This window comes from Labrus bergylta, chromosome 15, assembly GCF_963930695.1.
Source record: "Labrus bergylta chromosome 15, fLabBer1.1, whole genome shotgun sequence".
Taxonomy (NCBI): Eukaryota; Metazoa; Chordata; class Actinopteri; order Labriformes; family Labridae; genus Labrus; species Labrus bergylta.
The window spans coordinates 22,591,600-22,656,120 of NC_089209.1; the positions used below are offsets into that span (position 1 = coordinate 22,591,600).

Sequence of the window (64,521 nt, forward strand, 5' to 3'; positions counted from 1 at the left end):
ATCTACGACGTCGGTTGCCATTTTAATTGGCTGTTTATTCGGCTTTAGGTAGTCTTAAAATATTGTACAAACTTCCCCACAGTGTGCTCCGCTGACATCCAGCTACCCGAATGCTGGGTTTTCGCGCCACGACGTGCCGGGTACAAGTAGAACGTGAAAAGCGATTGGCCAACTCTGCACGTAATTCTTTGCGTCAATGCGCGTGCCCGTATAACTGTCCAATAAAATCCATCGTGACGACACTTTGTCCCGCCTTCTTGAAGAACTCGCGGGAAAACGGAGAAAGAATGGGCGGAGCTGTAAGAAAGCTGTGCCTAATGTATCTTACTACTTCTTAATATGTCCACGAGATGGCGAAATAAAAAAGAAGAGTGTTTTCTCACTTCGTCAAGATGCTGTCACCTGAGAAAGAATTGATATTAAATTAATAAAAATGTGTTAACCGTGTTTACTATCTAATTGTTAGAGAAGAAGAATGAATACAAGAAACGTATAAACAAAATAAAACAAAAATAAATAAATCTACTAAGACGCTTAGCTATGTAGGTAAACAATTATTTAAGTGGAGGTCTAAGAGAAGTAGGTTACCTGGTCAAAATAATTCCTAAAATTATGAAATTGTTGTTTTTAATTAAAAAGTACGTCATTTATTTCTTAAAGAAAATTTGAAAATGTAGGAAGCGATCTGGAGAATTTATGTTTGTAAATTAATTTTTTTAGCATAGGCCTGTAGTATAATGAAGTTGACAATATTCAAGAGCACTATCTTCTCTGTTGTCATAGTAACAAACAATGTTTGATGTGAGGGACAGGGTTGTACACATTTTTGCTTATGGTTTTTTAAATTATTTTACTAATGGCTTAATAGCAGACCATTGTTTTGATAAAGTAAAAAAAATAACTTTAACATTGGAGGGGACTATAATCAAATAACAATTGGACCTATTAAAACGGCTTTCTTTAGGCCTAACTCAATAATAAAAACTGGACAAAAGAAAGTAGCCGACCATGAACTTAATAAAGACGTCTTGGATTTTCTTTTTAGCAACCTGGAGGCTAAATAAACTTTGTTCTGCTTTGTGTGCAAAATATGGCATCTCTGCAAAAGTAGCCTATACATTCAGTATGTCCGAATAGTCCTAAAGATAAATGGATTCATAGGCTACTTGAATGTGACTGCAGTGTACAATCACAGACAGTAGATGGAGACAAATTTATCTGCTTAAACATTGATTTTTTATGGTTTTAACGGGTTTACCATCTGGCTAAATTACAGGTCTTCATAAATAACGATGTTTTTCACTTATAGGCCTATCTACAAGTTATAGGCTGGGTAATTGAAAAGTGTTACATGCCTCTCAGCCTATAGGCTACATAAAGTCAATAGGTCTATTGAATGTGATTGTAATAAAAAAAAAACACTTTGTCGATGTTGATCAGTGTCTGCCTGTAAATGGACTTTTGGGCGTTTCCGGTCATATAAACCCCGCCCACATAGCGCCACAGGCTGCTGAGGTCAGCTCTGTTTTTTTCTTCACTTCAGCCTCCAGAATCTTCCTCTCACCTCATGATACAGGAAACCTGCTGTGTGCACTTTGAAGAAAGTTTTGTTGCATATCAAGATCGATCTTTTCTGTTTTCCTGAGTAGTCCGACCTCAGAGGAGCAACAGGTGAGATGTTGTTTCTTCTTAGATGATAACCAACAGTCTTCAGGCCACTTCAAGCCTGTTTGTTTTGATTGAGAATGCACATACCTTTACATTATTTATTGTCAATATTATTTGTAATTGTCTTAAAATGCAAAAGCACCAACATAGGACTGAGATGCTTCAGCCAGAGTTAGCCTAAGTTACTTAGATCAAGTGAGTTAAAAACTTCTTGAAAGTATGAAAGATTAAATATGTGCAGATTTTCATGGATAAGGAAGTATTTTTTGTAATGAAAAAAAGGGGGGTCAACAAGGGGTACCCATGAAAGGAGTTGATACAGCAGCTGTTGTGAGTATGTGTGTGCCCAGTGATGGTTTGTTTTGTTGACTCCAAGGTGCTCCTTTTCCTTGGTGACAAGCAGTGGATTGTTGTGTGTATATGTGTGACAGAGAGAGAACAGTAGGGCGATGACTTCAGGTTTGACTGCATGCCTGCTTCTTTAAGTGGATGTGACCTGCAGTTTAAAAAATGTCTCACACTAAAGCATGCTTTCACGCTGTGTGTATCTGCTTTATTACTGTGTCAACTGTTTTTAATTTTCTGTCTGCCAACTGTCTGCGGGCAAAAACGAGTTCAAATAGTTAAACTTGGACCAATTTGCCAAATGAATACACACGTGCTGCTCTATCGAGCTAAAAAAGTTCTGACCTGATTTGTTTGTTTCTATCTAAACTAAAATCCCCACAATTTAAGCTCTGATTCACTTTATAGATTGATGAATCAAAGAAAAAACGCACACAAGGGAACCCAAGGAAAGCACACTGTTGTTCATTTTGGTTTATGTTCTATTTTTAAGTCGTTCTTAATAAACATAATTAAGTTTTCAGATATTCTGTAAACACTATTTCACCTACTATCAAATTAACTGAGCTTCTTGTTTCTTTTTGTCTCCTACATGTGTTTTGTCCAGCAGTTCTCCTCTATCTACCGTCCACCTCGTCTCCCTCTCCTCACTGAGAGATGATTGGTGTTATTCTGCAGCAGCTCAACGCCTTGACCCTGAGCATCAAGCACGGGTGCAGACTGCCCCGCCTCTCTGATGAAATCCCTTCCTCCTTTCCATCCCCTCGCCCAACAGTCGTAGCCTCCCAGGTCCCTAGCCTCTTCCGAGAGCCCTACATCTTGTCAGGATACCGTCCCGTCAACCAGGACTGGCGCTGCTACCTCCTGAGCCTCTTCCAGAGACACAATGAATCCCTGAATGTTTGGACTCACTTGTTGGCGGGTTCTGTGCTGCTGTTCCGCTGGTGGGCCAACGTAGGCACCCTGGGGTACACCTTAGATTCAGCTTCTCTACCTCTCAGTGTCTTCCTGCTATCTTCCCTTACCTATCTGTGTTTCAGTGTAGCGGCTCATCTTTTTCAGTCTCACTCTGAACATGCACACTATTTCTTCTTCTTCCTGGACTATGTGGGTGTTGCTGTCTATCAGTACGGCTCCTCACTTGGTCATTATTTCTACACATCAGAGTCCGCATGGAGGGAAAGCTGCATTGGACTGTTGTTTTTACCTGGAGCGTTGTTCTTTGGGTGGTGTTCCTGTGCATGCTGCTGTTTCGCTAAGTCCAGGTATCGCCGGCCATATCCGTTGGAACGCAGAATCTGTCAGCTGATTCCGATGTCCCTAGCATACCTGTTGGACATCAGCCCTGTGGTCCATCGCCTGTGTACTGTCTCCTGGGCACAGGAGCCCTCGCTGCCCTTCCATGCCCTCCAGATTGCCTTTTTCCTGCTGTCAGCTGTCTTTTTCTCCTGTCCCATCCCTGAGCGATTCTTCCCGGGCCGCTGTGACTTTGTGGGTCAGGGTCACCAGATCTTCCATCTGTTTCTGTCGCTGTGCACCCTTTTCCAGCTGGAGGCTCTGTTCCAGGACTACGCCAGACGGAGAGATGAAGTGGTGGAAGTATTTGGAGAGAGGCAGCTGTGGTGGGCTTGTGTGTCCATCCTACTACTGTTTCTGTGTTGCATCCTGACTGCCCTCATCACCATAAAGCACATGAGCAAAACACTGCATAGCCAAAAAGAGAGAGAGAAATGAAAACATTTGTATGTGGTTGTATGCAGTGTGCGTGTGTGAGAGTGTGTGTGTGTAAAAGAGAAAGTGAGGGAGAAAGGGAGTGGTGGTGATAAAATGTACCAAATAATATTAAATCTGTAATTATGATGAAATAATACTTATTTTTGTAACAAGTTGTCTCTGAAAAACAGTCATTCCTCATTATATTGAAGTGATAAAATAAGAGCTCATTGAAGTGTTCTTGTTCAATTTCTGAGGTGATTTGACGACTAAACAGAAGACTTATTACAAAGTAAGCGTACTATAAGGGGCTGAAAGTTGGGGATTTTTGGGAGCTAGTGTTTATTGAGGATTTGTTTACTTCTTGGTTCTGACGAAAACTCCAAACCTGCTTCTTAAGCTTTGACACTATTTGACATTCCTGTTTACCACAAACTTTCCCCCAGACAAGGAGCAGTGCAGAACAATGACACTGAATAAAGGGGTGAATGTGTTGACTAACACTGATCAGCCACATTGGAGGATTTTGACAAACAGATATGCTAGCTTATCGAACGAGACTGGTCTGATGCATAATTTTTTTCAAATCAGTAAGACATCTGCGGGTATTTTTGGCAAACTGCGGGTCTCATGTTTGTTTGCATACTCCATTTTAGCCAAATCAGTACGTACTACTAGTATAGTAGGCGGTTTCGAAAAAAAGCCTTAGCAACTCATTTTAATGTTGTTGGCTCTGTAACTTTTACAGATGGACTTGTTTTATCAATTGTACAATTGGAATCTGCGCACTTTTCCCCATGTGCCATGCATTTGCACTTTGTATGTATTGTGTATTATTAAATTTATGAGCCATCCACCTCTGTAAAAATGACAAAAGGGGAACCCTCAAAGTCATTTTCTCTGCCACAAAACAGACAATTTCCTCCAAGTCAGTGTGGTTCTTTCTTTGGAGAAGCTCCAGGTTCTTATTGTATCTTTTGGGGGTCCTGATACTTATGACAATGTGATGCTGATGTGCCAAAAGATGAAGTATTTCCTTATTTGTGAAACCTTTACTAAAGTAAAACTTCAAGATGCTCCACGTTCCTCATTTTCTTACAGGTGGCTGCTGCTCTGCTGGTATATCTACAGCCTAAAATAAATATTTTGATCTCAAGACTTAATTATCTTAAATGTATCACTTTAATCTGGAAATCTTCAAAAATGTTCCTCTTAATGTGGCCCTTATACTCCTTCATAGAAACAAGGCTGAGGAGGGGGCATGTGTACCAACTGGTTAACTAAGAACTAGATCTGGAAGCTTTGAAGAACATGTTTTTTTTAATTATCAATTTTCAACCTATGAAAAGTAGTTTTTTCAAAGAAATGTCAGACTAATACCGGCTTTAAAGTGTTAAGTCAGACTAGTCAGGTCATTTGATGTACTGCTCAAAAACATGTCTAGGTGTGCAGTGACTCTTTAATATGTTAGTTGATGAGTATTACTCTGAGGACTGTCAAGTGTTAGAATCAGAGATCAGGCTGCATTTAAATAGTAAATGAGCTTGTATTTTACAGCAGGTCACACCTACCCATTCACCCAGCATTCACACACTGATGGTAGAGGCTGATATGTAAAGTGACCATTAGTATTAACTCATCCATTTATACACACCAACAAAGCAGCAGGTGCAACTTAATATTAAGTGTCTTGCCCAAGAACACATCGGACATGTGGCTGCAGGAGCTGGGGATTGAACCCTCAACCCTCTGTTGGAGGGAGGACCAACTCTACTACTGAGCCACAGACACCACTTTAAAGGAATAATTTTGTTTGCAAAATGTTCTCTAATATATGTCTTATTTAGCATAATTAAAGGGACATGAAGCAGAAGAAAATCCTATCTCTTCAAATGATATGAAATGTACCCATAAGCTGTTTGGCCCTCATTTTTAATTTTGTTTAATTTTTATTTGTATTTTACAGGGACATTGCATATCAATAAACATTTCAGTAAATATGCCAGAGTTAGCCAAAAGGCTAATTTTCATCTGTTGTCCCTGGCCAGATTTTATAAAAGGCTCCCTAAAAAACAAAACAAATTCAAACATTGTTAAAAGCTACAAAAATAAATAAACACATACAAATTACAAATTACACAAGGCCACATATAAAACATTGAGTGAGCTATACCTGAAGCTCACCTCAGCAGACAACTAACACGCAGGCCACATTCATTTAAAAAACAGGACACATTCATGTGAAATATTCAGAAAATCTTTTTTGGATTATTTTTTATTTTAACATGGATGACATTGAGGGGACCTGCAGTTGTCAACAGTGACTAAACATACACAAGACTATATATGACTGCCTTGCTTCAAGTTATTGTTCATCTTCACTGAGAAGCGATGGCGTCAACATTCATCATAAGCCACAGCAGCAGAGTTTGTGATAATACATATGTTTCTATCATGGATCACATTACCCAAGTTGGTTGTTTTCAGGTTAGCTGATGAAGAGTAGTGCAAATGGCAAGCCAGTTTCACCAACCCCATGGTCTAAGATGAATTAGCTGAAGTAATCCATGGAGTCCAGTATTTGCTACATTAGGAGTTAAGATCAAACTTTATTGATCCCCCATTGGGGGAAATGTTGTTGTTACAACAGCTAAAAAAAACATGAATATAATCAGAAAAAATAGCAAAAAGTTAAAAACAAACACATTTACATTAATTAAATATAGGAAGAAAATACAATAGAAATAAAATAATAGGAATATATACTATATACACTTTCACTTGTGGAACGACAGAGAACAGTGATTATTAAAACACACACAGTGTGTAGCCGTATTGATTGTGATGAACATTATTATACAGAGTCATGTGATGCTGTTAAACAATCTGACCGCAGATGTGATGAACGACCTGCAGTAGCGTTCTTTCTTGCAGGGTAGATGTCTGATTCTGTTGCTGAAGGAGCTGCTTGGAGCCCCCACAGTGTCATGCAGGGGGTGACACTCCTTCTCTCACCAAGCTCCTCAACAGAGTCCAGAGGAAAGTCCAAAACAGAACTGTTTTTTCCTGACCAGTTAGCTATGAGAGTTAGCAATTCATCTATTGAAGAGCAAACCTGCAATAGTTAACAAATGAAACAAAGGTCCCCGATGAATTAAATACCATGCTGATGATGACGCTAGTTATTTCCGGATGGCAAATTAGGGCTTGTGTTTCTCATGGACATACTCCACCTGTCTCAGGCTCAATCGGTAACACCCTTACATCTCAAGAAGTCCTCCATTTTTCCAATTCCCAAGTTTACGAGACCAGCCTGTGTGACTTTTATCAAGTGGCTCTTATGTCTGTTGTTATGAAATGTTTTAACAGGTGGTTAAGGATTGCGTCTATTTCAAGCAATTTGGACTAACTTTCCTTCTGTCCTTCAACAGAAATAACAGACATCCTCGATACCAGACTATCATTCCTGGACATGGAAATAAGCTATGGGGTCGATGTTCATTCACTACAGCTGGGTCTGAGATGTCGAGGAACTCAGGTGCTGATGTCATTTAGTTGTGATAAAAAAAGAAAACAGGCTTTTTATGGCCTCTTGTTATAGCACCTCCTTCATTAAAGGCAGGCTGCCCAATGAACAAGGAGTTCCCTCCCTCAGGTGCATGCCTTCTGCAAGCCACACTGAGCGAAGGCAGTTGAATGACAGACAGCAGTTGGTGACAGAGTAACAGCCGAGTGAAGCAGCATACAATGTAAGTTAAGAACAGCCCTTTTCTTTTGTTTTATGTTTGCTGGATTGTCTAACATGATGGTTCATTTTGAAGATAACTGGACATCGCTTTGTAAAACATTTGATAAAAATGTGTTTATGTCCTTCATGGGGTTTTTCTTTAAATATGTGGGCCAACTTTGAGAACTCTGCTTTCTTTACAGATCCCTTGGACAATGGCTCCAGTAGGGATGGTAGACATGTTAGGTTGGTTTTCATCCCCTGAAGTGGGTGTCATCTCCCTCATCGTCTTCCTCGTCCTCAGCATCACTCTTGTCGCCCTTTGTATCAGGTGTAACAGGTAAGGTAGCAAGTGACAAGTATACCTGTGTGTCTAGTCATAACTGTTCTCCTAATACAAGATATGAACTGCCTCTGCTGAAAATGCTGTTACTCATAGGGAGTTAAAGTCATAAAGAATGGTGTCACCTCAAGTATGAGTAATCGTGACCAAAACTGCCACCCAGTTTCAAACAAGCCCTGTCCTGTTTGGAGTGGCTGCTCATAATACGTTAAACAATTTACTCTCCCCAGACAATAATTGCTATTAATACATTTACAGCTGCACAAGAGCAGCGACTTGCTTGACTCGATGGGCGGTTTTTGATGAGGGGTGTTGCCTGTTTGAAGAGAAGGAAGCAGGGAAGTGGTGATGAATATCATTTTTTAGGGCTGAGGCATTCGGGCCGAACAGGCTTGGATCATTTCACTTTACACCTCACATGGTTCCAATGAGATCTTTGTGATTGTGTATGTGCATACATATGAGAATGTATTCCCACACACATATGCACATGTGTGTTTGTCCGCCCATTGCTAATGTTGTCACACCAAACATACCAGTGACAATAACATACAGGTACTGTGGGTTTTTTTAACAATAGTCTTATCTCCTGCAGTCTGTTTCTGTACATACCAGGGGCTGGTTTGTCACCCAAAGGAATTCATAAGGAATGGCACTGTGGTGAAAGATAGGGAGCATAACTCAGCACAGAACATAGTATGTGTAATCAAAGGACAGGAGCTGGTGCCAGGGCGTGTGTTTATCCAATCAAGGCAACAAAAAACCCCAATGCTGTGCTATGTGGCATCAAGGTATTCTTTAAGGAATTACACAAGGAAGTTTTTGATGACTTATGATCTGGCAGATTTAATGCGCTACAAAATCACAAGTACTAAAAACTGTAAACATCTGAATCAAGTCTTGAGTCTTGGCAAGGAATGTCAAGTTAAGTCTATCAAAGCCGGTCCAACTCTAGTCACTATTCTTCTCCAAAAAAAGACTCCAGACTTGTGTCCAAAGCTCGTTCAAGCTATTCAAAGGCTTTACAGAAATATCTATGTCTGGCCTTAGATCAACAAACCATTCCTAAGTTAAGTCACAAGTATTATCAGAGGAAGTCCAAGTTGTCACCAGTATTGATGCAACAATAACTGCAAGGTCTGTCAAAGCAGGTTTGGGTAAAGTGTCAAGCAGGAAATCAATTTTGGATTGGCCCACGTAATTTTGGCTCTGAAACAGTTGTGTTACCGAGACAGCCTTTTATTCACCTGCTGACTATACTCATATGTTCATGCTGCCTATATTGCCCAATCCAACATTGATGATAATAAAGTAACAGTGCAATCCTGTTTTATTCTATGGGTGTAAAAGACCAATACATCCTTTAACTTGTTTTTTTAAATGTCCTTTTTAACAACCTTGTTGGAATAATATCTGTTCATGTTGAAAGTGGGGAGGGAGAGAGCTATAGTTGATGGGCGAGCTTTATTGTCTTTGAATTAGAGAGAGAGAGGCGCTCTATGCTGACTCTTTATGAGCAGAGGTGATTCTAGAGGCCCTAGGCAAAAATCAATTGAGGGGCCCTCTGACCAACGTTCAGCAAGTCAACATGAATAAGTGCTGATTGATGGGGCCACCTTAGGGAGGTTTCCTAACGTCATTGCAAAATTTGCACATTTTAGGCCACTGCTTTGGGGCCCCCTACTGGTCTGGGGCCACAAGAGGTTGCCTGGCTTGTCTGTTGACAAGCGGTGCCTCTGTTTATGAGCTTATGACAACAGAAAAAGTATATATGTGATTTTAAGACAAACTGGAGACACTAAGACCAGGCAGGGACATTCAACATTGCCTCTTGTCCCTCCTACGTTGTTTTTTTAGGATTTGTCAGTCTCAGGAAAAGTCTTACAGCGAGGCTATGAAAGTAGACGTGACTCTCTCACAAGGAGTGTCAGTCATTGTGGAAGGGATAGATGAGGGTATGCTGGACATCGACTTTGAGAAATGTACTGACTTTTACCTGGGTGAAAGTTAAGACCCTGCTCTCCACATATTGACCTCTCTCTGTCCCACTGACAGAAAAACTATGTCCAGCAAGGAGCCATTTGCCTGTGCTAGTTTTATAAGCCTGGGTAAAAATACATTTTTGAAAGAGGAAACTGTATTTTAGGTTTTAAATTGTGTTCAAAAATCAATTGTGAATCTATAAAAGTATCAATAAGGAAAGTCTATCTTCTCCCAGTCTTAAGAGTGTACCAATAGGACAAGTTAACGCCATGTCTGGTGCCAAGTTCTATCAAACCCATGGCACTTTTCTCTTATCCAACTTTCCTTCTCTATCCACTGACCTTTCCTCTGAATAAAGGCAGGAAGCACAAACATAATCTTAGTAGAAAAACTGGTCAAAGCTTCATCGCTAGATATAACAAGACTTATATCAAAAGCAAATACCAACTGGCTAAAAACGTTTGGTCCAGAATATTTCTGTGAAATCCTGAATTAGATTTTTTTTTTTTTTTTTTACTTCATGAGATTTTGTCCTAACAGACTTAAAGGGAAATTTCAACAATGTCCAACCCTGTCTCCAAGGTCCTTTTCTCTCCAAGGTTTATTGTACACAAAATGAAGAGCGTTTTGGCTAGTTTGACCAGAGGCTAAATCTTGGGCTGATTGCCCACATTGCATCCTAGCACATATGGCTCAACCTGCTTTTCACTGTTAGTAGGAGAACTTTGGTTTCCTGCAGTATTGCAAATGGAGGAATGTATTGCCTCAACTAACATTCACCATTCACACAGATAGGACATGAACAAAAACTCAAGAAAATTCCTTTTAAGAAGACTAAAAACAAATTCTCAGCTGAGCCGCTCAAGTCAATGATGCTGAGTTAAGAAAAAAATAAGGATTCATTTTGCACTGCATTGCGTTGTTAATATGCATTAACACTGGGCAGGAAATGTCTACGAGCAGGAAGATAGTAATTATTAACACAAAGCTGTTTTCAAAGGAAAATAGGTGGATGTGAAAGAAGAACCCAGTATACCTGTGTTTGCTTGAAACAAGAACAAGCTTAAACTTAAAAAAAAAAGCCAAAGGCATGAACAGGTGACAATTTTAGAGATGCTGAGCCATACACTTGTTTAAATAGAACAGAGTGCACCTTTGTCCTTTACACCCTGAGTACACATGTAGAATATGATCATAACATCTGATAGCCACTAATTTGACTTTGTTTTATCCACAGGACCTCCGGTAATGCCTATGACGTGAACATGGTATGAACTGCTTCTTTATTTTTCATGTTCCTCTCTCTGTTTTAAAATTACTTCCATCCCTTCATCTGCCTGTCTCAAGACCTCACCCTATGCATGCAACAGAAACAAAGGCAATGTTAGCTGCTGTCCGTTACCTTTCAATTAGGAGCAGTAAGTGGCTTACTATCACTATTGAACAAGTGGAGAGTAGAGGCAGTTGTGTTGTTCCTGCTATTGGCCACATTAGCTAAAACTCATGCAGACCCCTTGATTAAATGACTGGCAACGCTAAATGCTAACAGCTATTTATTTGCTGTTTAGCAATATGAGCTACAGCTATGTCAGCATGTTGGACTGTCAAGATAGACAAACAAAAAATGTAACTTTTAAAGTCATGCAACCAGCCAAAAAGCTTATTATAATGCACTTAAAAACACAACAGAGATTTGGAATAGCTCAGTCCACCAGCTGTCTGTCTTTTACACAAGATAACTATCGAGGTAATTGCTAGCCGTGAGTCTTTAATTAATACAAGACATATGGCAACACTTTTGTCTCAGTAGATCTGTAAATGAACTTCAAAAAGAATCTCTGCCCCCTAATTTTTCACCAAAATGCTACAGACTTGCACTCTTTTGCAAAATACTGACATGGTGACTGACATGTACAGAGAGTGAGCATAGAGAAAGAAGCTAGCATGCCTTGCCCTCACCAGTGGGTAAAACATGCCATGCTCATCATTGAATACTTTTATCATGAAGACGCTCCCTTAAATTGACTGTATAATGTATCCTTATCCCTTTGTCCGCACTGTGCTTATAACTCTTATGGTCTTTCTATGTAGCAAACTGATGGGGGCACAAGGACCGGTGGAACCACTGGTAAGTTCTCTGTTAAAGGAAACACACTTTCAATCAATCATTTGCATTTCACTAACATGTTCTTATCTAAATTTCAGACCATGGGACTGGTGACTCCTCAAATTGGAGGGACCACAAACTGCCTCCAAGCACACTCGATAGATCTAAGGCATACACCAACTAACCAGCCTGTTACAGTCCTGAACGCTAAACCCCACAGCTACACATCACACCACAGACCACAGAGGTTTCAGATTTCTAAGGCCAGAATCAGGAACGAAGACAAATCACTCTCACCATCACATTGCATTATTGTTATTGTCAAAACCTGCACAGGAACTGTACTGATCATTCATCTGAGTACATCCGAGTCTGAGAGTGTGAAGATCAAGATTCAAGATTAACTTTATCTGTGCCACAAAGTGAGAAATTTGTCTTGGGCTGTTTACCCATGCTGCAGCCATAAAAAGACAACAGTCGACATCATTCACATTAAACATAAAACCATGAATATCATTACATAATGTAAAGAATACAAATAACATCAGGTTCTCAAAATACCAGTGAAAAAATGCAAAGAGAAATTATAGTCCGGAGCCTATCCTGTCTTATTTGCCCCCTTCTTTTCAAAGTTTTAAAGACACAGGGATGAATGAATCTTCAAACCTGTTCAGTCTACAACGATGAACTCTGAACCTCTTACCAGAGGGCAGGAGCTCATAGTCTGTATCTAGAATAGAAAGTGTAGGATTATCTCCAGCTTGGCCTACATTAAAAAAACGTTTCAAGGTCTTGAAAACAGCTAATTTGTCAGCATTCGATTATGATGATTTTACTTTGGCATATATTTGGTGGTTGGTGTTGATTTGAGTGAATATTCTTCCAGAGTTAAAGCTAATAAAACTCTAGAGTTGTCATGCAAAAGGTCAGATGTCAAATACTTTCCAATGACTGCTCATGTTGATTCTTTTAAAAATCGTTCTTAGAAGCTGCAATTGTGTAAAAGACAACAAGACCATCACAGTGAAACCTTTACTTTGTGTGCTACCATTTGTGTTAACTTATTATTAAATAAGTTGACGGCTAAAACTTTTAACGGTTAGCGCTGACGTTAGGAGGCAGTCTGCCTAACAACCAACATGTGGGCTAACGATATCTATAACGATAGGCTTGTAGCTAACGGTTGTGCCTGTAATCCAAACTGCTTAACAGCAATTTAGCGCAGCTGTTTAAACTTCAGACAGGTCGCCTAGGGTTTTAAAAAGTTTGGCTTGCTAGTTGAGAAGATAAGGGGCTGCATGTGTGTCCTCACTGGGTGATATTGGATCGTTATCTTAAACTGAGCGGATTTTATACAGTTTTTGTGCTGATCTAAGATAGTCGCTGTTCACATATTTATTGAAGTTGTGTTTACATCCTGACATCAATCAATCAATCCAAAAAATATAATCGATAGCTGTGGCTTTCCAAGGGGGAATAAACATCCTGAAAATACTCCTGCAAATGGCCTTGGGACTTTTTGCTGTTGTAGGAAACTATTTTTTAGTTATATGCTTCCAAAATATAGTTTTCCTTTAGCTGTTTGTGTACTTGTGTTGATGATGATCATTTGTGATGTGATATTTTTCTAACTTTGGGTGCACTTTTCATTACTGATGATGGGATCGAATGTTTGTTTGTATTTTATTCTTTTTGTATAATTTTTATTTTTGTTCCAATCTTTAGCGATGTTTATGGCTGAACAGTGACTGGTCTGGCCAGCTGGTGCAGATAAAGTCTATGTAGTGTAACCTATTGTTAACCCTCTTGATCTGTTTGTCCTGGAAATAAAGACAGTTTAAAAGCCACCTTTCATCCCATCCTGGTTGATTGTGATGGGAGTGGCACCTGGCCCTATACTGACTATTCAGAGCAAACCAAAAGGTTGCAAAACACTGAGCAGGGTGGAGTTGTCATTCTTGTAATGCCAGTTGTCACGCACTGACATTCAATCCACAGATCTGTTCAAATGAAACACACCCTGGTGAAACACTAACTTCAGTGGTATGCTTCTGTTGACCCTTAAAAACCTAGAAACCACATGTTTATTAATGTCTTGCACATGTAGTTCTACATGGACACAAAATGTTCTACTTAGGTTAAACATTATTATATTTTTGTCCAATGCTCAGTGGGCAGTGCAGTGTTGGTGTCATGATGTCAACCAGTGGAGGGCTCTGACGTGGGCTTCAAGTGTCAAACTTTTTTCGAGATTCTTTGGGATTTAGCTCCCTCATAGTAAATACTGTATAATAACATTTCATAAAACTATTGGAAAGTCTTTATGGTCTTATTTTTTTTTTTTTCTAAAGTGTGTTATTTATTGGATTAAATTTTTAATTCAGGCTTTATTCAGTTTTCACACATCAATGATCCTCATCATTCTCATGAATAATAGGCTATTTGAAAGCAGTTTGAGTATAGGTTAATTCTGAAAGAATTATTTGAGGGTACTTTTATTTTGAAATAAAGGCAAAAAGTAAAAATGTCGAACACATTTAGAATTTTGATCTTCAATGCTTTTAAAAGTATTATAAATTACTTCCAATGGATGTTCCTTACCATTTTTTCTTGAACTCAATGGAAAACATCATGAGGCCAAAGAAAGGTGTGAAGAAGAACTCAGTGCTGATACAAACAGACTCCACCAATCCTATAAATTCAGATGATGGGATATTACTGATGTAAGTCTACAATGGGGACATTTCAGTGTTCCAGCATTGAACTATTAAGATCTGTTAACCAGTCAGTTCTTTACATCCTGTTTCAGGCCTATAAACGATTCCCTCACTTTGCTCATCTTTAGCCCCATTTGTATTATTGATTGGAAAAGCTTTCAAAAGTAAAATGATGAAATGAATACATCACCAAACAAACATTACTTTTCATAAAAGACAGACTTCAGTGCTTTGGTTAAATGTCACATATTTTTAAGTTTAAACATAAGTTTAAACAAGTCTCAGAGCTCCCCAAATCATGTCCTTGAAGTGTATTGTCAGATATCCACTCCGAACCTGTATTTGATCATGTCTATAAACCCCTCTATTTCAGCAATGCTCAGAACAGGCTGTTTCTCTGTCTGTAGCTTTAAATGTAAATGAGCTCTGTAGGTGACCACGCCCCCTCTCTAGAAGGGTTTGGGTGGCTCGGGGTTTCTTGCTCCATGTTCTATTGTTTACAGTGAGAAGGCAGACTCAGAGGGCAGAACAAACACCTAGCTGTGGGGGTGTCACCAACCTGGGGGAGGGGTTACTGCCCTTTGTGATGTCATCTGGGAAAATCTCCAAACGACCTGTTTGAGTGCACATTTTCTGAAAAGTGGAGCAGGCAAAAGACAGAAAAGATGGACTTTTCTCATAACTGGGTTTTTTGTAGACAAGGCTATAGGGACACATATTAGTGTTAGAAAAACATTGTAAAGTGTGTTTTTCATAATGTGACCTTTTACATGCTGCTTCATTCATGATCTGATTAAATCGGCCCCAGTCAGTAGTGCAACCAACACATTTGTCTCTATTTCATACAAATCTTTTTAGATACAGTGAAACTGCACAGTTTGATTACCACCCCTTCAGTCTATGTGTTAAGGTAGTAATGGCCCATCTCAGGAGGAAGATCTGCTGGAGGCAGTTATATTTGATAAATCCATTGGATGATATTTGATCCTGTCTCCATTGGAAATGGTCCACATCCCCACACCAGAACAGTGTGCTAACGTTGTCCATGGCTTTGAACAGCTTGCAATCAGCCATATCTTTAGCCGGTGTGAGCTATTGATGGATGCATCTAGAGTCTCTAAGGTCAACATGGACCATCCATTGTATCTTATGCTAATGGATGAATGAAATGAGCACTGGCGCTCCTGGCCCGAGTAAGGAACCTTAAAAGGACCATCCATCTGCAGGCCATTATCATAGTTCCTATCATTTGTGGAGTGTTAATTGTGTGACTATAGGTACATGAGGATGGTGGGTAAGGAACCCACCCAGCATTGACTATAGCTAAGTTTCTTCTAATTTTAGTGTCCTTCTGTGTTGTTACAGGTTCAATTTGGATCGAAATTGTTCCTGGAAAGTTTGTATGGTTTGTATGTTCGAAGTTCGATCCAAAGGCAACTGGACTTGATTGAAGATCTTGAATCAATGAATCGGAAACAGCATGTTAAAGATCAATCAAGTCCAGCTGCCTTTGGATCAACCTCAAATTTACCATGACCTGGATGACTGAAAACTTACACAGATATGGTTTGTATAATAAATGGTGTCAGAATGTGAGTGACTTTGGCTCTGGTTGGCCAGGTTTTTGAAGGATGTGAAAAAGACATTAAAGTGAGTGCATTACATAAATTTTAAATACTAAAAGTCTGAATACTCACTCAAAGCAGCTGTAAGGAACATGGTTTTTGTGTTGAGTTTGGAGGCCTCTTTATAGAAAAGAGATATGTCTCATTACCTGTACATGTGCACATGGTAGTATTCCTGCTTCAAATCTTGTCCTCACTTATTTAAGTGACTAAAGTACTCAGCTTTGTAAAGGAAATGGTCAACCTGCTGTGAATCTGACCAGCTGTCAGCTGTGGATGGCATTTAAAATAACTGTTTGGATATCATGACTCTTCAAGCTGATGGTCTGGACAACTTAATCAAATAGAGGCTTCAGTAATAAATTTAATCTGTATCATACCTTGAAGAGCTCCCCACAGACTGTTTCAATTTTAAGTGATTTTTTACTTGTGATTGCATACAAATGTGCCTCCATCCTGCGTGGTGGTCCCCAACTTCCTGACTGACAGGAGGCAGCAGGTGAGGCTGGGGAGCATCACATAAAGCACTCAGACAATCAGCACTGGCACACCCCAGGGGGGGTGTTCTCATCACACTGCTCTTCTCCCTCTACATGAATGACTGCACCTCAGGGGAGCCTTCTGTAAAACTCCTGAAGTTTGAAGACGACACCACCGACGGTTATGAGTCTGTAAACAGATGGGAGGTGGAACAGCTGACCCTCTGGTGTGGTCAGAAGAACCATCTGGAGCTGAACCTGCTCAAGACAGTTAGTTCAGGAGAAGCCCCCTACACTCCCCCCTCACCATATTAAAGAAAACAGCGTCTATTGTGAACACTTTCAGGTTCCTGGGATCCACAATTTCCCCAGACCTCAAGTGGTCCCCCCACATAGACAGACACTATCAGGAAAAGGGCCCGGCAAAGGATGTACTTCCACCGTCAGCTCAGGAAGATCAACCTACCTCAGGAGCTGCTGAACATGTTTCACACCTCCATCATCCAGTCAGTTCACTGCACCTCCATCACTGTCTAGTTTGAAGCTGCAACCAAACAGGACAGACACAGACTGCAACAGACAATCAGGACTGCAGAAAAAAAATCATTGGCGCTGATCTGCCCTCCTTCCAGGACTTGTACTGGTCCAGGGTCAGGAAACAGGCAGGTAACATCACTTCAGACTCCTCACACCCTGGACACAAACTGTTTAAGCTCCTCCCCTCAGGTACACGTTGCAGATCAGCGTATACCCCAAAACAACCTAACATAAGAACAGTTTCATCCCCCAGGCTGTCACTCTGTTGAACGCTACACAGTCACAGAGTGTCTGACCTGTCGCTGTGCAATAACCCTTTAACAAAACACCCACAGTCAATGTTAGTAAAATGATTTATCTATATATGGTCACTCACTTAATTGTAAATGTAAATATTGTTATCTGACATTAACCTATGCACACTGCCTCAATTTAAATACTGGAAATATAACTCTCTACCTCATGTAAATTACCCCGTTACATAATTTATTATCATGTTCATTCCAGCATCTTTTGCACCACTGCACTGTTGTCTTATAGTCTTTTACTATTTTTGGTTTATTCCATGTAGTTTAATATTTAATGTTATGCGTTTGTGCATAGAGCACAGTCTGTCAAAGTCCAATTCCTTGTACAGTATGTGTGAGCACCCGGCAAATAGATCTGATTCTGATGAAAGGGTGTTTTGCAATCAAGTTATAACCTAAAAAGTTTACAGTTCAAACAAGTTGTTTTTTAAAATATAACTAAATATTTCAGATTTTAAAAATGTCACGTGAGAGCAAAACATTTTCTTATGAAACCAATGCACCTCAACACGAATGGTTTGTTGTTTGGCTTTAACAATTAGCTTGCATGTTTTTGTTCTGATACTACTTGGCTTGGGCCTTCAAAGTTGTTTTAAGTTTAGCCCTTGGAGTTTGTCTTGTGCTGCATGCATCAAGTTTTGTTAATAGACACTTTATGTTCTTGATGAGGAAACCATTTTCTCAAAGGAACCAAATCGAATGTTCTTTCAAATGTGCCTGCTGTTAGGGCGCCAATAGCATAATAGATAGTGTGCCATGTATGGAGGCTGTAGTCTCTTAAGCAGCTGACCCGTGGCTCCTTTCCCGTATGTCATTCCTCACTCTCTCTCTCTCTCCCTGATATCTGAATATATCCACTGTTCTCTCAAATAAAGGCATAAAAAGCACAGAAATAAACCCTTACATTGTTTAAATAGCCTGCTGTCCACTAACAATCATAATTCCCTGTTGTGTAAATGAGCCTGCAATGTGTTGAAAAAGAAAATCTATTGATGTCTGTACATGTTTATGTAGTAAACCCTGCTATGTAAATTCACTATCTGGTCACCGTTAAACCCTGCACTCAAAGCAGCTGCCAGAAGGCCTGTAGAGTTTACAAGCTGTCATTAATGAATGAAACAGGAAGAGGAGGACTTCTGTCCGGGTTAGGAAATCAGATTGGGACTAGGATTGGGTTACTGCCGCTCTCTCTCTCTGTCTCTCTCTCTCTCTCTCTCACTATGTGTCGCTGCTCAGACCCTAAAATCCCTGCTGACTGCTTGTCTGGTAGAGAGGGTGCAGACAGCCGACACTAATCCGGTCTCTCAAACACACACAGGAACAGGGTCTGCAACACAAACAGGGAGGTCTTGTTTGGTCTCTATGCAGGCAATGTATCATTTTGAGAATGTAATTACATTTGTAAATGAAACCTGAGGGGCAATGTCACTAAATCTGCAAATTCAGGCCAATTCTTTTTTTTAAAAGTATCATTATTATGATTGTCTATTTGCACGTTACTAAACAGAGATGTTTGACATATAAAATGATATTTTACATTTGATGGTATATATTATGTGCCTTAATATCAGTGCAGCCTCTGAATTTTTAGGCAAGAATCTGCCTTTTCAATGTCATGCAATTTATGATAATAATCTATGTTTTCTTTATTTGAAAGGGAAGTAACATGCCTATACACCATCAATATTGTCTTTGTGTTTATTCTGGCTAAGAAACAGCTGCACACACACGTATACAAATGTGTGTATTCTTGAGACAGAGAGATAAAAAAAGAACTGGATGGCAGTGAGGATGCTGCTGCTCTGGTAACCCTTCACCTACATCATCCTTTTAGTGCTCGGCGCTGCAGGTTGATGTCTCTGCGCTCTGTCCAGCTGTCACCGCCTGCATTGGCTCACCAAGCAGACACACGTAGGCGCGTATCCGACCGACCAACCCCCTCTTTCCCCCGGCAGACTGAAGAGCCGGCTAGCGGCGGGACAGCCAGACACCGACGACCCGCTGCTGCAGCAGCTCTGACGGGACAGACAGGACAGAGGTCTCCACCGACCGAGTAAGTCCACGAAGATACGCTCTTTTATTCTCATCGAGTAGGTTTTTTGTGTTGCAGCGAGCAAAGTAAATATACTGTTTCCTTTTAGTGGGTTGAGCTGGGGGGAGGAGGGAGGGAGGAGGGAGTTCCTGATCTCAATCTGCGTTGCCGGTTGCAGATCAGTCATGTAGTAGAAAGATGGGAAACTATGATTTTTACTAGATTATTAACCAAAAACACCGCCATGGGCTTTGATAATATGTTCGGAAAAGTGTCTTTATGATCCATCTTCTTGTATTTACATCACGTTAGCAGTAGCATACGTTGGAGGACTCATGCGGATTTAATGCATTATTGTAATTGTGTTTGAATTTTCATTTGTGTCTATAAATAGAAGTTGGATTTAAACCGCTACAGCACTACAACACATCGTTGTTTCATCGTTATTATTGTGTTATTTTCTTTAGCAACGCGTGTATTGCATTCATCTTATAGACGATCTTTGCATAATGTGCCATACGCTGGATTTTGGACATTTAAAAGTGCATTTAATCTTTGCGTTCAAAGTACGTCTTTTTTTCCTGCGATAGACCCCAGACCAGCTCCATCCCTCCCGGCGAAACTCGTGCCTGAACACGTTGTCTGAGTGGGGGGTGTGTGCCTGAAAACCTGAGCCCAGCCAATCAGCCGAGGCACCCCGCCCACAGTTTGGCACTTGTTTACTACTGAAGCTGGAAGCTCATTGGTGGGAGCGTAGGGGAAATCAGGCTTTATGCTGAGTTTGGGTGCTCTAGAAAGAGTGGGAGAGTTGAGCTTCCACGCTAAAGTACTGTTTAGAACAGTGTTTGAAGTGATGAACAAATTGAGGAGATGGTAGAAACATCAGACCTCTTCTTCTTTGTAAAAAATAGGACTTTAAAACCCTGTCAGATAAGTTTTGCGAATAAACTACGGGTATATTTAATCATTATACTCATTTTATGAGACCTATACTGGTAGACATACAGTACAATATGAAGCTTATTCAACTGTATTATGGACACAGCTTTATTAATAATTCACGTCTGTATTTTGTAGCTCATTACTATTGTAATAGTTGAGTAATAGTAAAGTAATGCTTATAAAAATATATTATCATAATCTTAACCATAATATATATGTTTTGATATTGCTGTTAATAACCATTTCAATACCAAAAATACATCTTGTGTCATGTGTTTTGATACGCTTTATCAAAAAGCCTATCTAAACACAAATATCCTTTCAAATGGGGGAGCCTGGGGCATCAAATGGGGGGGGGGGGTGTCGTTCAGTGAAACTTTCTCAGTCCTTGACATGAATGAGCTGGACTTCTTATTTTCTCCATAATACTTCATACCAGGCAAGAAACACTAATATAAGGTTCACTTATTGCGCTCTTGTATTGAATATTCGTAATTCCTACGTGCCCTGAATGCGTCATTGCCCCCCATTTTATCTCTTTTGGTGGACGGGCCACACAGTGAATGCACCGAAACGTCAGATTATGTCTGCGGGACTAAACAGACGACAAAGCTTTAAACGATTTAAACGATGAAGATTCAAACCAGCCTGTGTTAGCTTCAGATTCCTGGCACCATTTTTAAAAACCCTGTTGTTGTGTTTTCTCTGCACAGACAGGCAGAGGAAAGCGAGATGGATTAAAGTGAGTGAGGGTTTCCCAACATTAAAACAATCAGGACAATCTGCCTTCTGTGTGATCAATGTGTTCATGTTTCAGAAACACAATAATACTTATAATTGTTGCCAAGCTTAATGTCACAGGCCTATCCTTTTTTTTATTGTTCTAATTAAGTTCTTGGTGTATAAAAATGGATTTAACTTACAGTTTAAAGGTAAAACATATTGAGTTAACACTTGAAGTTGAGCTTGCTCATCAGGAGAGGTAACTGAGTGTTTAGCTTGCGCTTTAGTGAAATAAGAAATGTGTAGAGTGGACATTTAGGTGAGAGGTAGGTTCTAATGTAAGACATTGATTTCCAGAATTGTGAATGTGGGATTCTGTAGTTTGAAGCTGGACTCGTATTAGACACCACAAATCAGGATATAACAACAACCTGTGTTTGTATTTCATTTTGTATTCTCATCTTGTGAATCCCCTGACTTTATGGGAGTGCATTATGACACCCAGTGCTGCTGGAGGTCCTTTGCACCTTTTTTTCTTTTTAAGTGGTTGGAGGAATATTTGTATTTCTGTAGAGACATTTGTTTGCTTCAAATCTCATGTTGTCTCTGTTGTCTTGTGTGCATGCAGGAGTGACACTGTGCTGAGTTCCCCCCCCCCTCCCCTTTCCCCCCCGGCCCCCCCACTGTGTGCAACAGCACCATGGCAGCTATGGCACCTGAGGACGGAGAAGCAGCGGAGGCAGGCGGGCTGCCAGTCTGCCCGTCGGGACAACAGGTCTGCGTCTCCACAGCGATGCATAAGAGCAGCGAGTGTGAAAGACAACAGAACCTGGTGAGTAGAAAGAAGGCAGGGCCCCCCCCGTCTTCAGGTTAACTGAGAGAACACGTGTTATTTAAACATGTCAGATATCATATTTTATTTTGATAATCATCCATCACTTTTCATTTAATCAATCACTCTATACATCCAGGCTTTTTTTTTTTTTAAATTTGTGAACACATTTAGCTGCCAAATTTCACCACAAAATGTTGTTAACTTTTTAAATCCAGTTCTGTTTTGTGCATTATGAGTGCATTTTGTACGGCAGGACAAACATCGCCTATTTCAATGTACTGACTGAGATCACCCACTGTTTGAAGTCAAGACAATAACATAAAAAAAACACCACCTGTTGCCATCTTTGAAAACACAGAGCTGTGTGCAGACCGACAAAGCATTTCGGGAGAGAGGGCAACAAAAGAACAAGACGTCAGTGAAGCAGGGAGGGATGGAGCAAGGCTGGAGCAGCAAGGCGGCACCCTTCAAAACTACAGGATCCACAGTGCACCTCGGCAACGTGTCATCTGCTAGGGAGGCGCCATACAGGTGAGAGATGGATAACAGAGTATGAGTTTGGGGAGGAGGGGTGATGGACATCGTTTACAGTCTTATATGATATTTGTTGATGCGATCTCCAGTTTCCGCAGCCCGGAGTCGGTGGAGATGGATGAGATCATGGCGGCCATGGTTCTGACCAGTCTTTCCTGCAACCCGGTGGTCCAGAGTCCTCCACAAACAGACCCTGTGACAGGTTTGTTTCAACTCACCAACACACAGCCTGAGGACTGAGGAGTGTCCTGAGATCCTCAAAATGCTTTTCATCTCAGCACCAAAGTTGTTTTTTTTATTTTAAGGGTTTTTTTTGTGGCATTTTTGGATGAAGCTGAAGACAGGAAATGATGAAAGGAGAGGAAAGAGAAGGAAAGATGACATGCAGCAAAGGGTTGGATTCAAACCAAGGCCATTTATTTTTTCTTTCTTTAACGGGGAAGTCATATGCCTGCACATTATCAACATTGGCTTGGTGCTCATTTTGGCGAAGAAATAGCTGCACACAAACGTATAAATGTGTGTATTCTTTAGACAGAGAGATGAAGAAAAGACTAAGGCAGATAGTGAGGATGCTGCTGCTCTGGTAACCCTTCACCTACATCATCCTTTCAGTGCACGGCGCTGTCTAAAAACAATCAGGGCGTCTGCATCTTTGTGGCTCAGGCCTCAATAAAGAAAATGAAAAAACTGATGTAGTAGATTCCACTTGCTTTACTTTTGCGCTGTAGCCTATTCAAAGTTTGCAGGAGTAAACAAAAGATTACTTTCACATTTTTTATTCTGGCAAAGTCAAATATAAAATATCCAGAAACAGGTAACACACACACACACATTTCACATCTTTTCCAACTCTGTGTGTGTGTGTTACCTGCTGTTCTCTGCAGGGTAGGCAAAGAAAGAAGAGAGCAGTGTCAAGTTCTCAACAGAGAATATTATCTGCATGGAGGAAAACTTGTGAGCACACGGCCAATTCAGCACTTTGAATACAGTGCAAACAGACTGACGCTGTAACACAGCAGGAGTCTTCCTCAGAGTCAACAGAGAACGATGTATGAATGGCAGCGTCCCTCAAGGATTGTCATCGGTGCAGCGTTTTCAATACAGAACGGTTTTGAATTCATACATACGTTCTCTGTTGACTGAGGAAACGTCAGCGTGTTAGCACCATATTCAAATAGCGAAACGGATCATGTGCTCAAAAGTTTTCCCTCATGCTGTGATTTTCTGTCCCTGGCCTGCAATGTCCGTCAGCTGAAGTGCGGATGCCCCCTCTTTGAGAGAAGGCATTATTACAGTGATTTTGTCTTGAGTATCACAAACTGACTTGACCCACTGCAGAATAATAAATGACATATTTGCAGTATTTACATTTTTCCAGTATTAAAAGAAAACAATAGAAATTTAGGTTAACAAAAACCTGGAGGTTCTTTTTTTAAACCTAACTCTGAATCTCTGTTTTTCAGTTGGCTCCTCGTCATCAGTAGACATGGAGTGTGGGGGCGGCGAGCTGTCTGACAGCGGAAGCAGTGGCTACTGGAGCTGGGACCACGGCAATGGGAGTCCCGCCCCTTCACCGTCCGTCACTGAGATGGACAGCAGCCCCGATGAGGGCCTACATATGGAGCTGGAGCAAGGGGAGGAGCTTAATGCCAAAAAAACAAAGGTGAATAGCTAACATGTTTTACTGCTGAGACGTCAGCACCACACTGTTTCCTCTGTCTCTGTATTGCCTCCTCTCTCCTGTTTACTTCACCTGTGCTACACTCCCTCTCTCACAGAGCTCGTTCAGAGGTGTTTACAAATGTCTGTGGCCGAGTTGTGGCAAGGTGCTTACGTCTTCAGTTGGAATTAAAAGACACATCCGTGTACTTCATCTGGGGTGAGTTCTCATAATCTGGATTTATCTTCACAATCAGTTGCCTTATTGTTTGAAATGTTCCAATCCGTCTGTTTCTATAATATCAGAGTTTAGGTACAGATACCTAACTGAAGGATTGTACCAAATTAGTTAAGTGAGGAGGGGGCTGAAAAGTTTCACTTTTTTCAAAAAGGAAATGCCCGCCCAGTAAAACCTCTCTTAAAGGAGCAGTCTGTAAGATATCTATGGAATGATAAAATGACCTTACTACATCATCAGATATGATGGAAACCTGCCATGTGTCCTGGAGGGAGACACCTCTCTACAATGTTTTGAACTTGGACCGCAGTACCCATTGTGAAACACTAGGTGTCAGAGTTACATATAGGTCCTTTCATTTATTTGGCCTTCATGATTGTGAAAACAGACCAGGAGGTATGATGGTAGAGAGAGTGAGGATCACATGAACCCTAAATGCAGATAGCGGGACTCGACTCGGGGTCAATGCGGCGAGGACTTAACCTGAAACTAAGAGTTAATTCAACCAACCTACCACAGCGCCATCTCCCTGATAATATCTCCAAATAAAAATATCACCATTATGTAGAAAAGAAAGGAGGATTGAGTTCTTATTATAAAACTGATTTATGATATACTCAGTTATTTTTATACATAAAGCTCTGACCAAAAAAAGTGTTTTTAAAAGTGTGAGCCCTGTTTCTTCCTGATCTCTTCTCACAGCCACACAGGAAGGCCTTCTTGTAAGGGTGACATTATTTCTGAATTTAAAATATTTTGTATATTAAGCAAAAAGTTGGCTCTCAAACCAACTCTAACTACTTCTGCATCCAATTCCTTCATATGGACATTTCAGCTGGAGCCAAAAAGATCTTCAGGGTTGGTAACTTGTTACTTTATCTTGTTTATGGTTTTATTAACAAGGTTCCTTTATGTGAGTATTAGTTGAATTTGATATTACAAAGGTGTGTATTCCCGAGTTTTATCAGGTGGATATTCTACGTCTTTGGCTTCTGACTCTCCTCCGAGGACGACTGAAGTGTAGTGAAAGTCCGACATTTCTGAGCTGCAACAACAACATTAAAATAACAAGTGGAAATACAATGTTCAGATTGTAGAAGAGCTCTGACTTAGTTGCAGAACGTGCTGAAACATTTGTCAGAATGATATCTGGGCCACAGTGAGTGCTGCATTCACTGACGGTCCAAACAGATGACTCACTCTGTATTTCTCTTCTCCTTCATTTTGGTACCGTCTGGTCTGCCAAACACAAACAAACATCTGTACACACTTCTCCCACATGGACAGCAGTGGGTCGGATCAGTCCCAGAGGGAAGAGGACTTTTACTTCACTAAGATCTCCTGTGAGACTGTGGACACTGGCTCCACTCCGGTGCCCCTCCAGCCGGCTCTGGTCCAGGCGTCGTCCTCTCATCTCAGCTGGGCCTCCTGCGGCTCCCCCTCTGCCTCAGAGCCCCAGATCTCTCCAGCCTACAGGCCCAGGTCCAACTCCAGCTCCGGGCCCGGCCAAAGCCAGTCCAGTACGCTCAGCCAGTCGGCCCCCAGCAGCTTCTGGCAGATCCACTCGGAACATCTCTATCAGGTGGGTGGAGCCTCCTTCTCTCAGTCTCTGAGAAGTTTTGGCCTTTTGTTTCCTTTTTAGTCTCTCTCTTTTAAGTCTGTACAGTTTGCTAAGCTTACTGGCTGTTTGTTGTAGCTTCCTTTGATTCTTCAGATATGACAATTATGTTTGATCCTCTCGGTTATCTCCCAGCAAGAAAGCAAAGAAAACATCTGCATAAAATGTCACACTTCTTGTACAAATCGTCGGCTTGTTTATTCAATTTTGAGCATTTTGCCAGGTGATACTTGAAACAATTTTGTTGCAGATTCATTTTTCAAATGTTAAAACATCTTTTGTTGCCTTATGCCAATCGTATGACAGAGGTAACTTCCAGACCACACCGAGTTGATATGTTTTTATCTTCTCAACCAGAAGGTCAGGTTAGATCTCCAGCTCCTTCAGTCACATGTTGAAGTGGATATGTGACTGCATGGACAGTGAGATCTGCAGGTGGATTGGTTCAGCAGCGGCAGTGATGCAGGCGTCGTACCGGACCGATGTGGTGTAATAGGGAGCTGAATCTGAATCTGAATCTCGATTTACCGGTCCATCTTTTCGTTCCAACCCTCACGTTTGGTCATGGGTAGTGACCGAAAAAATAAGAACGGGGAAACAAGCGGCTGACATGAGTTTCCTCCAGAGGGTTGCTGCACTCAGACTTACAGATTGGGTGAGAAACTCGGAGTAGAGCCGCTACTTCTTCACACCAGTTGAGGTGTTTCAGGCATCTGGTTGGCTCCCTTTTGAGTTTTTTTTTTTCTGTGCACACCCAACTGGGAGGAGACCCTGGGGTAGACCCAGGAAGCTCTGGAGGGATATTATATACCCAATCTGGCCTGGGAACTACTCGGAATCCCTCCAGGAGGAGCTGGTAGACTTACTTTAACTGTTGCAGCTGCGACCTGATCTCAGATAAGCGGAAGAAAATGGATGGATGGATTAGTTAATACTGATGGACACTTTACATAGCAGCCTCTACCATCAGGGTGTGAATGTGTTGGTGTGACCTGAGGTGTAAAAGTGCTTTGAGTAGTCAGAAGGCTAGAAAAGAGCGACACAAGCTGAAGTCCGTTTACTTTTTAACATTTTCTGTTCTATACAACAGACCAAGTGAAAGGATTCCAGCAGCCTGTATGGGTGTAAATGTGCTTAAGACAGCTATAAAAGCTATACTCACCACCTGAGACAGTCTAATGAGTCCCAGTGTGAATGAAGATTTGTGTTTGTGTAGTTTTTATCAGAGTGCTGTTTTCAGGCTGACACTCTATCTTGTATCTGAGATGGTTTAGGTCATGTTGAGTTGAACCAGTAATAGAGTGGTAACCAGCTTTTTAATGTATATAATCTTTCATTTCTGAAGTTGTTTACTTCCAAGAAATCAAGTGTCCCTCTGAAAGCAGAGCGTGCCGCGGGGCCTGATGTCGTTGTAGAGCAATGGAAGGAGACAGCCAGCCCTGGTTAGAATGAATAATTAAATATCAGACATAGGTTTAAGAACGTGAATGCAGGAATTTCAATTTTTACTTCCAAGCGTCACAGAATCATCCTTTCCCTGAATTTAGAATGTCAAAAAGGAAAGGATTAGAAACGGCCTCTATGTGTCCCCTCTCGACCTCACATCTCAAAGAACATGATCTTCATTTTAACTGAGTTTCTTTGCTGTGTCCTGTTTACATGCTTTATGTTTTTCCATTGTTTTCTTTATGTATTTGTTGTTGTTTTCAGAGCTCCTTCATACTCCCAGCTCCTCTTTGTTTATGCATCACAAAGCAGTACATTTCCCCCTGACCTGCGTTTGCCCTGAACCACTGAGCCTGTAAATAGATGCTTTGTGACAGTGAGAGAGTAAGCTGTCGACTTGCTCACACACTAAATGAGTTTAGACTCTCACCAGCCTTTGAAAGGGCAACAAAGCTACATGATTTCTCTTAGTTGTGCAGCAGTTGGAACTCCGTGTACACAAACCCGCCATCACACAGTCTGCACAGTGTTCCAGTTTATTCCCAAATTCTTCACAATGTATGTACTTAACAGTTTAGGTTCAAACTTAAATATATCATTTTATATAACCCATACATCACGCACAGCAGATACGGTAGAACAGCGGCTGGCAGCGGGCGGCCCCCGGGCCTAAGCTGGCCTGTCAGCAATAATATCCGGACGGCAAGATTGTGATGACTTTTATTTATTTTATCATTTTACTCAACAACAACAATGCCCTGACAGTCAGGGACAGACACAAACATTCACTCCACTGAACAGTGTGTGAGCAGCGTCTGGTGCTGAAAGAGAGAGAGAGCACTGATACTCTGCACAACGTCCAGACCTCACTGAGCGCACTCATTTGTAAAGTGTGTTCACGGATTTTAGATACAAATCCATGAACACGGTTATAAAGCCGTCCCCACTGATTGGGGTTACATGCGCACTGATTTGCAAACAGCTTTTCTATTTTTTGCAAAGATTTTAATTTTGGGGCTTTTTGTGCCTTTAAGGGAGAGATAGGGCAGTGCGGATAGAGATGGAAATCAGGGAGAGAGAGAGTGTGTGGTATGACATGCGGGAAAGGAGCCACAGGTGGGATTTGAACTTGGGCCGCCCACTTGGAGGACCATAGCCTCCATACATGGGGCGTGCGCACTAACCACTGCGCCACCAGCGCCCCTGTTAACAGCTTTTTAATGTTTTTCTTTTACTGAGACTTCGGAGGCGCTGTGTAACACAACGATAGAACGTTTCCCTCGCCACCCCATTATCACAACAGGTGAACATCTTGTGGGGAGGCTTGTTATCAAGACGCAGTGAAACCAAGAGAGAGCAGCATGACATCAGCTTCAGAGAGAGAGCGAGAGAGAGACGTCCTCTGTCCATACGTCCCTCCCCTAAAGGCGCAGATTGAGTGGATACTATATGTCGGTTGCATTCTTTTCATTAATCAACCTCGCGTTATGTTCTGGCCCGCCATCTAGTTGCTTGTAAAAATGTTGACCCGAGACCAAACTTACATGTGGACCAGCAAAGCTTGTAATTAGCTTGTGAAATAGCGAAGCATCGAGCAGAGTTGATGTGTACATTTTTCATATGAGTTAGCTAACATGTTGTATTATCTTTGTGATAATGGGCTGGTCCTGCTTCCCCTAAATGACTAAAACTTCCTCATGAGCAAAATGTTGTCATTCGTCCTGAACATGTCATGAATTGACTGATTTCTCATTTCTCTCGCTCTCTTTGAAGGCCTGTAGCCCCGTCCAGGTTTCTGTGGCCTCCAAGAACCCCCCCGGCTGCCAGGTTTGGACTCCTTCCGCCTCCGTCTCCGGCCACAGTAACACTCCGGTAGGTCTTCTTCTGTTGTATTCTCATGTGTGTCAGCACCTTCAGCAGTCCATAAGACTTTTTTAAAATCAACAGTTATTAAGGTCATCCAGAGAAGAGGGAGAATATGATATGTCATGATCACTGGAAAAGTTAGTATGTGAAAACCTTAAAGGGGACATATAATATGAAAAATCCTCTTCTACAGTGTTTTTGAACATATATTTGGGTAACCTGAGTGTCTACTGACCCACAAAATGTGAAATTAAACCCATCCAGTCCTTTGTTTGTGGTCTGCATAAGTCTTACAACACATGCAGCATTACAAAAATGCTCCGTTTCAAATTTGCTCTCCTTGTGACGTCACAGTGGGATTCTGGTATAAAAAAAATACCCTCCCCTCCCCTGGTATCTCCACCCATGGATTCCACCCTCAGCCTAGAACAAAACTTTTGCACAGGTCTGCCATTTTTTCTCTCGCTACAGAGGAGTGATGTCTACCAGGAAAAGTCGGGGGGTCATTGCATTTAAAGAGACACACACACCAAAATGGAGCGTTCTGAGAGAGCTGGTTTATACAGGGTCACAAACCTCCTCTGGTGCCTGATTCATGTTATATTTTGACCAAAGCACAGCACAGATGTTTCATTTAGACCACAGGGGACTGTTTGAAAAGGTGGAGAAGGGGGATGATATGTCGTCTTTAATACATACTGCAGCACAATCACCACCTGGTCTCTGCGTACAGTAGTGTTTCCACTAGCTGTGCATGGCTGTTAATGCTGTACTTTGTGGATTAGACAGTTTTTGCAATGAGCATGGGGGTCATTTTTCCCCAAATGACTGTTTAATGGCTCATTTGCAATATGCAAAAACTGCAACGGCGCACAGATGCTGTTAGTCCTGCAGGGCAGTTAGAGGAGCATTTAACCCTTTCTTGTGTTTATTGAATGAGACGGCATCTTTTTGTCTTATTCACAAAGATTTAATGTGCAGAAAAGTCTGTCAATCCTTTTTTGTGAATCATGCTTCAATGTGTTTGCAACGATGGATAAGCTCCAGTCTGCTGCTAGCTGTATTATTAACTAGTTACACAGAACTGGACTAAAAGACGTTGCACATATAGGTGTAATATATCTTTGTATCTCACAAAAACTGGTGAACATAAATTCAAACGTTGTTATAAATTCAGATTTAATTGTTTGTATGGGGTTCTAATCTGCAGCACCCAGACATCCTGAACCTATGGGTCCAAATCTTCTTCTTTAAGGAGTACAGTATCATTGCAACATTATCAAATATAGAATCCTATAAAGTAAACATGTTAACGAGTGTCAAACGACTCTCATTATGTATTCTACATGGTAGTGTGTGGTCTTAACCTGTGCTTTGTGGTTTGATGTCTCTGCAGATGATTAAACCTCGCTGCCGGTCAGTCAGTGTCGGGGAACAGTGGCTCCAACAGAACAGGCTGCAGCCTATAAGTGTGTCGCCCTCCCGCAATCACTGCTCCTTCAGGTGAGGCATCACCTGTCTGTGTCTGTTCCCATTCACCATCTGACATTTACCATCACTGACCTGCTGTTGACATGGCACAGAGTCTACAGCATGGCTAGCTGCTTAGACATCGGCAATGTTAGGACGCTAACATTAGCTGATTAGCAGTGAACATGAAGTAAACCTGAGGAAATGTTTGTAGCCTTTTAGACATTTGGTCTTGAAGTTTAAACCAGTTAATTATTATAAAAGCTGCTATTGTAGCTCTGTTGCATCATAGCACCAATGATGATGATTTTTAAAGTTATCTAAAGAAACTTTGATAGAGACCCTCGAAGTTGTTTCCCAGTTGAATGTGGCGTATGACTTTCATTAATCTTTCATTATTATTAGAACTATTAGAACATAAATAATTATGGTTTCCACATATAAATAGATTTCTGACAAACATTTAGATATCTAAAGATCGTCACTTCTATTGTGTGATTGATTTGACTTCAGCTGTAATCAAATCATCTGTGAGTAGTGAAACAGTTTCTGCTCTTCACTTTGTAAAGTGTTACTGTGCTTAAACTGAACCTTTATGAACGTTACATTTTTTTGGACATAGAGTGAAAAATGTTTTTTTCTGTTTTCTAGCCTGAAAAGCTTTTCTTTCTTGATCAAAATATAATTCAGTGGACTCCTTCTCTCAGACAGGATCTAAAGAAAGCACTGAAGCACACAAATCACTGAAGGCAGATTGATTTAGGTGCAAAGGACTAACGTTTAAATGCACTGCTTCTTCTTCCTCAAAGATCATGATTATGAGATTAGAGTATGTTTGTCTTTAGTCCTTTGTATTTTTTGGGGGTGGCAGTAGCTCAGACTGTAGGGTCTTGGGTTGGGTATCGGAGGGTCGCCGGTTAAAGTCCCGGTGTGAACCAAGTCTGTAAATTGGTCTGGTAGCTGGAGAGGTGCCAGTTCACTTACTGAGCACTGCCAATGTGCCATTGAACCCCCCCACCAGCTCAGGCGCGCTCTCTGTGGGCGGCCTCCTCACTCTGACATCTCTCCATTAGTGCATGTCCATAGGATCCTGTTTGTGCATGTGTGAGTATTTCAGCTTATGTGTGTGTAGCATGTTCAACAACAGAGTGTAACATTGAATTTCCCCTCACAGGATTAATAAAAGGTATCTTCTTAAGTGATTTGTGTCTGAGAGAAGGAGTCCACTGAGGTTCTTCTCTGAAATCACCGACCTCCATTTGTGGAGCGTCTGAAGTGCAAAACTTTCCTTCAACCTTCTTTCTCCATCAGCGTTTCATTAACTCGTCATCTTTGTTCTCTGTAAATTCATTTCACATGAACGACTCAGCCAGAAGAGGTGAAACTGATTCAATCAACCTCCTTATTTGTTAGTTGTCTATTTTCCCTCAGTCTTATTTCTTATTTAAAGATTTAGTACATCAAGCACGTGTCGCAGTGCCCTTTCCTTCCCCCTTCATCTTTCCTCGACTTTCCATCCATGTGATTTTTTTTTTTTTTGCCTTTAAATCTGCAGGAAAGGTCGTGGAGAGGCCAAAAAGTGCCGTAAGGTGTACGGAGTGGAGCGCAAGGATCAGTGGTGCACCGCCTGCCGCTGGAAAAAAGCCTGCCAGCGCTTTCCTGACTGAGCAGCTGTGTGACCGACCGAGAGAGAGAGAGAGAGAGAGAATGAGAGAGTGAGAGTCGGAGTGGTGGATGAATGAATGAGTAAGACTTTTATCACAAAGAGGATATTAAAACCAGGGCCTGAGAGCCATCAAGGAAAAAACAACTGTTCTCTTACTACACAACGTGTTTTCTTCTTCCAAAACTGTTTTGTTTCTTTTCCTAAAGAAAATTCAAACAGAGTTTTTTCTGTATCTTTGTAACTTGATCCTGAAAACGTAGTCTGTTGCTGGACTTTGACTATGTGATGTGCTAAGCCTACAATACTCCTCCACTATCCAAAGTTCATATTATCGCTCCTCTAGCTCCACTGTTTTGGTAGACTGCTGCTCGGCTGTTTTTCTTATTCCAACCCTTTCTTCCAGTGGTGACACAGTTGTTATGATGTACTTGATGTCGTGTGCTTTGACAAGTATTTTATACCTTTATTTTTTCTCTCTCTCTTTTTTTTTTTTTTTTTTTTTTTTTTTTTTTTAATTTTGTTCCGCCCTCGTACTGGGCAGATTATTTGGAGGAAAATGTGTTTTTTTTTTTTTTTTTTTTTTGGCACTTAAACTCACAAGAATAAGCTACATTTGGTTTCGACTCAACCACCTTTCTATATCCTTCCTGCCCATGTGTTGATATACAACCAGTGTTAAAAGGTTTTACCCATGAAGCTGTGGAGTCATGGTAATGGTACTAGCATTAGAGAGTAAACAAGTTTGTAATAGCAATAAAAAAAAAAAGAGGAAATATATTGTCAAACACAAATTAAAAAGCACTGAGAATTTAAAACGTTTATGTTTCCTTTTTTTTCTCTTCTGCACGACAGTCCACAAAAAGAAATAGCAAACTATTTTATTGACGTTTTTCTCTATACACATTTTGTATGAAGACTCCGAACAGAGGCATGTTGTCTGAAATGAACACTGTTCTCACACTGCATGTTTTTGTTTTGGATGGACAGGGAAACACACACACACACACATGCACAGTCACAGTCACAGTCACAGTCACGCTCTCTGCAATCACCCCCACATTCATGTTCATACATTTTATATTATATCAGAAAGCAAACAGTAAACACGTCAATACGATGTAGATCCAAAGGAAAGGAGCTGTTACCTGTCAATGGAGCAAAATATCTCGATAGCAAAATAAATCAACATGTTTTTTTTTGTTTGTTTTTTTAAACCAAAGCAGAAACATCTTACTCTGTATAATGATGATCACAGCTGACATGCACACTTCAGTTCTAACGTTTGCCCTCACTGGGTTCATTGGGATGGTGGCCTTATTTTATGACCTTTTTCATTCTTACAGTGTGAGACACAGCCAAAGGGCCTGCTGCCTTCAACACTTCAGACAAATTGTGACACAAACCCATCTGTCCTGTTTGAGAACGAGTAGGGAGGCAAGTTTGTCCTGACTCCTGGGTTTGACCTATGTTAAACTTGTTGGGGTGAGTAAGTGATTGTATGAAGAGCTTTTAAATGGGGTGAGGAGATGGTTGTGTTGCAAAAGTCTTGTCATTCTTATATTATCATTTTAATGCTTGAAACTAAGGAGCTGTTCAAATTTTAAATTGTTGGGGCTCCAGTAGCCTAAAAGGGACGATGGCAGCCTAGTGGTTAGTGCGGAGGCTGTAGTCCTCCAAGCAGGCGGCCCAGGTTCAATCCCACCTGTGGCTCCTTTGCCCCCCCGTGTCATTCCCCACTCTCTCTCTCTCCCTTGTTTCTAACTTTAAAAAATTGAAGAATTGTGTTGTTTTTAAAATATATAAAATAAATCATTCCCATATAGGGAGGAGGTTGTTGCAGTTTCTTCCAAGGGCAATGACCAGATTCAGAGAAGTTAAAATAATGTTGTGTTTTTGTATGGATTCAGGATTATTTATTAAGAATAAATATATTAGTTTTAGATCACCACCCTCATTATTACGTTTGTCATTTTATGTATTTTTAAAATTTCATTAGAAATGCATAAAAGAGGTAACAATCCAAGAGAATTACAAACCAATGAAACATTTGTCAAAACTGATTTCAAGTCAGTTTCCAAGAGCAGAAAGTTTCCTCCACCAACACTAGAGGGCAGTATTGTTACACTGCAAAGAGCCCAGAGCAGCCGGCCATCGTTCAGCTCCTCGTTCCTTAAGAGGAACTCCTCACTTGCAGGGTCTACATTGATAAAGTCCTCCTAATGGACGAAATGAGAACACAATAAGAAGGTAAGGGACATTCTCTTTCACAGTATTTTAAATGCAGAAAAATGGAAAGGCTTTTCTTGAGGGATGAAGAGTTTTGCTAAATTTGAAAGTCCAGAAATGTTCCAGAGTGAGTCCTTTCACACTTTGATAATACTAGCTACACGTTCCTGCTCAAACATTTAGGAGGATAGGCAGTTATGGCCAGTCAACATTTGTCATTTTAAATGGGGATACCTAAGTGGAATCACATTAGTGCATTAAAGAGGCTGGGAATTAGTAATATTTCTCATAGAACAAACCACAGTGTGGAAAAAGACCCTGCTGAAGCCAAGTTGTCAGTGCCAGATATATATATATGATATATGCATGAAAGTCAAACTTTAAGGTGTCATCTCAGGTGGAAAAACATGCAGTGAACCAGTTTACCAAACTTATTTGGCCCTTTTTATTATACCAACACACAAAAATATATTCAATTGCACTTCTCTAATTCTTTTATTTCACAGACTGGCATGTAAATATGCTTAAGAAGAACATTACGGTCAAAACATTCCTTGTTACTCAGAGACACAAAGAGCGGTGAAATAAGATGACAGAGTCTGTCCTTCTGATGGCGACGGTGACTTGAGAGTGGAGTGGAGCTGTTGAAAACATGACGGATCGAGGTAACAGGGACAGGATTGTGTGAGCTCGAGACTACTCTCATTACAGTTTGTTTTGCCTCCAAACGCGAGTTACAGGGATGTTGTTGAACCTGCCGCTGCGGCTGCTCCTCATGCCCAGGTACTGCCTGAGCAGCTGGTTCACCCGCTTCTGATTGTTCCACTTGCGGGCAGATTTCCGGACACCTATGAACCCACCATAGCGCTTCTGTAGGGGCCTCATCGGTGAGCCAATAAGCTTCCTGTATCCATGGCGGCCCCTCTGAAATCCACCAAACCGTTTGGATAAGGTGATGGCCTCTGAGGCATCATCCTCATCCACTTCTAGCTGGCTGTCACTCCCCACATTCCTCTCCTCCCTTGGCTTCCTGTCCTCATCCACCAGACTGAGATCCACCAGACCCCGCAGGCCCTCCCCCTCCTCAGAGGATTCCAGCAGTGATGAGTCATACTGGACACTGCGCTGCTCAAAGGGTGTCTCATCCCGATCGCCCTCCTGGAAGTGCTCTTCGGCTGGCGACTGCAGCAGCTCACTGTCTGAGTTCAGGTCGACAGAGGTCAGCTCCAGCTCCCCTCCTGCTCTCTTGAAAAGAGCGCCTTCCTCAGATATTGTCGGATGGTGCGACAGCTTTAGGGCATGTTTACACAGCTTCCATGTGAATGAAGAGGAGACGTGACCCTCACACTCCAACAAACACACCTGCAGAGGGAGAAGACAGAGCAGTGTGTTAATGTATCGCATTCAAACATTAGTGTGACTAACTTCATGGTACAACTGGATGACCAAAGGATCTCTGGTCAAAATCCTGCCATGTCATAGCTGGATAGTTTTAAGCACCAACTTACCTTCGGTGTAACACCTAAGAGCCAAATTCAAACCTCATGTTGAGCTTTCCCTGCCTGTTTCTCACCATGCCAACCCAATGAAAGGCACTGACAATTAAATTGAGTTAAATCCTCACAGGCAGCCATATAAAGACAAGATTATAGCCATAGTAGCAATGTCAATGACAGGTAGGCTCAGGATTCCTTAGTTGCTATATCTTTTTTTTTCCTTTTCCTGAAAGTATAAATCCATGACAGAATCCAAAAAAGGGCGACCCTTCATCATGCCAACCTCCATATCAAATCTAAATATAATTCATTGACACACATTCACACACAAAGGACATGTCTTCAGATGGGATTAAGGTTCAGTGTCTCGCCCATGCAGGGAAAGGACACTTTGACACGTACAATGTGCAAGCTGGAATTAGACCTTCAATCTTATGACGGGAAACTCACTGTACCTCCAGTGCCAATAGGGTAGCAGTGACACCGCCAATAATGCAACTACATGTAACACGTCTTTTGCAGCCAAAATCAGTGACTTTTAAAGTCAAACCAGAAGAGCAAATTAACAATATTTGGGAATAAGACAAATTGGCGGGTGTGTCTCAGTGGTAGAGTCGGTCGTCCCTCTACCGAGGGCTTGGGGGTTAGATAGCCTAACCCCAAGTTGATGATGAACTCTGCTCGATGCTTCACTCTTTCACAAGCTTATTACAAGCTTTGCTGGTCTACTGCAGACATCTGCAGAAGTTAGTTTGGTTTGGTCTTGGGCCAAAATATTTAAAAGCAACTAGATAGAGGGCCAGACCTTAATGAAAGGTTCATTTATGAACTTGATTGATTAAAAGAATGCAACTGGAAATTGCAACAGACTATTTCAGTCAGAAACTAAAAGCCACAGGTGTGACGGATGGCCGGCTGTGGCTCAGTGGTAGAGTCGGTCATCTATCAATCGGAAGCAGCAACATGTCCGATGTATCCTTGAGCAAGACACTTAACCCCAATTGGTCCCACTGCTTCATGAGCGCCATGTGAATGTGTATGAATGGATTAGTTAATACTTGTGGTCACTTCACTCAGCAGCCTCTACCATCAGTGTGTGAATGTGTAGGTGTGACCTGCAGTGTAAAAGCACTTTGAGTAGTCAGAAGACTAGAAAATAACGCTACAAGCTCAAGACCATTTACCAATTAATTGTTAACACTTACATTATAAACAGTTGCTGTGCATTTGTAGAATTATTTATGACTTTGCAAATGGTTTTGCAACAATTATAGCTCCATTAATACCCACTACAGTTAAACTCTCAATACCTTATTTATTACAACAATGACAACACCAGAAATCAAATCAGGCCATATTCAGTTATTCACTGTGTTATTCCACATGCTACACACATAGGCAGGAATACACACATGCACAGACAGGATCATATGGACAGTGTCTTGCTCGAGGGCATCTCAACAGTGCTCAGGAAGTGAACTAGCACCTCAACCGGAATTAGTCCATACGGACTGAGCTTCTGCCGCTCCGCCTAAGCTCACTCTGCATATTGAATCTAAATCTTAAAGCAATTGAACAGACCCTTGTGTGTTTCATCACAACTGGCGAGAGGTGTATCTCTGCTGCTGTGTGCTCATTTACAGACTGATGGGTTTGACATTCAGCAGACACAGCGTATCATGATTGTGGAGTCAGGTGTCAGTCCTCATTAAGCCCAATGAGAGCTGATCTTTAAGCCATGTTTAGTCTTCACTATAGCTTGAAATATGAATAAGCTAGAACTGCAGAACGTCTTCCTGAGTGCGTGTCACCTTACCCTTCATCACTCAAGAAGTTAGGATTGAGAAGGTTGAAAGCTCATTTAAATCTAAGTGGGCTTCGTATTTTAGGCAAAAAAAAATGAAATAGCAGTCACACAGGGTAGCACTTGATGGAATAACAAATTTGTAGCTTATTAGCGAGCTGACCGTGTTACAGTCAGACCCAGAGTGAGACAGCAGCCTCTGACTTGGAGAGTCAGTCGTTGTTCCTGCTACATTCATTGTGTATGAAGTTTAGTGCTAATTTGGACGTCAATCATTTATTACATTTGACGTCTCCATCTGCAAAGTGATTGACAGCACAAAATTGGAAAAATAAATTATAAATGAGTTTGAAGGACAGCGAGTAAACGATGTCCTTTGCTGACATAATGATTTTCAGACTCGCTCTTTAACTTCTGACTGATTTTGAGAGAAAATAATATTACATATATTGTGTTTTCAAATTGAACTTTTAATATATAATGAACTTTTTCTGTGATGAATCACGGACTCTGTGACGTTTTAACGACCTTCCTGTCCTCTCTTGTAGTGTCACACCTGACCAAACCTTCATACACTCCTGGTGGAAACACAAGGGAAGGACGATGATGTATGAAGAACATTTCAGATGCAGTTTTAATGAAAAGAATGATTTGAACTGCTTTAAGGATAATATTTACCGTTTATATTTTCTTATGTTGAATCTATTTCTCCTCATATTTAATGCTTCCTGATATGATTCACACTGACATTATTTTAAACCTCAGTGCATCAGTTTGCCTTCAGATTGACTTCATATATAAACTAATAATCTACAGCTTCCAGGCTGTGTTTGTACACTGTAGAGATACTTATTTGCACCAAATCGTTCCTTTCCCTCCTTTTTCTAAACTCACGAGCCCACTGAGTTCAATTTCTGCTTGAGGTAAGAAGCAAATCCCATTTACTCGTCAAATCCCGCTCAAATGAGATAAATTGCATTGTTATCAGAAAACCTGCCCACATCAAGGGAACGAGGGGAGAGGGAGTTCCGCTGTGAATCTATCAACGGAAATTAATTATCCATCGTAAATGAAATGAGCACACCAGGGGATTCTCCACGTCAGATCAATGGAGCAATCTAGAGGAGTTTATGAGTGAGAGGCATGGTGTGCGTGTGTGTGTGTGTGTGTGTTTATATGCTTTAGAGGTCCGGAGGATAAAAAGGTTTTCAGATTCGTTCATATGGCTTCAAAGGGTGAGGGTTATTATCTTATTAGGTTGGCACTTTACTATAATGTTAGAATTAAAAAAGGCCGTAATCCCTGGTTCACCTCTTTCAGTCAATTATTTGAGTTAACGTGATCCTACAAAGAGCGCTGATAGCCTAGCGGTTTTGTCGCGCGTCCTTTGTACAGAGGCTATAGTCCTCGTCGCAATGGCTGTGGGTTCAAATTCAGCCTCTGACCTCGGCTGCATGTCATCCCCCCCACTCTCCCCTCCCCATATTTCCTGTCTCTCTTCAGCTGTCATATCTAATGAAGGCAAAAAGACCCAAAAAGTAACCAAAAAGTAATGAACTTGATCCTACAAAGACATGTACGTGTACAATCACTGTTAAATATCATCTGGTCATTTCCTTCAGCTCATGCCTTAAAGACTAAATGAAAACATAGGGGTAAAAAAATAACTAAGAACCAGATTTCTCATTTTGCGAATGCCCGAGGTGCAGTGCATCCCCCTGCCTCGTCCTGCTTAAATTACCACTGATAACATCAAAAGAAAACTATTCACAAATTATGATTTATCCATTGATAAAAATGTGGTGTGAGCTTCAATAAGGTTTAAGGACAACCGAGAACACACTTTATTTTTCCTCGCTTGTGATTTTCACTCCACCTCCTTCCAGTTGTGTACTTTTAAAAACTTTAATCGACAGAGTCTGCAGGACAGTTTGCAAAGTGTAGTCTTTATCACATGTCCACAATGAAGCTAAATTATTTGGCATAATGTTGTTGGCAGAGCAGAGGTTTGCAAAAGTGACCCCTGAAAATGGCGATGCCTTCCTTGATGCCATACAGAGCATACACATTGTTGGCTGACATTTTGTTCCAGCAACCCAGTACTAAGAAATTTTGTTTGACAAGCTTAACTAAGGCAGGATTTATTCTTGAAAGAGGGGTCAATCTCACTCTTGCTGTAGATACCCATGTTGTCACTTCTTAACTGTGTAATCTTTGATTCTTTGACTTAAATGTGTAGTTTTTTCATGTTTTTACTTTAAAAAGTTAAAAAAATCCACTCCTGTATCCTGTATTTAAGCTAAACTGCAACCTCCAGTGTTGGAAAATGAAGTCAGACTCAGACACAGAAGTGCATAATCCTGCAGTTCTTCGAGTTAGCTTGAGGCTGGCTCCAGAAACACCAGAAGTCACATACACACTACAAACAAAAAAGCTGTTTGAACAGCAGAAATGAACATGTTTACAGCCTGGTACAAACATGAGCTGTGTCTGACCACGCCCCCTCTCTGGAAGGGCTTGGTTGGCCCTGGCTTTCTCACTCCATGCCCAAATTGTTTACGGTGAGAAGGCAGACTCAGAGGGCAGAACAAACACCTAGCTGTGGGAGAGTCACTCACATGGGGGAGGGGTTACTGCCCTTTGTGATGTCACAAAGGGAAAATCTCCAAATAGCCTGTTTGAGCACACATTTCTGAACAACTAAGCAGGCAAAAGACAGAGGATGGAATTTTCTCATTATTTGGGGGTTTGCGACAAGCTATAGGGACACAAATCTGTGTTTGATATAAAACATGGTAAAGTGTATTCTGCATAATATGTGACCTTTAAGCACAACTGAAACTGTCTGTTTTGTTTTTTTTAGCCTGACAGAAGTGGGTAATGTCTAATGGCCCCTACAGGGGGTTAAATAAATGATGGTATTTTACAGAAGAAAATATGCATGGGATGCTCTGGATTATGTAAATTTGTCTGATAATAATAATAACTGTAGCACAGACAATTAGCACAAATGTAAACAAAGGCTGGCATTTCCCTTTTCGATTAGCTTCACACAATGCATGTACTCAGTGGAATGGATGATGCTCTATAATGTTTGATGTGAAACGCTCCCAGTGTGAAGGTGTGTGTACTGATAAATCAATGGTTCCTGAGAGAGAGAGAAACACCTTCACCTTGCACATGCTCCTGCCGTCTGGAGCAGGAAACAATAGAATTGCTCGGTGGATTCCATCTGTGGCTCAATGGGAAAGCCGCTAACACAATGAGGGGCTGATAAAATGTGTCAGTCACCGATGTAAGCCTGGGCTGATGATACTGAGCAGCAGTCAATTACAGAGTTCTATTACAACTCGCAAAAAGGTCCCAGCTGTCTTTCTCTGCATCATTATCAGCTAAATTAGCCGTCCTACAGCTATTCATGGACGCTCCACAGACTATTTTTACCCGCCGTCGTGTCTTGCACTGTTTGGGAATGAGATTGTGTGCTGCATTGAAGTTTTTGGTTTGAGTTTGGAGAACTATCGCATTTTCTGAGTGCAGAGGCAGGAATTTTAACGTTGGTCACGAAGCCTCACACAGGTGCTTAAGATAATTACTCATGCAAATAATCCAATTCAGATTTAAATTCCAACCCAATAGGGGAAAGTCACGATAACCATTACATTATTCACTTGTCACTCTTGTCACTCTTTCATGCATTTGTGATACTTTACAACCAGAGGACCTTCATTCCTCTGTTTTCATAAACCACTCAACATTTTTTTTAAAGTGGTGAGTAATTAAATAGAAAAAGAGACACGGACAATTGAAGCACAAATAAGTCTGAATTGTAACAGAATGATCCACACTAGTGGATTTTTTTATCTTTCAAGTGATGCAAAATGCAAATGAAAGCTTACTGACAATATCCAGTGAGCTAAATGATTCTTTGAATTTATTTAAAGGTTACATATTATGCAACACTTTAACATGTGTTTCTAACCCTCATGTGTGTCTCTAGTCTGTCACAATCATGAGAAAGGTCCATCCTCTCCGTCTTTTGCCTGCTCCACTTTTCCCCTTTTTTTGACATTTTCCCTTTGTGACATCACAAATGGCAGTAACCCCTCCCCCAGGTGGGTGACACTCCCACAGCTAGGTGTTTGAGCTGCCTGCTTGGACGACTATAGTCCTCCTATATGGGGTGTGTGCTTTAATCACTACAGCTACCAGCGCCCTCAGAAATGCAATTTAACACATTACGTGCCACTAACAAAAACTGCAGTTAAGTTGTGGTCATTTTATGCTTTTCTATGACACAATGGTGTCTGGATTTCCCGATCCAGACATTTTACTCCAAAACATATTGTTACACAGACAAATGTATTTTTACTGATTATGTTAAAAAATCTCTTTCAGGAATCTTTTATTCACTTGTTGATTTGTATAAAGTCAAGAGGACAATAAAAATATGAACAGTGTATTTGTTTTTACCTCAACAAAATCCCCAATTTAACAAAGGAATTATTTCTAATCTGTTTTTAGATACTTGTTTGAAAAATAAAAACTAGTTGTGACAACAAAAATCACATTGTCGCCTGTCCTATATAACTTGTATATGAACAGACAAAGAGCACACTGTCCAAAATGCATTTTCAACATCTGCTCTGTGATGAAAAAAAAAAAAAAAATTCTCAGACAATCACTACAACAAACACCATTATCAGGTAGTTGAGGGCTTGGGGCAGCTGTACCCACACTGACACACTATAATGTTGATAAGCATTATTGGAGGCTCTTATCTACAGTGACTCTAGCAGGGACAAACACACACACACTCACCATGGTGTTGAAGGCTCGCTGCAGCTGCTGCTGCTGCATTAGCAGACCACACGCTACACATTCCCCCTGGCAGTCACCGCGTCCAGGAGAGAAGAGACATGCCAGCAGCACCACCAGGTACCACAGAGGGATCTTCATCACTCAGCACAGCCAGGCAGGCGGGGGGGAAAAAAACAGGAGCCAAGCAGGTCGAAGAGTTGATTCTACAACAAGTGTCAGCAATTGGAGAACGTAAGAAATAAAGCGTCTGAGGTGTGGGTCCAGCCTATAGGGTGAAAGCAGACAAAGTGACAGAAATTTTAGTTATTCTCAAATCATAGCATCATCAAGCTCAACAGCTTGATTTTAGTCATCAGTCACAATGTTGGCCCATAGAGATCTGCCAACAACAGGTGATTGGCAATGCTGTTGTGCTGCAGAGAGAGCAACACCTGGGCTCTAAGTGATGATGGTTTTAGTATGCAGGAAGCAGTCCCTAGTCTGGTCATTGATGGAGCTTATGCAGTAGGATTCTGAGATTTTAACACTTGTATGAAGATGTTTTTGTTTTATTGAATCGGTCTGAACTTTCTACATAGTCACGTAGTACAGGCCACGCAGCATTATTGTATTATTTAATTGTGTGGGAAAATTGCAGGTTCGTCACTCTGACCCAGACTTTTTTAAACTGGGGTGGCCCACCTGGGGCACTGACTAATGCCGGGGTGGCATGACGTTTGTGGGCACAAGCTCAAAATGAATTTAACTTTTTGACCCTTCATATTCCCACGAATAATGTGAAACACAGTTTGGAAACATATAAATCTAACTAATTCTCTAGTGACTCAAAAATAAATATGTTTGTGCAAAGTCACAATTTCAAGTATAAAATTACAAGTACGCCCTTATACGCTGTCTAAGTTGCACAAATACATTTATTGGCAATTAAGTCCATTACAAGGTGGACAGTGTGCACACGTTTTTATTTACAACTGAAGGTACAACCATTAGCCTATTGAAACAGCCAGAAAAGTTGATTTGTATTTAAGTCCCACCTCTAATTACACAAACAGCCAATCATAGATTGGGCCCATGTCACCCCTACAGCCTGCCAGCATGTAGGACAACAAGACTAAGAAGTTAATTTGTCCCAGCTGCCATCACAATTAAGTGAGTATTCTGTTACTTTTCAAACCGTTTTTTTGTCCATTGCATTTATTGTCTATTGGTCTCTTTTACTTCTTATTGTCCTTCTTATGTTGTATGCTGATTATTGGCTGTATTTACTATATGTATCTTTTTACTGCCCACTGCAAAACAAATTGCCCTCTTACAGGCATAGTAAAGACAACCTTGAACCTTGTCTTTGTTGATCTTTGCTTGATGTTCCTTGTTGGTCATAGCATGTATCATTTAAAGCCCCAAAATAAGGTACACAGAACTGTGTACATTCAGATAGTTGATATAAGGAGGGATTGCATTAATGTGTTTGAATAAAATCTGCACGTTTCAACTACATAAAAGACTTCAGGAGAAGAGGTGCTTTTTATTACACCAAACGTTAAAACTATTATGAAATGTATAAGCTGAAAGGAGATTACTGTAGGGATGAGTAAACTTCAGATCATATTTTGGTCTCTGACACCAGCTGCAAATCTGTGACCAGGTGCACTGTGTTTGTTTCTTGACCTCCACTCTCTGACACCAATCAATTGTCACTCACTGATACATCATCCAATAACAGATAACAAAGAAAAAAATCCACTCAGGACATCACAGATTGCCTCTGTCTCACACGACACATGGACTGTAGCCTCTGTAGATCTATAAGCCAAGACCATGTCTTACATGATCCAAGGTTTTTATGTCCTTCAGTTTGTGCTCACTCAGTCAGAGTTTAAGAAAATAAATATTTCAGAGATTTAAGATATTGTTTTAATTTGATAATTATTACTTTGACCTTTATATTTCTAAGGTACTATTTGAAACAATTATAATGTACTTTATCTTGTTGAGTTACCAACTTCCTCTCACACTCCAAAGACATGCTTGTTACAGTAGTAGGTTAGTTGGTGACTCTAAATTGCCTGTTGGTGTGAGTCTGAATATGAAAGTTTGTTTGTCTCTGTATGTCAGCCATGTGATAGGCTGGCGACAAGTCCAGGGTGTGGACTTGTGTATGGTAGTGGAACATCCCTGTGTTGCTGAGTTGCCTCTAACAGCCTGTGGACTGATTTCTGGTAAAGAACTTGGGATGGCTTTGCTAAGAAAAACCACAAACAACAAAAGTCTTGCATTCACAGCTTGTTTTTTTTTTCCCAGATGGGATTCTGTAGAATTAAAACCTAGACTTCTTTGCTTGTTGGTTAGTGCAAACAATTCAACAACGACTATATTTTGTTTGAAAAATAAAAAAATAAAACTGATTAAAACACGTAGGCAGCAAATGAGACCGGTAACCTCTCCATAGCATGCAGCAGTAGGAAGCCTCTATATGTGTGATGTCAGGTGAAAGCTAATTTTTGTATAGATGGCACAGATCAACAAACTAAAAATAACTGATATATAATATGTAGGAGCACAGGCATTGATACCCTGGTATTAAAAGTATGTTAAATAATACTTCAACCAGGTTGTTCCAGTTGTTCCCAACTGGGTCAGGTTTCCCATATTAAAGTAGGTTTACACATATAATAATAATTGTGATTATTATCACTATAATAGATTTCATTTATAAAGCGCCTTTCAAGGGACCTAATGATGCTTTACATCCAAACAAAACACACTGGAGAGTTTAAATAAAGGCATTTTGTTTAGAAAGAGTCTGAGAGGCCAATTGTTATGGGACTTTATGTATGGTTAAAACTAGTATTACTTTTTGACAGCAATATATTACTTTTTTTTAGGCGGGGAACAAGGAAAACAAACTACTACTATTGATTTAAGAGGTACATTTCTAAAAACAAGTTGAGATACATTTGTACTTGGGATATGAGAAAGTTGTCTATTTTCTTAAATGAAACATTCCAAATATAAATGACAAAATAAAATGTAAATATATTCAATGTCATTAATCAATGTTTCCGCAGGTTTGCTCATAATGAAAGCATCCCGATCTCCCAGTGTGCAGACGGCTTGGATGAGAGTGAATGAAAAGTAAAAACTACAGCACTGTGACCATTTCCACTTTAGCACATTACCACTGTTAGTCAATAGCAGATGAAACAGGTCATGTGTGACTAAGGCCCTTTTAAAAGATACATAAATGGCTTTATGGGAACTCATTAAAGCAACATGTTTGTTTGCCTTGCTGAGATGTTTTATGCAATGATCGTTTGCCAGCATGCTGATAAAGCCATTTTCATTTTGTTATATTCTCCCTTAGGTGCCCCTTACTTAGCTAATTGAACAAAATGAGTAAACTCGTCCCCGGATACACTCCAGCACAACAAAGATGAGGCTTTCACACATTATTATTTTGCAATAGTGTGTTGATAGGAACCAGCGTTTGAGTTCACTGTGGGCCTTTTCTCCATCACTATTGAATAACACTAATGAGAAAAGATGTACAATGTCTGTTGCCTCCACACACTCAAAGGATCATATTAGACTATTGTGATTTAGGCTTTTAGCTAAACAAAAAGTTGACAGTGTCAGAGAACCTGAAGTTCATCACATAATCAGTGTGAACACAACTAAAGGATCTCATCAAGTATTTAATTTGAAAAAACAGTGTCGCTGTTTTCTAGGTTTATTTCATATCTCCTGAATTACCAGAACAGCATGTTACCATTTAAAGAACATATCAAAACCCTGATCCTTCATATCACAAACAGGCGCAGAGAAATGAGTCCATGCATTCATTTTAACCAGGTTAGACTTCTGCAATGCTCTGTATGCTGGGCAATCCAAACCATCTGTGAGAAAACTTCAACTTATTTCAAATTCAGCAGCCAGAGTCCTGACACAGACAAGAACATTTGAACATATCACTCCCGTCCTCAAAACACTCCATTGGATCCTCGCCTAGTTACTGTGTGTGTCTTTGTTTGTGTGTATGTTTGTTTGTGTGTATGTTTGTTTGTGTGCGTGTGCGTGTTTGTTTGTGTGTGTGTGCGTGTTTGTTTGTGTATGTCTGTTTGTGTGCACGTGTTAGTGGGAATGTAAATGGTATATAGACTTTTATGGTGCTTTTTACACCGCAGGTCACACCTACTCATTCACACACTGGCAGTTAAGGCTAGAATATATGTATATTAATGAATACCATTTATACACATTTATACGCCTCGAATGAAGCAACAGGAACAACTTGTGGTCAAGTGTCTTGCCCAAGGACACATCAGACATGTCTGCTGCAGGAACAAGAGATCGAACCCCAAAATGGGGCACCCAAATGTGGGCCCCAGTTATCACTTGTGTCATTGGTTTTAAGTGAAGAATGTATTTCTAGGTTTTTATTTTATTTTTATTTGATACTTATTGGTGTTTGATTTCTATGTGATGTTTCTGATGTGGATCGTGTGTGTGTGTTTTTTTTAAATTTAATTTCTGTATCTTATTCATGATTGTTAAAAAAACTTGTGTTTCTTGTATTCTTGTATTTGTACCCTTAATGTAAAGCGTTTTGAGCAAACCTGTTATGAAATGTGCTTTATTAAGAAACTTGCTATTCTATTCTATTTCTTCTGTATTTCCAGTATAGTATACTTAAAGGATGACACGACATGAGAGGCACGAGATGAGACACTTAACATCGTAAAAAACACTGATTAAAACTAAACTTTTGATGAAAGCTGCTTAGGAGTGCAAACCTGTAATTGAGATTGGTTTATTCATTTATTTTAATTACCACCTTGGATTTTGAAATCAATGATTTACTGAGCTGCATGTTTTTGACTAAGAGAACAAATATTATCAAGACATCGCCTGCTGCCTTCTCTCTTTGGAATAGACACCATTTCTGTTAGCAAGAAACAATTGACAAGGTTATTAAATGTTAAGAGGCTACACTATTGAGCTGCAGCTTCAAGGTGTTTGGATATCAGAGATAATGATTTGACTCTCTTAACTTGTTATTTGGCAGTTACTGCACTCGTACATTGTTGGCTTATTAAACACTCTATTCTGTTAGCAAACCTCTTGAGCTTACATGGCATAATACACTTAACCCTTTATTACCTCTTACTATGGGAGGTAGAGCCTTAAGTTACCAGGACCCTCTCTTTTGGAGTCTCCCTGTATGGGACTGGGAGACGAACATCCTCTCTACCTTCCAGTTTAGACTTAAAACGTGCCTTTATTATAAAGCCTGTAGTTCAAGCGGCTCGGGCTTGGACCCATGGCGGATTACTGTTGGATCTTTGTAAATAATTTAATAAAGAGTACGGGCTAGACCTACCCTTTATGTAAAGTTTCTTGCGATAGCAGATGGATGCATGGGTAGATGGATGGATGGATGGATGCATGGGTAGATGGATGGATGGATGGATATATGCATGGGTAGATGGATGGATGGGTAGATGGATGCATCGGTAGATGGATGGATAGATGGATGGATGCATCGGTAGATGGATGGATGGATGGATGGATAGATGGATGGGTAGATGGATGGATGGATGGATGGATGGATGGGTAGATGGATGGATGCATTGGTAGATGGATGAATAGATGGATGGATGGATGGGTAGATGGCTGGATGGATGGATGGATGGATGGTAGATGGATGGATGGATGGGTAGATTGATGGATGGATGAGTAGATGTGTAGATGGATGGATGGATGGATGCATTGGTAGATGGATGGATAGATGGATGGGTAGATGGGTGGAGGGATGGATTGGTAGATAGATGGCTGGATGGGTAGATGGATGGATGGGTGGATGGATGGATAGCCACAATTACATCACATTAACATGACACAGTCCTGCTCTGACTTCATGACATTGACCATGCTTTTTGCATTACCCATCATATGGCCACTTCCAGGTTGTGTATTTATGAGTCTGAACAGCCGATCGAGCTACAGTATGTTGCATAATGGGTTTAAATTTCTGTTTTATGATTGATGGGAAAAAGCCTGATCCTGTTAATGCTTTGCTTAAAATAGATTCATAGTAAAAGAGGAGGTGTTAATGAAAGATGCTTTTCAGTTCCATTATGGAACATGTAGGTCAGTGTTTAAGAAGTTTGAAGCTTCACTGGAAAGGAAAAGTCTGGATATATCTTCCTCTTCTGCTTCAATTTTTACAATTCTGTTTTTCAATATGTCTTATTTGAGACACAAACTATAGAAGTGCAACACTAAATTGCTGGAGTGCACGTTTAATTGAACAGTGGTCACTCAGGAGCAGGGAAGGATATCATTTTTTACCTTTGAGAGCATCGAGGGTATATTGAGGTCAATTGGGAAGTTTGGTTTGTTTCTTGAAAACGATAAATGAAAAAGCACTTGGCTGATACTGTCAGAGTTTTCTCTCTTTTGGACTGATATCCTTTGTGAGTCACCTGATACACTGGACTCTGAATGTCAGGAGCATGGGTGTAGCCATTCTCTTAGTCAATCATTTAGTTCATCGGTCAGAAGGTGAACTAACTAATTTGGATAAGATCAGATTTGTTAAGGTTGCCAGTTATCAGCATAGACTGTAAATATAATGGACGAAGCCTGAGTGACGTCATTTGTTACTACAAGGGGCTCCAGAGGCTCATCCGAGGAAACTGCCATGCTGGAAATCCTGTCTCAGCCTAACTTTCAGTCAACCTGAAGACAGGCTAAGATTTTGAGCTGAGGAGGGTTTTAAGCCTCCTGACAAAGCGTTACATCGCGCCCACCTCATCTACAATTCTACAATTCTACAGTTCACTTAGCAGATGCTTTTATCCAAAGCGACGTACATCAGAGAGTAAGTACAACACAAGCAAGGATCTAGAAAAAAGGGAACAATGTCAGTAAGAGCAAATGATCAGCTTTGAGTCTGATTGGACACACAGGTGCTGACAGGCATTGCACAGAGGCAAAGCACAACATTGACAGCAGTTCTTGAGAGCTCTAATCAGTATAGAAACCATCTTATAAGTCATCGATATCAAACAAAAACAATCGTTACAACCATCATCATCATAAATGATATCAAGACCATCATCATTAAGTTAGTAGGTATTCATGAAAGAGCTGGGTCTTTAGCTTTTTCTTAAAGGTGCAGAGGGACTCTGCAGATCTCATATCAGCTATGCGTCAACTATGGCACGTATCGTTCATAAAATCAAAACAGATGAGTTAAAAAAAAAATGTCTACCCCCATACAGTGTGTGCCCATGAGGACAATAACTAATCAGACCAAAATCGTTTATTGTACCAGCCAGGATGTAAACATGTTAATTTCTACTGTAAAAACTGTTTTTTGCGTATTGTGTTTGAGACTTCTGGGGCTCCTAGCTAAGCCTCAAGTGGACTCAAAGAAGTTTAGGATTTTGCACTTCCGCTTCGGCTTAATTTTTTTACAACACATCCATTTATAGTCTTTCAAAGATTTTTCAAACAAACAGGAAGCAGGCAAAACAGTAGTGGGTACTTTTGCGCATTTCGTTGGCCATTCTCTCTCCCAGATATATACTCTATCCACAGTCCTCTCAAATGAAGACAACAAAGCTCCGAAATACATCTTAAAAATATAGATTTTATTGTTAGCATACAACAACAACAAGCATTGTACTACTGAGCAATGTAACAAATAAAAACGTATTAATTTGACCAAATGTACTGGAGTCAGTGAGGCAGGTTTTGAGTTATTTTCTGGATGGCATGTTTAAAATGAATTCTTACGCCTTGGGTATCACACTTTTCTAAGTAGTTTAACAAATGAACCTGTCCTTTTTCCCATGAGCTCCTGACAACAAGGGGCCAGAAAGACTCCAAACTTCTCCATATCTCAACTTCAAAGTAGAGGGTGTCTTCACATGATTGAAACCATGACACACTCCTCTCTCTGCTCTCTTTCTGTAATGATATAGCTCTTGGTCTTGGTATTACCACTGGTGCCTTTTAGCCCCCAGTGCCTATAAATTAGCTTACTATTCCGGCGATCTTTCACATGAGCAATCATTTGTTTAATCTATCTGACTGAGCAGACAGTTGACTGGGCACAGGGGGCTGATATATGACGGATAAAATGATGATCACTGAGAAAAGGAGGCTCCGTCGTACAAGGCTTCTCACAGATCACCAAGATGGATTCATCCAGGGATGGTGAACTCATTGCAGGAAGTCTTATTTAAAAATAGATCTTTTTTATTCACTAATAAAACCAACCTTGCCCCTCCAAATGATGCTGGTGAAAGAAAAAAAATGAACATGGATTATATAGTGAAGGGCCGAATGTCTCTCTTCCTTTAGATGAGTCTTTCCATCTTGCACAAATGAATGCTTTTACCCAGTTCTTTCCAAAACAAATAGACTGTTTGTGCTTCCATTAGAGTAAACTAAGACCCTGAACATCTTTCAAAGGGTTTTTCAAACAAACAGGAAGCAATCAAAACCTTCCTAAAAGGGCCCCTGTCTCTTGCATTAGGTTTTCTGAGTAAATGCATGAGTCAGAAATTGCAGAAGAGCATTAATCAGCTTTTTGAAATGTATGTGTGCTTTAATTGGAGTGGGGGGATGAAGGAGTGGGAATAAAAGAGAGGTTATTTATTCTTAGGTTTTTTTTTTAAGAGGGTATCTAATTATTTCTAATATTAAAAACAAATGTTAAAACAAAGCAACAAACAACAACAACAACATATTGTTGTTTTCTGCATTTTTATACCAAGTTGAAGATATGGTAAGAACGAGACATGCATGAAAAAAGTCAAGACCAAACTAACTGAGACCAAGACATGCCAGACCAGAGTGCTCCGAGGTCGAGACAAGACCAAGACATGTAGGGATCGAGATTGAATCAAGTCCATGACTAGGGCAGGACGATACAGAGACAAGACCAAGACATTTAGGGATCATGACTGAAGCAAGACCAAGACCATAAATAACAATGAAAGATCATCACAAGTTTGTGATGTTTTTTAAATTTAAGTTTTTTTTATCTAATGTTAAACCACAACAAACAAGTCTCTGCACTTTTATTTTTTCACAGCACCACAATGCAAAAAATCTCAAATATTCTCAAGCGAATGTGTTCATCTAGCCTCTTGATGATGTCATTATACTTCCCCTGACGAGTCCAGAGAAACTTTTTCTTTATATCTTGAAAGAAGATGTGTATCTGGATATGTCAGGTAAGGGTGGTTATAATAAGAGGGGGTTTTCCTTTCTCATCACGGTAATGAAATAGAAAAATAGCCAGTCAGTGATGGTCTTGACCAGTCTTCATTTAAAATCCGAAGTCGGCCCAATCTGAGACCGAGACGAGACGGAGAAAAAATGCTTTCGATTCCGAAAGAAGATCTTCAAAAAGTGGTCTTGAGACCAAGACCGATCTCGCGTACTACAGCACTATTGCCTTATAAGGATTATTAGATTTAAACCCCCCCTCCCAACCTCATTTCTGCTTGTAAACAGTCTGAGGGAAAAACAATTTTTTGAAGCCATTAACAGAGCAGATGAGAGCAGGATTGATGCACTGTGTACAAAGTTGCAATGTGAGCTGTATCAGTATAGCTAACGGTGGTAATAAATTAGCATTAGCAGCTCTAATGAAGGATGGAGAAGGGGCCAAGGTGTCATGAATGTGAGTTGAGGAGAAGAAAAGCTCCATGCTCTTCTCTGACAAAGCTCTTACTCCCTCTATCTCATCCATTAGCATCTGCATGGAGCTGAAAAACACAAAGGAGTATGCTAATGCATAGATAACCCAGGGGTCTCTCTCTGTCGCTCCCTCTCATGCATCCTCTTTCCTCTTCTTGATGCTCCACTCTTCTCGGCCCCAACACTCCCTTCTCTTCCTCCGCTTATCACCCAGTGTTTCTTCTTCTCCACTCCCACGTTGGGGAGTTTACGGCTGAGCTCCGCCCCCATTAATGGCATATTGCAGAGGTTTCCAGTTTCTTCTAGTGGTTTGAAGATGTTAACTCCTCTTCATTACGGGTGAACTAGAGCCAGGAGCCACCAAAGATGGATGGCGTGAGGGTGTCACTTAATAGGAAGGTAAAATGATTCAAATTCCCGTTCTAGCTATTACATCTCAGGGTTCATTAAAGGTGCTTGATTAATTCTTTATAACCCGAGAAGAATGATGAGTGTTTTATCACCTGCCTCTCTCTAATCGCTTGTTGGAAAAGTGTTGAACTGAGATAATTGACCAATAAAAAGAAGATGGGAGAAAAACGACAACAGGCCTCAAACGACAGGTTTAGAGTCCTTAGGTTATTTCAAATTCGGTTCGGATGCTGTTCTAGAAATGTGTTGGGTTGTGCTTGTTTAAGTTCTCCATAGCGGTCGCACAGATCTCTCATGTGTGAAGTTCAACAGAAACACATTCATGGGGACTCTGATCAGAACAGCAAGGTCTATGGATTATTCAAGGTTACAAGGAGTGTTCAATGGAAAAATGCAACTTTTGATATTCATACAATTTTTTAGAATAGCTTCCATCATCCTGCAATTTCGAAGCGGCAACCTCCGGTGTTGAAAAATTTGAAGCCAATGCAGAAGTGCAAAATCCTGCAGTTCGTTGAATGTCCACTTGAGGCTGGCTGCAGAAGCATTGGAAGTCACATACACACGCCATTTAAATAAGACTGTTTTTACAGCAAAATTAACATGTTTACAGCCTGGTTTAAAACCAGGTCTGATTAGCTCATGTTTCAAACCGGCACATATGGGAGGTGGATTTTTTTTTAAACAGTCTTGATTTCATAAAGGATAAGCGTTACTCACAATGAGACGCATAGCTGACCTGACTGACGGGCAGGCGCAGTATAACGATTTGTCAGGAGGCTTAAAACCCGCCTCAGCTCCAGGCAGTTCTCAACCTGTTGTTAGGTTGACTGAAAGTTAGGGTAAAACAGAATTTCCAGCATGGAGACCACCATCAATGAGAATCCAAAGCTGAACAGATGGGTGACGTCACTCAGGCTTCGTCTTCTAATATTTACAGTCTGTAGAAATGTCCTGACTGACTTTTTATCTCTATTTTTGACCCAACAGTAAAACTCCTCTTAATGAAATATTCTTGGAGCAACTAAACACTTGATGATTGTGAATGATTTTGTTAAAGCAGGAAAAGCATTACGATTAAGGGTATTATGACGAACTTTAAGAAAGTTGTTTCAGTTAAAGACACATGTGCCAGGGTGCTGGATAGCCTAGCGGTAATGTTTTGTGATGTATGGACGCCGTGGGTTCAAATCCAACCTCAGCCCTTTGCTGCATCTCTTCCTCCACTCTCTCCTCCCAACATTTCATGTCTCTCTTCAGCTGTCCTATCCAATAACTCGAGGCTCAGTCTACCCAAATGTGCATCTTGCCTGCCTAGTTAAAAGTTTGAAAAATTGTAACACAGCATTGAAGCAAATTTCTAGATCCTCATCTGTATCTGCTATATGTAATGCACACAGTCCCCTTCACCTAATGAAGAAGCTACGAGAAAAAAAAAGGTCCCCAGAAAAAAAGCTGATTGCGTAGGTAACACAGGCATGAAGAGGCTGCTGCAGAGCACCTCCCAGCAGGTGGTATTGGTAACTATTTCCTGTGATGATCATCTTCAAAGGCCCTGGGAATCTGGATTATTATATCAAGACTGTTATTTTCTACGCATATCAAAAGTTAGATGTTGATCCTAGTTAGTGTCTGACAACTCAGCTACACATAAAGCCGAGTTGCTCTCTAAGATCAATGATGGCCCCAACCATAATGTTGAACTTGACAAATAAAAACCTTAGGCTACAAACCAATGATAGAGGCTACATCCATTGCTTATACTCATATGGTCAACGAGCTATAGAGGCAACGTAGAAGACCTCTCTCTTTTTAGTTGAAGGTTCATTCTTTGGGCTTTTGATGGCTTTTTTATGTAGAGATAGGACAGAAATTGGGGAGATAGAGAGAATGGGGAATGACATGTGGGAAGGAGCCACAAGAGACTGGAAGTACGGCAAACATTATACTTCTCATGATTTAACCGAAAACCTAATTTCTCAGACTTTTTCCAAATCACTTCTCTGTCGACTCTGTCGTCTCTGTCATGTTTTACTCTATCATTAAATGGTCTCAGGATGACAACCTGTCTGGAGCACAATGCCTAAAGCTCAGTGTAAGAAAGGATTGACTTGAACTCTTTGCAGCTCTTAACAAAAATGATAGTCCAGAAGAAGAAATAATATTTGTATCAAAAATACCTTAAAATCATCTCCAACTTTTAATTCAGTTATTACTAATCAAGTGGCTTTTAACCTTTAAAAGGATAAAGGCATTATCCTTATACTGATCTTAACCAGTTTAGTGGTGCAAAACATGCTTCCTGCAACATATGGCAATCACTGTCATTATGTAGTGTCTAGACCGTAAACATGATACTGTTGTTCATAGATCACTGACTGCCTGCAATGTCACTGTACTCATTAAAATCCCAATCCAAAATGTGGCCATTGCATTTCAAAAGGGTTTAATTCCCACTTTATTAGTGTTAGACTTTAGAATTTATTTATCCGGATGTCCAGCTGCCAAACTCCAGATGTCAGAACACCTGAACTAATGAAAATGTTGAGTCTCCTTGAGGTTAAAACCAGAGGTAAGGCTCAGAGCAAAGTGCTAAACAAGCAGCAATGACTGGTGCTTTAGTCATTTCTGTTATTTTTTCTCAGCCCTGAGTTCTGCTTTTCAGGCTGTAAAAAAAGGCTGTCAACTTGTTTATTTGAGGATATTTCTTAGGGCTCCTAATGTGTCTGCTTTGACATTGAATTCCTATATCAGTTTTGAAAATAAAGCTTTTCTCTCCAGTTAATGTTATGTGAAAAATTCAAGCTATGAACGCACAGTGATCTTTGAAGTTAATCAAAGTTATATGACACAACTTTAGAGGAAGCTAAACCAGCAGACGTGGTCATGCCTTTGATTTATGTTAACTGCTTTTCCCCATTTAATTGTTTCATTAATTGTTGAGTCCATCCATATCCAAAATTGTTGAAAAATGCTGATCACAATTGTCTCTGGCCCGAAGAGATGTCTTCGAAAGCAATATTCTTCCAAAAAAGATCAGACATTTTGCATTTCTTGTTTAGAGATCAGTAAATGACCAGAGGACTTGTTTTTCCTTTACACAAAATGTGACCACTTGTGTCCTTTAAAGACACAGATAAAAACTCCCCAAAATACCTTAAAGGTCACATATTTTCCTCCTTTTCAACAGGTTTAAATAAGTCTCAGAGCTCCCCAAAACATGTGTGTGAAGTTTCTTGTTCTAAATCCACTCTGATCATGTATTTGATCATGTCCATAAAACCCTCTATTTCAGTCCTGCTCAGAACAGACTGTTTCTGTGTCTGTACCTTTAAATGTAAATGAGCTGTGTATGACCACGCCCCTTTGCAAGGGCTCAGGCTTTCTTGCACCATGTCCAATTGTTTACGGTGAGAAGGCAGACTCAGAGGGCAGAACAAACACCTAGCTGTGGGAATGTCATCCACCTGGGGAGGGGCTACTGCCCTTTGTGATGTCATGAAGGGAAAATCTCCAAACGGCCTGTTTGAACACTTATTTTCTGTGTAGAAAAGTGTGGAGCAGGCAAAAGACAGAGAGGATGGACTTTTCTCTGAATTGGGGGGGATTTGTAGACCTTTGAGGAAAATGAACACACACACACACACACACACAGCCACAGGATTGTTTCTGAATCAGCATTTTAAACCCATCCAGAGCAGCCTAAGACAAAGGGTTGAGAGGACCACGGGTACATCCTATGTTTCTTAAATTGCATCCATGCATCCAACACTTGCGCCCTTTACTTGCGTCTTTGTCCCTCTCATTAGCGATGCATGGAAAGATGCAAGGATGTCAAGTGAAGGAGAGAGGGAACAAGGAAATCAGTCTAAAGAGACATGAGTCATTGCTCAAGAGAAGGTGCAGTAGTACCCTTCCTCTCAGAAAGGATCCTGAAGTAATGTCTAATGTGATTAGGACGTGACTGCCACCGCTGTACCAGATTTCTTGATAATGCCGTTTATCTGCTCTCTTGTTGCATCTAAGGTCAGAAGGTATCCAGAGGTGCAGTGATTGCATGGTGTTATCTTCACACATGAATTTTATGGATCATTAAGGGTACAGTGATCAAGAGTTGATGGCGTCGGGTTCAAGAATTGGTTGTATAAGCTGCTAAATTCAAGCATAGGAAGATAACTCAGACAACATGCACTTAAATGGAACTAAGAAACTTTTTATCACTTCTAACTTTAAACATTTCTTTGTCGTATTGTTATCATATCTGCTGGAAGAGTCATTCTTCATGCTTCTTGATAACTATGTGCCTTTAGGGAATCTTATCTTATGCAGCTTGTAGAGCATGCAATCTTTTTTATCTTCCTCGTATCCCGCATAGGCTATAACACTCACACACACATTAGTACAAATATTTAGCTGCGATATGATTCTCTTTAAACTCCTATTCAGTTCATTTTCGAGGCATCATCATATCAGATCAATTGAGCATATCATTACTATTGTTTCCATCAATTGTAGATGTAGGGTTTCTTTTAATTGGGAACACATTTGCACCTGAGGGCGTACACTCAACTGGGTGACATCTCCAATGCAATCATTCCCAGCATCTGATGTGTCCTTCATAGGGGAGAAACCACACCAACAATCATATCCTTTAGTTCCCACAAAGCTGTGTTAATAGCCCCCAAAACTATAACATTTTCCAGTGTGCTGCTGTTCAGCTTAAATTAGAGCACAGTGAGAACGCAGAGTGCAGTGCAGACACATTGACTGATGAACAGTCATAAAGTGTGGGAGTCTGTGGGTGTTGCTCTAAAGTATAGAGGATGGACAATGTTTGAGATTAAAAGGAAGTGCATTCACATGACACTTTGTTGCATTGCCACTCCCCACAGAAACAAAGGGAGTTAAGGTTATTTAGCCCCCAACAAAAAAGACATATGTGTTTATGCGGAAATCAAACCAACAAAAATAAAAAATATTCAAAATACCATGAATATCAAAAGTCTATTCTCAAAGCAACATTAGTTATTGGCCATCAGAAAAAAGTTTAAGATTTTAACACAAGAAGGACAAATGTCCTTAATGATGCACTCACTCCTGCAGTGTTTCACACTTTCAGCCACACACTGTATGGCTGAAAACCTGCAGAGTGTTCGTCAGCTGACGTGGTGTCATCGTTGATCTAGTTGCTGTTAAGCTGCGTTGACACCTGCACTAATCCATTGGACATGGAGTCAGAGGAATGCAATCTAGCACAGCCAGACGAGCTCCCCACTTTTATCAAGGTGAGGACAGTGACGCTGGAGAATGTGATGAGGTGCAAAATACTGGAGCAGGGGAGGGCAGCAGATATGAGCGTCGCTGGACACTTTGCTACTCTTAACGCTCAGAACACCAGTCAATGATCGTCTAAAAAAACACTACAAGCTGTATGGATATCCAAAGTAAGGCCAAAAAATCCTATTAACGGTGCAACGAATTTACAATTGTATAGACAGCAGCAATCATGAGAGGTTGTTTTTTTTGCCAGGACTGCTCGTGACGTACCAGGGGGAAAAATTTCCTTTTCTAAAGGGATAAACAAATAATTGCAAAGCTAATTGTGACTAAATTTGCCATAACATGGTGTATGATTAGATATGTAATAAATCTTGGATTGGAAACATAATGTTTCTAAATCAAATATCAGATCATTTTGGATTCATTTTGAAAAAAAGCCTACGAGCACATCAACCTGACATCATTTTGCCTCCCTGAAACAGAGAGGGCTTTTATTTAAGATAAACATTTTTACACAGAATTAATAGAAATCATTTGAATTTAGAATAAAAAAACATTCTAACAACCTAATTTACTTGGATACATCGTTTGGATTAACAAGAAGCACCTCTTAAATACAATATTTGACTCTGTCCTGTAAACATGTCCCATCCTTTATTAAACATTTCTCCAGTGTGGAGTCATCAATCTGCCAATGGCACATTAACCACCCATTTTCTCCCCTGTCTATGCCAGTATCCTCTTTACTGATAATGGGAAAAGATTATGCACATTCATTACCATTATCATCAAAATCATCATTATCACGCGCTTAGCATAATAACAGCGCTCAACTGATTCAATTCTCCGGCTCTTTTTCCCCCCACTTGTTTCGGGACGACACTGAAGCTTCTCTGGGAAGAATAAAACATCTTTTGTCAATGTCTCTTTGTTGTTTCATTGCAGTGTATTTCACCTGACTTTTAAGTACTTCATGGTCAATCGAAGAAGCAAAGCATTAACAAAAAAAAAAAAGACTGCTTTTGGAGTGGCATTCAGTGACAAAAAAATATAATTCAGCCTTAAAAGTATAGAAAACTACTGAGAGTATTTATGTTTCTAAAACGCCTTTTCTACTTGCTTCATCTGATATCAGAGGTTTTATTCATTTTTACATGATTTATCTTTCCAGTATGTGCTTGACTTGCTTTGTATAAAAGTCAGGCAGCCTTTAGCCCCAAGCAGCTGAGTTAGTAACTGCTTTTTCAGCATGATCGGTGACTTTCTCTCATGTTAATTAAGTAGTAATCAGGTGCGAGGTGAGCACTGCTGACGGTGACTGTTGTGCCTTGAAATCCTTAGGGGGACAAACAATGTAATTGGGAAAAAGAATATTACTCTAGGATCACCTGAGGTCAAAATCCCCAAAAAACACAGATCCACCAACAGATAAATCACAAATGATGGACTCTCGGTGCCTGTCCTTGTGCGACAGTATTCTCCCAAGATCTATTAGACGCTGCTTTCTGCATACAGGAGACAACAAGTACTTTCCTAATGAACTCATTTCACATCTCTAAACAAGTGTCTTCTCTCTGCTTTTATCTATGTAACAGCACAATACAGACACACAGGTACAGGAACACACTCATACATCACTCAAAGGTAAAAAAAAGAAGTGTAACTTGAGTTCTTCCTTACCTGTGTCTGTGACGTAGAAAATTCACTCAGAGTCCTCCTTCTGCGTCTTAATGAGGGTTTGGCAGCTCAGCTGGTATCCTTAGGCTAAGGGTTTCAACAACTGAACGCATGCCTCCTCTGAGGCTTCTTATAATGGCAACACCCCTTCCCTCCTGGCTCAACCCTCCAGATCTCTCCCCCCCTCCCTCCTCCTGTATATCACCATTCACATCATAGAGGAGAGCAAGAGAGAGGGTGGATTCCCCCATTCTGTTACGCACAAACCCTCCGAACAGAGGCACACAAAGCGTGGCCCGCAATGACGTAGGAGGCATCGCCTACGCCACCAGCTTCGTCTTCATCGAGCCAACTAATGGGGCTCTAAAAATATGCATCATCCACCGGGAGATTGATCCAGAATTCCTATGTCTAAGGTGTCCATAAAACCCTCGACCTCAAGAGCGACCTGCTACCAAGGTCAAGAAGACAATAACGCCTCAAATGAGATTTTTAACTCAAGAAGTGTATGTTGTGTACAATGGAGGAAAGCAGTGCCATGGAGAAGATCATCGATATGGGTTCTCAGTGCAAAAAACAAGCCTTTTTTGATGGTGGTTATGACACACCTGAGTAAGAGACTTTTTTCTTCTCAGCAAATGAAAGACTGAACACTATAGAGCAAATACCCAGCCCGAGTCTGCTGCAGGGATGTTAGCATGAGTCATGCATGAAATTCGGGGAAGAAAACAAGACCTGCCTCAAGGTCCTGAGAGCTTTCTCTGTCGGAAACATCCGATGATAGATATTGAGTGTTTATTAGCGTTGATGACATGATGGTAGCTTCATGGAAATATGTTATTTACCTCTAGCACTCACTCATTCACACAGCAGGAATGGAAGGTGCTTGCTTGCCCACTTTGGCTTCACTGTCTTAACTGAAGGACATTTCAGAAACTGTTTCCCACTAAAAGAAGTTTATACTGCTAAGGTGAACTCCAACTGCTTTTTATTAGTATGAGCTCATCTCGCTTGGAACCTTGACCAAGGTACCAAAAGTAGAACGAGGAAATATCCAAACCATTGGCTTCCAGTTGAGCCAAGTCAAGTCGTACCATTCATGGAAATGTTGGTAACAAAATGGTTCATTTAGGAGAATAACTAGAAAAAACCTTTGCACATCCATTTCATAAGACAGGTGCGTAGGAGATCAATGTGTCCATCAAAAACTTGAAGGTAAACTCTGGCACACTGTCTAACTTAAAAACTAAATTCATTGAACCAAGCCAAGCATTTATGGAAATATTGCTGACAAAATGGTTCATTTAGGAGCCAAAGAATCAACATGTTTCCCTTTTGAAGTTAATTTAGACAAAAAAAAAAACATTTCTAAAGTCAGTGAATATTCGAGCTTCTTCAAGGTGTACAACACATGATTAACCAATCAGATTTGTTCGATCCAGTTTCTCAAACACCATAAAATCCACAATTCAAACCATATGATACATTAAAAAGAACGTAACGTAATTTTCATGAAAACATGTGTACACCTTCAGAGAGAACAAAAAAAAGAGTCAAATATAAAACCAAATCAAATCATGTAAAAGTGCAGAAATGGAATCCACCAACTATAGGTCATCTTCTTTTCTATCAAGGTTATTTTTAATGAAACGTTCATTTATACTGGGTGATTTTAGAATAATTGTTGCATCAACTTATTTTATTTTTTATTATTTGTCATTATGTTGATGTCTATTTCAGGTTGCTTTTAATGAATACATTAGAGCGATCAGGGTGTGTTTTAATCGGCACGATGAAGCAGCTTTTATTTGTTCAATGTCTGAGATTTTTCCCTCCTCTCCTGATTTTTTTTGTTGCAGCCGGGCTTATCCTAATTTTGCATGAGACTGGGCAACAAACCCACAATAAAAGAGCTTTTTTATTGTCTTCTTTAACTCTGCGCAACAGCTTTGTTGGTGTAAAATGAATAAAAGAACTGCAAAATGACAAAGCAGAGAAACCCATGCTCACTCTTCTATACAAAGCAAGGCTAACTTGGTGAATGCAGCAAAAAAGAAATGTGTTGATTTTCTTAACTTTCTTCATTTAAAATATATTTTATATCACACTGGATGAGGAGAACATTAACACATCAATTATACAATTCAAAACTGTGAGTAAATAAGCAGCTCTTTGCTAAAAAAATAAGTACTGTATCTTATAACTTAAAAGATAACATTATTGTTTTGTTGTATGTTTCTACGTTTCACATTTCAACTTTGGCTGTGTCTGAAATCGCTCAATATTCACTATATAGTGCACTTTATGGTGAATAAACCAAAAGTAGTGTACAACCGATGGTCACATTCCAAGTCATTTACACCATCATGCATTGAGGTTCAAAGATTTATTGTGAGCAGAAAGCAGCATTTGACTCGACTGCTCTCAAGAGGAGTGGTCAGAGTCAACACAGAAGAACAAAAATGTCATCTGAAGGTATTTGGGGGCAACTTATATCTAGAAGCTGTTTTAATAACATGTTAAGGATTTTCATACAAACGTTAGTTTGTCCTAATGATGACGACAGGCATGAGAGATTATAGTCTGTAAGCATAAATAAATTAGTTTTGGGGCGAAAATATGTGAAACCACCGAAGTTCATGCCATTATGTACCGTTATTTTTGATCCTCGGATGGAGTTAAGCTGCACGCCACTATACAATGATGTCACTGTTAGCGACTGTGAGTGAGCAAGTAGTGTCCGAAATGTTTTTTAATATTGGGTGCGGTGTCTGAGAAAAAATAGTTCATTATACGATATATGACTAGATATATTTTGCCTTTATTTACCTTTCACTTTTCCTGATGTTATATTTGAAAGGTGATCTTTTATAGACGTGTGGACATTTTGAATATTTGACCACACCTGCCATCATCATGCCTATCAGCCTATTGGTGTGCCCCCCCCCCCCCCATTTATCACCTGAAGAAGAACCTCTGGTCGAAACATTGTGATTGTGATGAATTTAAACTTTTTGTGGCATTTGCGCAAGTGTGCAGAGGTCTATATTCTTCTTCTCAAGTGTCTAAGAAACCATTCGTGTTTGTAGAAAATATTGTTCCAGTCCATGTAGTCGATGAAAAGATATTTCATTGAGACTTTATAGGACCACGAATGTCTAGACAAAAGATTTTTGGGGAACTGGACCAAAAATTTGGACTGATAAACATGAACATCGGACAGAGCCATTTCTAAAATGTAGCTAAAGTCTTGGCTGGAGGCTTATACAGTATATGTGCTTATAGAGTAGATGACAATGTCTCTATTAATAGCAATAACCAAAACCCGACTCGTTTGGTCTTGAAGTTAAACTTGAAATTCAGCTCCCTCCTCCTCTTCCTCAAAGCTGACTTTAGCTTTAGCTCCCTGCAAACATGTGGATGCTGGCGTTGAACCTGTGTGAGGTCTGATAGTGATGGATGAATTGGGTACATAGACAGAGCACTCGGTGTGGCTGAGATAAGGAGCCCAAAAGAACAAGCAGCCGTTGAGAGGCCTGTCTGTCATTGATATCGCTGTTATCCACTGGCTGTCCAGGGGTTCACAAGCTTCCTCCGGTGGCCAAGTGGCTGTGATTACCTTGATGACATAAAAGGTCACGCTTAACTTGGCGCCACATCGCATCAAAAACCGTGTAAGCCTGGATTAGGTATGGATGATTTATACATTTTCCTGTGGATGTCATGAGCTCATATGAAGCCAGTAAAATCCAAGAGAACACCTGTTTGGTCCCAAACGTTTGGATAATTGATTGTAAAATGTAAAGTCTCAAAGTGAAGTATCAAACATTATAATGAACTATTCAATGAACTAAACATTTTGAGTCATCTTCAAAAAATATGTATTCAGTAATTCTCCACAAGGATTAGAAGCACAAATAAACCTCAAGGGAAATATGTTTTTTGTTTTGAATCATTTCACATGGGCGCCTCTTAACGGGAAGGTCTGGGGGGTTCGATCCCCAGCTCCAGCATCTACATGTCAGATGTGTCCTTGGCCAAGACACTTAACCCCAATCTATTCCTGCTGCTCCATCAGCAGTGTATGAATGTGATTGGTTACTTCTGTTGGACACTTTACACAGCAGCCTCTGCCATACATCAATGCTGGAGAGGGTTTGTTTATTTTGATGTGATATAATAGAAGTGTATTGATTGGCATCAACTGAAACTTATTATTGGCCCTCCAACTCTTTCCTTTCCTGAGAATGTTGTATAAAATGCTTTAATAAGAAAGAATAGAGGTGTTTTTATATGCACCATTTAAAAATATGGAGAGAATGATAGCTGACATAAAGGTAGAACTTGTTTTCCAATCAGTACAAATGTATTATTTGTCCCCTGACAGCAGCATTTACTGAACTCTACCTTCCAATAAAGAGACAAAAAACTTAGCAGCATTTCCTTTTATTTGTATTGAAGTGATGTGGCATACCCAGCTCACTCCACTTTCTAGTTTTAAT

General features: G+C 40.4%; 4 protein-coding genes across 8 annotated transcripts in view; 2 read left to right on the forward strand and 2 right to left on the reverse strand.

Annotated features, from left to right (window-relative positions):
• Positions 1-118, reverse strand: part of mcm3 (minichromosome maintenance complex component 3) — a 7,131-nt gene extending 7,013 nt beyond the window's left edge. Inside the window, exon 1 of the mRNA XM_020631457.3 lies at positions 1-118. This exon is cut by the window's left edge and continues 54 nt beyond it. Within this exon, the coding sequence (XP_020487113.1) occupies positions 1-21 (21 nt within the window). The 5' untranslated portion in view covers positions 22-118.
• A 1,429-nt stretch (positions 119-1,547) lies between these two features.
• On the forward strand, positions 1,548-5,664 carry paqr8 (progestin and adipoQ receptor family member VIII). Of its 2 annotated transcripts, none has more exons than XM_065963762.1 (2): positions 1,548-1,671; positions 2,624-5,663. In XM_065963762.1, the coding sequence occupies exon 2, from the start codon at positions 2,671-2,673 to the stop codon at positions 3,745-3,747; it is 1,077 nt and encodes a 358-aa protein (XP_065819834.1). In that variant the 5' UTR covers positions 1,548-1,671; positions 2,624-2,670; the 3' UTR covers positions 3,748-5,663. The 2 variants fall into 2 exon arrangements, with proteins under 2 accessions (XP_065819834.1, XP_065819835.1); XM_065963763.1 differs by having other exon boundaries at positions 1,554-1,671; positions 2,621-5,664.
• Positions 5,665-19,403: 13,739 nt separating this feature from the next.
• On the forward strand, positions 19,404-33,399 carry znf395b (zinc finger protein 395b). 4 transcript variants are annotated; one of them, XM_065963858.1, is made up of 11 exons: positions 19,408-19,605; positions 21,240-21,268; positions 21,878-22,081; positions 22,443-22,615; positions 22,708-22,820; positions 24,085-24,284; positions 24,400-24,500; positions 25,806-26,100; positions 29,356-29,454; positions 30,845-30,951; positions 32,474-33,399. In XM_065963858.1, the coding sequence occupies exons 3-11, from the start codon at positions 21,950-21,952 to the stop codon at positions 32,583-32,585; spliced, it is 1,332 nt and encodes a 443-aa protein (XP_065819930.1). In that variant the 5' UTR covers positions 19,408-19,605; positions 21,240-21,268; positions 21,878-21,949; the 3' UTR covers positions 32,586-33,399. The 4 variants fall into 4 exon arrangements, with proteins under 4 accessions (XP_065819931.1, XP_065819930.1, XP_065819928.1 ...); XM_065963859.1 differs by lacking the exon at positions 21,240-21,268 and having other exon boundaries at positions 19,404-19,605; positions 25,809-26,100; XM_065963856.1 differs by lacking the exon at positions 21,240-21,268.
• Positions 33,047-60,179, reverse strand: pnocb (prepronociceptin b). The gene is made up of 3 exons (XM_020631550.2): positions 60,023-60,179; positions 42,932-43,196; positions 33,047-36,172 (listed from the first exon to the last, which is right to left on the reverse strand). Exons 2-3 carry the CDS (start codon positions 43,067-43,069, stop codon positions 35,516-35,518), a joined length of 795 nt encoding a protein of 264 aa, XP_020487206.1. The 5' UTR covers positions 43,070-43,196; positions 60,023-60,179; the 3' UTR covers positions 33,047-35,515.
• Positions 60,180-64,521: the final 4,342 nt, after the last annotated feature.

What these genes read in the sequence shown, in the direction of transcription:
- pnocb (XM_020631550.2), bottom strand. Translation starts at nt 43,069, where the DNA reads ATGAAGATCCCTCTGTGGTACCTGGTGGTGCTGCTGGCATGTCTCTTC. An exon ending in AGCGAGCCTTCAACACCATG is followed by an intron (nt 36,173 to 42,931) that starts GTGAGTGTGTGT and finishes CTCCCTCTGCAG; the next exon opens with GTGTGTTTGTTGGAGTGTGA.
- paqr8 (XM_065963762.1), top strand. Translation starts at nt 2,671, where the DNA reads ATGATTGGTGTTATTCTGCAGCAGCTCAACGCCTTGACCCTGAGCATC.
- znf395b (XM_065963858.1), top strand. Translation starts at nt 21,950, where the DNA reads ATGGCAGCTATGGCACCTGAGGACGGAGAAGCAGCGGAGGCAGGCGGG. An exon ending in TTAATGCCAAAAAAACAAAG is followed by an intron (nt 24,285 to 24,399) that starts GTGAATAGCTAA and finishes CCTCTCTCACAG; the next exon opens with AGCTCGTTCAGAGGTGTTTA. An exon ending in CGCAATCACTGCTCCTTCAG is followed by an intron (nt 30,952 to 32,473) that starts GTGAGGCATCAC and finishes TTAAATCTGCAG; the next exon opens with GAAAGGTCGTGGAGAGGCCA.